We start from the raw sequence: 68687 nt of genomic DNA on the forward strand, positions 1-68687 counted from the left end.
CATCAATATTTATTTTCAATGAAAAGAAAGCTTGGCTAGCACGACCAGCACATATATTTGTTGATAGTTCTAAAGGCAACATCAGAGATGAAAACGCAAAATAATCAATACAAGTTCAAAGATGCGGGATTCCTTTCTCTCACTGCAATTATTTGTCAATACAAGCATAAAACAAACGAAGTTAGGAGTAAGTAGACATGAATCGAATCGTATTTCAATCCATACTCCATCAACCAAGGACTTGCATAGCTGCACAGAGGTTTAAAATGTTGCGCTGCTCTTGAAATTTGAGCCTTTAAGGAGAATTTATAAGCAAATGAAATATGATAAATCCGTCTCAATGAAATGGATTTAACTAAATGTAGGTATGGATAACACAGAGAGATCTGAAGTCAACAATGGGGATACAGAGAGATCCAATAAATGACGCACCCAGGGAAAAAAGAGAATTACCTTAACAGTGGTTAGAACAAGAGTGGCATGCTTCTCCTGAAATTCATTAAGATCTTTTCGAACGTTGGAGGCCGTCGTAGGCGCGTCCGAAGCCTCCGCTTCATCTGCATTACCCAGGAAAACCAACACCCACTAAATAAAGTAATAAACACAGAACAATGGATAATAAAAAAAGCCGCAAAATGGGAATTCTCAAATACCAGATTTGAGAGGGAAGTTCTGGAAAGTGCTGGAGGTAAGTCCCTTGACGAAGGATCTGAGTTCGTCGGTGACACCCAAGGTTTGGAGCTCGGACTGGGAATAGGAAGGAGAAGAATCGTTGAAATTAGGAATGGAAAGGGGCACAGAGAGCTGAGGAGGGATGATGTCAGAGAAGGATTTGATTTGATCTGCTTGTTTGAGAGCAGCAGTTTTGATCTGATCGGCTTTTTTGGAAGCTTCGGCGGCTAATTCTTTGGACTTCTTGGCGGTCTCGGAGACCAAATCGGCGAACTTGGAAGAGTCGGCGAGGGTCTGGGATTTCTTGGCAGCTTCTTCAGCGAAGCTCTTGGCTCTCTTCCAAAAGTCCTCCATTTTCGACTCTGCTCCTCAGTCGGGATTCGGATTTGGTTGCTCAATGCTGAATGGGATGGATTGTCAGCCAAGCGAACGTCGTGAGAGGAAAAGCTACGTAGAACAGCGTTTAGGAGGCGTCAGGCATTTTTCTCTGCTCTACACGACAGCGTTTATTCAAGTTTCGTCCCTGGACGATGAAAGGGAGAAACTCACCTGAGGCCCCATAATAAGAAAATCGCACTTCAGATCCAATGTTTTCTGGATTGGCTAGGGAGGCTTAAAAGGTCCCGAATGCAAATATATTTTTCATAAAAAAACACATTTACCTTTAACTACAAAGGCTATATATGATAAATGAATATTGCATTTTTTACGTATGAACCTTATTATATTTTTTATAAATATTGTGTTGTATATAAACTTTAAAACTTTTATATTTTTATTCAATTTAACCACACAAACTACATATAACAAACATAAATTATATTTTATATACATATATCTAAGAAACTTGTACATTTGGTTAAATGCATCTTTTCATAAAAAAAACATATTTGCATTATGGACTTTGGACCTGCAAAAATGATTTAAAATATGTTGGGTTTTAGGGGCGGTTCTCCACAATGAAAATGAAGCATAGAAAATTATTCAAATAATCAATTCACCACCATGAAATTATGAAATTAAATTTTAAGACTATATTTTTTTGTAATTTTAAAAATAATACCTTGATTAAAATGCCTTGTCTAGCAGCCAAGTTTGCAAGTCTGAAAGTAAAATATTTTTCAACTCAAATGAAATAATTTTATAATCCCTTTCAACTAAAAATTTCTAAATCAACTAAGGGTCCGTTTGGATTTTAATTGAGTATAATAGATTATAAAAATAATTAATTAAGTGATAGATTTTAATCATAATTGATTATATTATAATGCAATCTGTTTAGATACTGTTTTTTTAAAATTAATTTTAACAAAATTGAATATGTTTGAATAATTTAATCAGAATTAATTTTTAACTATATAAATTACTATATAATTTAATTTTTAAATAATAAATATTAATTTTTTGAATATATAAAGTTTAAATTTTGTTAAGAAAAAAAAAGGAAAAGAAGAGAGTTTAGTTTTATTTTTATTAAATTATGTGCTTTCTTTATAATTTTTTTCTTGAGCCTTTTTTGGTAATTTTTTTTCAATGCTTTTTTGATGATATTTGACTGTTAACTTTTCATATTAATTAATTTTTTGCCTCAAAAATTGATTAATGAGGCAATCCAAACATACTGTAAAGTAATTTCAGCATTAACGAATTTAAAGTTAGTCAATTGTTAGTGTGAGTATAAAAACATTTTCAACTCAAACAAAATGATTTTTTAACTCCCTTCAATTACATTTCCAAACAAATTAAAGTAATTTCAGCATTAATGAAGTTTGAGTTGACCAATTCTAAGTTTGGTGATCAATTTTGCAAGTCTAAAAATAAAATATTTTCCAACTTAAATAAAGTGATTTTATAACTTCCTTCAAATAAATTTTCAATGCAATTAAAGTAATTTTAGAACTAGCAAAGTTTTAGCCAAAACGAGCATTTTATAATAAACTGATTTTATAATTCCCTTCAACTAAAAATTTTTAAACTAACTAAAGTGATTTTAACACTAGCAAATTTGAAGTTGGTCAATTGCAAGTGTGGGTGTAAAAACATTTCTAACTCAAATAAAGTAATTTTATAACCCCCTTCAACTACATTTCCACACCAATTAAAGTAATTTCAGCACTAACAAATTTTAAGTTGGCCAATTCCAAATTTGATGACCAATTTTGCAAGTTTAGAAATAAAATATTTTATAATTCAAATAAAATGATTTCATAACTTCCTTTAAATAATTTTTCAATCTAATTAAAGTGATTTTAGAACTAGCAAAATTTTAGCTATAACGAGCACTTTAATCAAAATATTGTTTTTAAAACTACAAAAAAAAAGAAGACAATGGTGCTATAATTTAATTTCAGAGTTCCGTGATCTTAATTGATTGTCTGTAATATTTGGAGGTCCTTATTTGTGATTTCCCCAACAAAGTACACAAGTAATCTCCTAGAAGGAGTTTGCGATCTTTTGATAAATTATTTTGCCTAAAAAGATAGTTTATTAATTATTTTTTAACTTTGCAACACCCTGAATTTTAGGGCTAGGAGCTTAAGAATATGCCACAATTAAGTAAGATATTAGGACCAATCAATTAGACGTCTCTAAAGTGACTTAAAAAGATAAAATGATGCTCCAAGGCCAAATCATAATTTAAAAGTCTTTTGGCACAAAAGTGAAATATTTTTAGAGATTTTAAGGAAATGTCCATAGTTGAGGAATGAGCAAGTTAAAAGATTAAAAAAGTCTAGAATAAGCTAAAAAGAATAAATAAGGCTTAGAAAAATAACAAATATATCTAAGATCAATCTTTAAAAATAATCAGTAAAGTTATCAGATTAAACAATTATAAAGTTATTTAACAACTTTATTCTTACATCATATGTTTCCTAAAAAAGGATCACAATTATATTCTAAGAATTGCAGTAGATTCAAAAAGGGCTCAACAAAATTATAGTCAGATCATATTGTTGCAGTAGATCTAATAGAAAGTTTTTGAGTCACAAAATATATGATATTCCCTCCATTAAAATATGTAAGGCATTTTTTAAAGAGTTAGATGATAAAAAATGTAAGATATTTTTAATCTTTTAAGGTGAAATCATTGCTTTTTTTTCAAAAGTGTCCCTATTGATAAATAATTTTATATTTATTGTATGATATTTAATAAGTATAAATATGAAAAGATAGAGTTAGTTTGAAAGTAGATAACTATTTTATTAAAGGGTGAAATTTAATTAAAAATACTTTATTTTTTTTAACAGAGGAAGTAGCTCTCTAGGAGGATGATGGCCTTAGATGAATTTGCAATACTTCTACCTTTTTAGTTTGGTCACTATTACAAAAAGAGTATCATTAACTTTTTTTTTAAGATATATCAACTACACTATCAAGATAAAGAAATGAAACAAAAGAAAAAAGAAAAAGAAAAACATGTAAAAGTAAAGGCCTATTTAGGACTAATTAATAACTATTAAAAAGCACCATGAAATTATGAGAAAGTACCTAGAGTTATAATAGAGCAAGAAGGCACATTACTCCAAAAGTATAAAGCTCAACTGAAGTTAAAATATAATTTATGAAAGTTTTGAGTTTTTTAGTGTAATTATAACAAGTTTAGCCAAAAATTTAGGAAAATTACATAAAATCCAGGGAAAAACAAAGCAATATCACCTCTTCATTAGATGTTTATTAATTTGATAGTTAGTTGATCAAAAAATTATAAAGAATGACCTATAAAATTACAGAAAATGATTTAACAAATTACAAAAAAGATGTTATAAGAAAATTAATACTGATTACATCCCTTAAGTTACAAATAAATTTTAATATATTAATGTTATTTTTCACTCAGATAAAATATGAAAGTATCATTTTAACAAATCACTTTGGGTTAATATCATTCTACTATTAAAAACTTGTGGAGAGGAAAACAATTATTTAATTCTAAAAAGGTAATATTATAGTTAAAAAGGAAGAGCATGAATGCTCCATTTTCTTTATCCAAAATATATATATTTATTTCACAATTTATAATTTTAGAATACATGCGTACAATCATACATGTCCATATTTCTTATATATTTGTTCATTTTTCTTTCATTTCCAATATTTACTAGGTATAGATATTAAATATGTGTAAATTGTAACTTAGAAACGTAGATTTAAAATATATATATATATATATATATATATAAAAGTATGAAAAATATGTGCCTAGTTTAACCGGTGCAATTGGTTTTAACCAATTCAAAGCAGTTCAACCAATTCCCTAACCATTTTGGTTTTCTAGGCTAGACATTAGACCAGTTCCAAACCAAACTAGTCAATTCAATTCAGTTTTCACAGCAATAGAGTATGTGTGAAGGCTAGATGGCCTAAAAATTGAACTTTTATTACATCATGTTAAACTGGGCTCTTTCTGAATCTTGAATAATAATATGATTTTTTATATATTATATATAAATAAAAATTATAACAATAACTTAGAATTTATAATAATTAACATGCAAAAAATTTCTAGTTCATAGTAAATTGAAGTATTTAACAAACAACATCTCAAGTATAAATAGACGTGAGCCACATAGTAAGTACATTTCAAATTAAAAAGTAAAAATTAATTTAATTCACAGGAACTAGATTGTTATTATTAGCTTTGTTCATAAAGATGTGATTAACATTGCTCACCACCTGGTTAGGAAAACTCATTTTATTGAGGGCTTTTTTCATATCTTTGATCATCCACTATCTTAGATGTCCCAAGGGGGTTGATGGTGATTGATTTGGCTCTCCTTGTAGTTTGCTTGGCTTGTTCTTGTTTTTTTTTTTATTATGAATAAGTTTAGTTTTCATCCCAGAAAAAAAGTAAAAATTAAGGATCCCTTGAATGGTATCCCACCTAACAAAGGGAGGGAAGGGGTGCCATAAATGGTGTATAAGAATCCGGCTATAAAATTTAGGGTCAATCTATTCAGTTGAGCTAGTAGATTGATAAATTAATATCTTAACTAATTTAATAAGATAATAATTAGTTTAATCATAGTTTGACTATAGTTTTAACTATTAACCTTTGAACTGTACCTTGACTAGTTCAATAATCATTTTAATTTTCAATATCTTGATAAAAATGACTGCTGAATTTACCTTGTTCTAAAGTTCCTAAAAGTACTTAAGTCCTTTTAAAAGAATGAGCAATGATAGTTAGATTACCAAAATGTCTATGCTTAATCTTGTTGGGATGTACAATTTTTAGAATATTCTGCTGTATTTTTCATGAAAATTGAAAATATATTCAAACATCCATAAATATTATCATGAAAAGAAAAAAAAAAGAAATTTTTACAATATTCAGTTATGTTTTCATAAAATTGAAGATATATTCAAATATACATAATCGATGTAATAAAAAATGTTCTCTCATCATATGCAATACCTTCCCATATATATGTAAATTTCTTCCATATATGCAAAGAAACTATCCTTAGACATAAGATATTGTTATGATGGTTTATATTTCATGAGTATAATAAATCTTTCACAAATGTAATTTTCTTTCGTTACATGCAAATATATTATCGGTGGAATGCAATAATCTCCCATTAAGTGCAAAACTCTGTCACAAGGTGACTTTTATTATCAGGTACGATACATCTTCTATGATATAAAAATAACTTTTGTCATATACAAATATCTTCCATTGGTGCGCGTTCTCTTCCATAAAATAATTTAACATTCCCAAATATTAACATTAAAAGACCTTGGTCTTTTAAGGTTTCCAAATATTGACGCCGAAAGACCCCAAATATTTGACACTAAAGGACCATAGTCATTTTTTATTCATTGAGAGCATTTAAGTCATTTGCCATCTCAAATATTGATATCGAAGTACCTTGATATTTCCATAGATTCCTGGTGACTAATAATAATGAATTTACCGATGAGGAATTTTTAGACATTTTGTTTTTTAAAAAATGGGATTATGCGTTCATTTTAGAAATCGATCTGTTTACTAAATCTAACACCTAATCCCAAGGTTCCAGTGATCCAGTCCCATTATTCAGTTCCAAATTTTGACTTTTCCACGCCATGTTTACTATGTGCTTCCTGCCCCAACACCACCAACAAAAACACCACGCAAAAAAAAAAAAAAAAGACTATAAAGTTAATTATTGTCATAAAATCCAACCTCTGTTTAACAGTTTCAAATTCTTATTCTTTTTTAAATCAAAATATGACCGCAGGAATATTAGTACTATATAATCAAGTTTTTTAAAAAAAATATGAGAGAGATTGAGATTCTAAATTTATAGCTCTGTTTAGAATTATGAGATATTTTAATTTTAATTAATTTATGCTCTTCAATAAGTTAATTAATGACATTTAAAAATTGCACAATTTTTATATTTACACTTATTAAATAGAGTGTCTGAAAATCCAATTAATTACACTTTTAATTAAGAGTACTTTTGAAAAACTTAATTAATTACACATTAAAAAAACTCAAAATATCTTGTGGTATTTTTTAACGTGATCAATACTGCAGCAAAAATATCTTCTTTTACTAAAAGAAGGGACTCTTTAATAGTTAAACAAAATGAAAACTTGAGAGTTATACCCTGACCAAACCACTAATATCTTTTGCATAATTGAGATTTTTCTTTTGTAATTACACGTACACGTGAATTTTAGGTGCATGTTAATGAACCAAGGATTAAATTATAAATTTATTCCTAAACTATAAATTTAGAAATGTCTGAGATTTTAAACTTATTTTTTATGTAATATTTTCCATTAACTTTTAAAAATGATGCATTGTCTCTCATATCATTAATAAAAATTAACTTTAACTATTAGTTGACAAGAAATTTTATTTAATTTTTTTTGAATCCTTTTTTATAATTTTTTAGTTAACTAATAATTAAACTAAATTTTTGTTAATGATAGAAGTGACATTCTATCATTTTCAAAAGTTAAAATGAAATATTATGCCAAAAATAAATTTAAATTCTCGTACGCTTCTAAACATATAATTTAATATTGAAATTGTCTAGTAACCCAAGAAAGCAATAATTAAATACATATGTGCAATTAGTAAGCTCATTTTATTCAGCAGCGACAATATATTTAATGCAACTAGTAATTAACCCCATGCGTGCAGGTTTGACGGATATTTTGTGTATTAAGTTTGCTAATAAAGACTGAATGGGTGATTAAAAAGGAAAAAGTGAGCTAGAAAATTGACAACCTTCTACAAATGTGAGTTAGAGGAAGTTAGCCATGTAATAATGCTTATTTCAAATACTTCCTTCGTTCTTAAATATAAGCAAAACATTTATATGATTTTTTTTTGTTTTTTATAGGCAAAATAATAATTTTCAAGACACATTTATAATATCTTTCCTCAATTGATGCTCTTCATTAAATGATAGCATTATTAAATTAAGAGAAAACAAAGGATTGATCATCAGGACATTTTAGTCTAAAATTTTCAATTTCAAACATAATTATTAAAATTAATTAACTTTCTTAAACGATAGATGTTAGCTAAAATTTACCTATATTAAAATGATGAAAAGAAAATGATGAAAATTGATTTCCTCCTATATTCTTTAAAAGACTTTACCGTAAATCATGTAAATCACATTTGTTGTCGTTGATTCTGGGATATTGTCTTAGTCATAGATTAGAATTTTCAAACCATCCATGATACTAACTTTGGAAACTACAACATAAAGTTGGCCATGTGCAAAAACTACTAAGACTATAATATATATATATATATATATATGATTACTTATATGCATGTTCTTGCCAAAGGGGAAAAAACACATACAAATTAATAAGATTATATGCTCCAAACAAGAAAAGATATACATAAATTACATACATGTCCATCAGAAATGCAAATAATAAGGGATAATTAAACATAGAGACAAAAAAATAAAATAAAATCAAGGGGAAAATGGTTACAGAGTGACCTAAACTTTAGGGTTTCTGGTCCCTCCTTGTGTCGGCCACAACACAATAGAGGATGAGGACAGAGACTAAATATAAGTCGTAGCACAAGGTACCTAATTACAAGACACGCAAATTCAGGGGCCAATACAAAACTGTGTGTCCAAAACAAGAAAAGAACTAGCTAGTTGATTTAGTTTTGGGGGGTATAGTGCAAAATCTAAAATGGTCAATAGCTCCCATGTTTCACGGAGCTACAGGTATGTTCTTGTTGTGTATTGGTCGTCTTCTTCTCACTCTGCTATAATCCATTGTCATGTACTGTGAAGGGTCCTCCCCTTCCACCCATTCTTGCCTTGTCCCCTTGTTCTTCTTCTTCTTCTTCCTTACCACCTTCATCTTCTGCTCTTTTTCTTGTTCCTTCCCTGCAAAATGTTTCACAGATCATGGCTTCATATTTCACTGATTAATCAGTTAAAAAATCTATGGATGCTGCTGTTGTTTAATGGGGTAGTATTTTAATCTAATGCACTGTCTATTAATGTATACCAGTTGTGCTAAGGATCTCCTGGTTTCTGACATGTTTCAGTATGCCACATGTTTATTTATTGATTATTTGATAGATTGGACCTAATTCATGCAATGTGTATGAATACATGAGGTTATTAATTATTATGGAAGATACAGGATTCAAGAAAAGGGATTTGATACAGATATGGGATAAGATAGCATGAAGGAGAGAAGTTTTCTTGATGCTTACCTGAAAGGTTTTCTTTGTCATTCTGTTTCGACGCACCATGTGTAGATTCTTCATCATGTTCTTTAATCTATATTTTCCAGGAAAATACAAGAGTGAATGACACGTATATAGATGATTGAAAGAGATGACGAGAATTAGATTGACTGATGATCTGCTGCTGATTTCTGCAGTACCTGTCGTTCAGTGTTCATAAGCTTCCTTGGGAATATTTGTGGGAGAGAGAGGTAGTGTGAATTTACTGCTCAAATGAAAACCAAATATAAAAGCGCACAACCTGATCACTTCAAGAATCATAAAGAAAGAGAGGACAAAAGGGAGAATATAAAGTTAGTTTTAGTTACCTTGATATTGAAGAGGAGGTTTCATTAACGGAAGTTGCAGAGAACCAGAACAGTGTGGAAGCAAACCAGAGAAGAAAATGCTTAGCACAATGATGGTCATTACCAGCTCCATCTGACTAACTTTACTTATGCACAATGGAGTTTCTTCAGCTGTTGGGTTTTGCTTATACAACCTCATATGATGGCAGAGATAAATATATATATATATAGAGAGAGAGAGAGAGAGAGAGAGGAAACTCAAAGCACAACAATGGAGAGTTCCAAAACAGGTTCATGAAAATCTCAAATATAATATTGATTTGCTCACTTTTTAGGAGGCTTCACACAATTTGGGTTGATTTTGTCACCTAATGCTGATGTAGGAACCTCACTTTCTGACTTTCCGTTGCATATAACCAAGCTTACATCTTCATCAACCATTTGCTCGGTGAAGAATGATCATATTTGATACTTTCTATTCATCATTTGCTTCTTCATATCTTTTCTAATATTATTGAGATAGTCAGTTCAGTTTCCTCTAGCTCCCTGCTTCAACGATCTGAAGTCAATTGAAGGGACAACAATCAATTAGGTGTGATTGTGTAAAGCCACTTTCAACAACTTCCTTTAACTTTTTAAATAAATAAATAAATGGCTTGTTCTTGGTTTACAGCACAATGTAACCCTAATTGGTGAACACTTGTCAATTACAAAACATTAAACTAAAGATTATGTGTACTAGGATTTAGATTGCATCAATTAAAAGTGGCTTCCGTTTCTTCGCTAGTTAAATTAATTCCTTTTTTGACTGTTGTCTATTTTTGAAAATAGAATCAGACCTATGAGAATGGAACTTTCTGGGCTAGGGTAGCTAGGGAAGCCATGAAGGGCACAGGAAACTGATTTTCTTTTCTCACATGCCTTAACAGTTGCTCTCTCTCTCTCTCTCTCATATATATATATATATATATATGTATGCATGTATACCCGTGTAGTGCTAGGCATCGAAATTACCACCCTGGTGGACCCCCACATTGAATTGATTTTCAAAGTTTATGTTCGTGTTCGTGGGAAGAAGAAACAGAGAATTGACATGAAATAGAGATGATAGGTGGCCTTAGGAGCCCTTGGTTAGTTCCATCCACGTCAAATTTAAGGGACATACATACCGACTAATTCATCATCCAAAGGAAGGCTTGTGAATTTCAAAGCTAAGCACATGTCTTGCATTGTATAACTCATCAATATCAGATTGCATCCCCACTCATCCAACTTTTACGTATTTATTATTATTATTATTATTATTATTATTATTATTTATTTTCCAGGTTGAACTTTCATTAGTTGAGTCTCAGCAAGGGGTAGCAGCTATTGTTTTACCTGATTTTAAATATTATTAAGGAGATGTGACTACATTTAATATCTGACTATATTTTAAGCAAAGGATTTAATAAAAGAATACATGTGCATAATTAAAAAAAATTTAATTTAAAAAGTTTAATTTATGTCCAGTTTGTTTAGTATTGAAAATGTTATTTTAGTTAAGCTAAATATGAGAAAGTTGGTGAGAGCATGAAAGAATTATCAATAAAATTAAGCTAAGTATGACGGATGTGTTAAATATATATAAGTTGAAAATAGATTTTTTTTCCCCAACAAAACATCTATAACCGGCTTAATGTTATCCCAATAATTGCTTCATGTTAAGTTTAACTAAAATAACTTTTTTAATCTTAAACAGACTGACTCTTACTTTAATTGATATTTGATCTTTAATTGTTTGTTGTTTGTGCACAAAGCACATGAGAGAGAATCCTGCTTGGACAAATAAGCTCTATTCTGCTTTACTTGTAAACCTAATTTAAACCATCAGAACTTGTCATTAAAGATGAACTAAGCAATGGGATTGAGACCAAGAAAATCGTGGTCCCAAGACAAGCTTTGGGAGTAGTAAAATTTGAAGGTCATTGCTAGAGAAGAAGAGGATCAAGGAATAGCAATATTTTAATCATTTCATATTATTTGATTAAAGCTTCTATTTTGCTTTGTGTAATTCCATTTTTTATAAAATTAATTTATTCTATTGTATGGCATTTACTCAAATTTTAATATATCACATGCAACGAAGAAGTTCCAATGTCAAAATTGAAAATACACATAAGAAAATACCCCAGCTATGCCATATCAATTGTTATTTTACATTTTTTTTTTTAAGGTTTCGAAAGCTGTCTTTTTTCACAAATTCAAGGCATGATTATTTTTTTCCCCCATACTCACAGTTAATAATTATCAATTTATCTCTCTTTATTACTTTCTCTTTTCATCTTTTTTCCCTCATTTATCTTATCTATTACTCCCTCTTCAAAGAGGGGATTGAATAAGAGTATTTTAGTTGATATATAATCATATTTTTTTTATTCACTAAAAAATTTCTTAATTTACATTCCTTAACATCAAACGACAAATTAATATGGAATGGAAGTAGAACAATTTTTCTTGATAAATTACAATATTCATAAATAATAATAGTATAATTTACTCCTCAAACCTCATAAACCACCTATCTAGTTCATTGTGTATAAGTAGAATATAGAGGAGATCACCCTCAAATTCCATCTATTTAAATGGAGATTCAAATTCTTTCACTTCTGCATTATTATATCACCTAAAAAGTTCAAAATGCAACTCCCCTCGATTAATAAAACAAAAAAATCAATAAAATAATTCAAATAGCTCCAAGAATTATTTCATTCCAGGACAACCAACATGTGAAAGAATCAATGCTGTCAAAATTTTTCACATAATAAAAGGGGTAAAAGTTGCCAGAATTCAATTTTAAAAAACAAAAATCCGGTGTACAAAAAGTCAAAAACCCTTCCTCTCAGTCTCATTTCATACATTACTAATATACACTGTTGATTAATTCGCTCCTCTCCTTTCTGCCATGGAAAGAATTTATCAGAGATTATTACAGCAACTTCAAGAGATTTGACTAGCTCGCTTCTACTTTGAGAGTTTTCGGAACATGAACTAACCTAAACTTATCATACACTTACACTTGGAATCTTTAATGTAGATGAGAATGATTATACCATATATTGAAGACTAAGGAGGAAAACAGATGGAAGGAAAGGGGGGGAGGGACAGGGCTTGGCTTGCATAAAGGAGCTCAAACTCAGCGTTCTAACCTTTCTGGTCAATAAACATCTCGGAGATGTACATGAGATTCAATGATATTATATATATCTCATAATTCTAAACCTGTAAAAGAGAGAAAGAATTGTTCAGAATCTACAGCAAAGAAGGCCCTCCCTCCAACCCTTCTGCCTCCGGTGATGCCTTTTGTCAGCTTTCGCCATTCTGACTGGGCTGCTATTGCATTCAGATTGCAGTCTACAATCAGAATATGTGAAAACTTTAGTGCAGTTCTTCAATAAAATCAAGAAAAGCAGATATTAAGTAGAACATGATATCCATAAATTAGGATTTCATTTAAGGACTCAATAACAACCACTCAAGAGAATTAGTAATGATGGAGAGGCATTAAACCAAGAAGTTTTATGGAAATTTACATGGGAAAGGCAAAGGAACGCGTGCTAGTTGTGCTGCTATCTGATCGAAGCGAAATGCTACCGGAAAAGGGTACAGGTCCTGAGTAACATATATGACTAGATACACCTACAGCCGAGAAACTTGACTCGCCATTGCAATGATAAACTTGACTTGTAATAGACCTCCCATCTTCAGGCTTAGCTGTATTTAGAAAGTCATCACATTTACAGCTACCATCTTGGTGACGTTCCTTTTTACTACAAGAAGCCACAAAATCTGAAGGAACAAAGTAGCTATCTCTGACAAGGATATCATTATCCAGTTCATTGACTGCAGGGTTAGCCAATACTGCTTCCCCAGCCCTGTTTTTGGATTCTACATGCTTGGAGTGTGATTCAGGCTCGCTACAGACCTGCATGACAATCATAGGGATCAATTTCTGATTTGCTGTGCAGTTCCAAATAAATCCCAAGAAAAGCTTCATCAAAACTAGGCTAATCATTTTCAATATTTCAATAGAAGCTTCTCCAGAAGATTTTATTGTTCAAAGACTGATACAGAAGAAATGATAACCATAGAAGGAAGAGCAGTGGTTTACATTTAACAAATAAAGCAGGTAACACATTTTTTCCTAGTCATTTAAACCATAAACCTTCATAATTAGTAGTTCAATACTTCAGTCACGCAAATAAGTATTTTGGTTTCTTCACAATATTCAAAGTTCATAGTCAAACACAAGGCCCTTGTAAATTTAAGTTCAACAGTGAAAGTACAGGCCAATGGCCACCTATTTTGCATTGAAATTTCATTTAAACCAAAAATGGAAGTGACAAGAATCAAAATTTAGACTACCTGCTTATAGAGGCTCTAACATCAAGTCAACAACAATTTTAACTCAAATATAAGCTATTAACATTTTTATAATAATATCAAACATAACATGCAAAAAATAGTCAATCAATCTTTTCGAAAGGCACATAAAATTTTCAAGCAAAATCTTTACATAACAGAAGCTAAAATGCAAAATACCTCCGCATGGTTGAGTTCAACTTCATCACCCTTATCACGCAAAGGCTTAGCTTCTTCTGGTTCTATCTCTTGCAACAAAAATGTGCCACCAGGTAAAACCATTTCTTTGTTCTGATCAGCAAAATTTTCAGTAGCATTCTCATCCCTCTGAATCAAATCCTCAGACTGATGATGTTTAGCAGGAACCTTGCCAGATTCCTTGGTTATTGATAAATCTAGATCATCTGGTAAAGGCACATTAATCTTGCTGTTGTCTTTCTCTGACACTTCTGTTCTTGAAGGATCAAAAGGCAATAATTTAGAAACATCCTTTTCATCAACACTATTCTCATACCGGACCTTATCCATGGCAGGGACTCCTTCATCAACACATATATCCTTAATAAAATGGCAATTACTTTCTTTGTAACATACTATCAATTCTGGTTGACTTTCTGCCACATATTCATCAGAATAGGTATCTTCACAATTCTCACATGAATCTGACTCTTCTGGAGAATCATGGATCCACACATCATGGGGCCTTTTTGCATCAGATGCTTCTATATCTTGGGAAGAATGAGAGACAGGTTCAACAAAGTTCTGGGCCTTTGCTTCATCTTTATGTTTCAAATCAACTATGCCTGTAGGGCAAACAAATTTTGAAGCAATCAAACCTTCCTCCCCCTCCATGTCATATTGTATTGGAATTGGATTCCCCTCATTACTCTTTAAATCAAAGGAAATCCTTCCGTCATTTTCCTTCACTTTCTCGCTTCTTGATTTGCATAGGATGGAGTTTGGATTACTATCATTGAATTCAAAGGACTGATTTTTAGTTTCAAGGCAAATATTTGGATGGCAAGAGACGAGCTCACCCTCTGCACGCACATTTTCATGTCAGTTAATATAAAATCACGATTCCAAGTTTGGAAAACGAAATAGTAATAGTGAGGATTAAACAATATAAAACATAAAGAGTTGAGAATAAAGTCCTAACTGATTTTACGATGCCACATTTAGGTGAACAGTTAGTTAATGAGCAGATACATATATGGCAGCTAAAGATAGTGACAGAATTGAATGCAGAAATCAGAAGTAGGCTGTTTATTACCTAGTTTCATGGTTCACGTGGACTTCCTTCAACACATTGAAAAATTTTCCTTGATTCAACCAATCATATTTTCAATCAAACACTGTTACGATAGCGCCCAATATTATGCAGGATCCTGAATATCAGAAAAGAGAAAACATGAACAGGTTTAGCAACCAGCAAGTAACTAATGGTAACAGTACTAACTGCACGTGATGAAAACAATAGCAGCAGCAAACTCTGTAGACAAAAAATGGTGAAAGCCAAATATCAGTAACAAAGTTCCCCATCAATAATACAAGGATAATCTCATCCTGAAAAATATTCTAATAATAATTAAAAAAAGCATAACTAATATGCATAAGGGATCTTAGAATTGGATTTTAAGAGGAAGGTAACTCTGATCTGTCACTAACACAGCTAAACCCCGTTTATCAAACATTGAAGGAAATTTCTGCTAATATCTCTGAATTATAAAGTGCACTAAGAGCTTAATCAAGGGCCATTAACATTTACTAATAGCCTCAAGAATATAAGGTTTAGAGTAAATCACTTGACTTGGAAGAATTGATCTCAGTAAGTTTTGATAATTTCTTATTTAAAAATACAGTTTTGGCGTCCATTTGTCTATAAAGTACGAAAACGAAATACCAGTCACCTTTTTTTATTAGGAGTAAAAGTTTTCCGCCCAGTGTAGTTATCAATGTATACAAAAAGACAAAGCAAAGTTTTAAAATCATCGGAGTTTTATAAAGATTTCAGCTGCAAAACCCCAAAATTACAAAACCACAGTTCAAATCACGAGGCCCCCACAACTTGACTGTACAAAAAATTTATCATTTTTTTTTTGGTACAGAAAATCCAGGTTGTTTCTTAGCTCTGATAAGGTCTAACACACCAGAGGAATTAAAAAATAAAAATAAAAAACACGAGAACACACACACACACACAAAACAAAACCTAGACATCCAGAAAAGTAAGTGCAAGTCCTAGCTAGGCTACAAACCGATGGAATGAAGGAAATCAACAAACATGGACAAGTGAAAGATCCATCTCAGATCCCAAAACCTTCAAAGGCATAGCCAATAAAATGACAGGAAGAAAAAAGACAAAAGGAAGGGGAAAAGCCTACATGCATCAACTGAAAGAAACAGATTATAATACGCTTCACACAATACCTTTTCTTCTAGATGAGGCTGCCTGCAGTAGAGACAATTTAAGAGAAGAGTCTAACAGAGCCCAGAGACAAGAGAGACAGAGACAAGATACTGCAACAACAATGATAATTTAAAATTGCAATGAGCAGATAAAGAAAGAGGAAAAGAAAGGGTATTCCAGAGACATTCAAATGGATGAAACTAAAGCAAAAGCAGAGGCATAAAGGAATTACCAAAGACCAAAGCCAGAGTTTGCTTTTGTTTAGAGTATGAAGCATTGGAAAGGAAGAAAGGAAGCAAAAAATAATAATAATAATAATAATAATAATAATAAAGAAAAGAATCGTAGAAGTATGTTTCAATAGAGAGAATATGAATGAAGTGTGAGTGGTAGGAACTATAGCCCTATTGCCCTAATAATGGTCAACCGCAGTAGCTGTTCATCCCACGTCTCCAGCAATTAATGTAAAAGCTTAAAGAGAGCAACAAACAAGTAACAACCCCTGACCCCCACGACCCCTTATTTATTAGGGCATGTTGGAGCATTCAATAATGGCCCCTACCCCATCTCGTTTCAGCGATTTTATTTCATGCCCAAAATTAATATATGTGCGTCTTTGGACCTCTTTCCACTTTTTGTTTTGTTTACCTACCAGACCCGTCTTCGGATTCCCGCGTTTCCGCCATCTTCTTCTTCTTCTTTTTCGCCGCCAAAAAGTAGATTTATCCTTTTTATTTTTCTTTATTTCGTCATCATTTTTCCCAACCTACCAACCACTGAGAATTTTCCCGAGAATATTCATAAGGAAAACAGAGAGGGAAAGTGGGAGACTCAAAACTTGAACTCGTGGACCGTGTTAAATCCTTCTGATCGATGAAGTATATATGAACAAGCAGAGCAACGAGAAGTAAAGAAGAAGCCGACTCGCTTGTTCAAAAATAAATTAGGGAAAATGGGAGAAAAAACGACCCCATGTGAATTCGAGTTTCGAAGGATGAGAAGGAAGAAAGGGACGTTATAAGGCCCCCGCCAGAATGTTCCCGCCTCTGATGGCGGCTGTTCTGTTCATGTATCCGAAACCAAATAAGATCCTTCCAATGGCACAGAACGATATGATCATGAATCATTTTATCTTTACAGAATCAGATCAATTTGAAGGTCTTTTTGTAGCCAAGCTGGTCACGACCAAGTGCCTAGAGGTGGTAATTTGGGCGAGTCAGGCTCAATTTAAATCAAATTTAAAGAATCTTATTCTTTTTAAAAAGCTCATATAATTAAGCTCGGCCCTAACGCCTTCGGGCTTCGGGCTTATTCGGATCCTAAATACTCGAAACTTTTTTAAAAATATTTTTTTATTTTTAATCAATTTTGATTTTTAAATAATTTTATTAAGCATAATATATTATTTTAACTTGAAAGGAATAAAAAAATAACTTATTAACTTTGTAGTTAAGTATTTAAGTAGCTCTGTTACTGTTTTGTTGTATTATGTACAATTTATTCATGAATGTTTCCTTTACTTATAAATTAATGTCTTATTTATTTAAATATTACCCTTATCATGGTTATATAAAAATATTTATATATTTTAATTGAATCATATTATTTTAATTATGATTAAGTTAATCTCAATTCAACTATGGTTAGATCACTAATTTAAATTTATTGTCTTGATTAGTTCAAAGTTTTTAATAACTATTGGATAAACTGTACTTTTTATTTTTAAAAATATGAAAAAAATAATCATTATTATATTATATAAAACAAAATTATTTAATTATAAGTAAAATACTATTTTTTGAATTTTTTTTCTTTAACCTTTTATATTGTTTAAGTCCTATATATAAAGGGTATTTACTTTAGTTCATTCTTAATTTTTAACTAAGTCTGATGTGGATGATAATCAAATAATTATTTAAAAATATTATTTTATTTATTATATTTGTTTAGTAGTAGAGCCAGAAATTTGTACATGTCCAAATTTTATTTTTAAAATTATTGTTAATTTAAAATTAATTATCTTATTTTATAAAAAATATATAATATAATTTTTTGGACAAGAAAATGGTGTATATGACTCAATTTTTTTCAGTCTTAAAATATAAAAATTAATATTAAAATATATTTTAATTATTATTTTGAGATATTTATTTGATTGAAAATAATAAAAATGAAAAAATATAAATATTTTTATTTTTTTTAAATAACTATAATAATACACTCAAATATACAGTATTTTAAAATAAAATGATATAAAACTTGAAAAATAATTAATATTTATTATATTATATATTTGTTTAAAAAAATTATTTTTTTCTATTCGAGTATTCGGGCCAAACCCGAACCCTGATTGAGCTTGGCCTGAATTTTCTCAGGCCTATTCAGTCGGCCCGAATAGGCTCGAATAATAAAAAAATATTTTTTTGGGCTCGGGCCTAAATTTTTCAGGCGGGTTTGAGCTCGGATCTTTTATATTGTTTAAGTCCTATATATAAAGGGTATTTTACTTTAGTTCATTCTTAATTTTTAACTAAGTCTGATGTGGATGATAATCAAATAATTATTTAAAAATATTATTTTATTTATTATATTTGTTTAGTAATAGAGCCGGAAATTTATACATGTCCAAATTTTATTTTTAAAATTATTGTTAATTTAAAATTAATTATCTTATTTTATAAAAAATATATAATATAATTTTTTGGACAAGAAAATGGCGTATATGACTCAATTTTTTTCAAAAAAATTGAGTCTTAAAATATAAAAATTAATATTAAAATATATTTTAATTATTATTTTGAGATATTTATTTGATTGAAAATAATAAAAATGGAAAAATATAAATATTTTTATTTTTTTTAAATAACTATAATAATACACTCAAATATACGGTATTTTAAAATAAAATGATATAAAACTTGAAAAATAATTAATATTTATTATATTATATATTTGTTAAAAAAATTTTTTTTCTATTCGAGTATTCGGGCCAAGCCCGAACCCCGATCGAGCTTGGCCCGAATTTTCTCAGGCCTATTCGGGCTGCCCGAATAGGCCTGAATAATAAAAATATTTTTTTAAGTTCGAGCCTAAATTTTTCAGGCGGGTTTGGGCTGGCCCGTCGGGCTTGACCCAAATTATCAGATCTAAATGCTTGTTTATTGAGCTAGTGTATAGGAAAATTATTTTTATAAAAAAAATGTAAAATATATTTAAAAAGAAAATATTATTTTTTTTTCAAAAAATATTTTTCCCCCCATCAATTACATAAAATTTTTCATAATATTAAGATGAAACTAAAACCAATTTAAAAGCTCGTCGGATTGAATTATGAACTTTTAAATGCTAGAGTGAACATAATGCTTCTAGGTCACATGTGATTTAAGTTTTAATTCTTTCATTATACGTGTAAAACTAGATTTTATGATATGTTATTAATTAACTATTAACCCGTGACAAAGTTGTTGAAGGTTCTCTAAAGCATGGAATGGAGGGAGAACACTGCAAGATTTTTTTTTATTTTTTTGTACTTTGAATTACATTTTTTTTTTACAGTTGCCTTATAAAAAATTGATAATTTCTTTTTGCACTGATAAAAAATGTTTTAAAAAATCATACTCCAAGACTAACTTTCGATCTTCGCATTTATAAATACAATTTTTAATTCTCTAAACATTATTTATGTTTGTATGTCTCTTTTAATACAATGTATGTATGCCTTTATATGTTTGTCCATGCGTGTGTCTCTAGATATGTACACGCACATATATATGCAATATTGTTTTTCTTGTGTCTTTCCTTGTAAGTTTAGTGTTAGTCCAAACACATGCGTAGTGCAAGAAAATGACAAAAACAAAGCATACGTGTAAAACTAGATGTTATGATATGTTATTATCATTATCATTTATTACTAACCCGCGTAAAAGTTGTTAAATGTTTACTATAAAATGGAATGGAGAGAGAACACTGCAAGAATTTTCTCGTAATTTGAGTTACATTTTTACAGTTGTTTTATAAAAAATTTGATAATTACTTTTTGTACTGATAAAAAATTTAAAAAAAAAAAAGCCTTCTCCAAGACTAACTTTCGATCTTCGCGTTTATAATTACAATTTTTTATTTCTCTAAAGTATTTTCTATTTATGCATGTATGTCTTTTTCTTAATACAATGTATGCATGCCTTTATATGTTTTTTCAATGTGTGCATCCAGGAGCCACATGTGTGTGAGGCTCGGAGGAAATTACATGTTAGCAAACAAGTTTTTATATTTTCCATCTTTCCTTTTTCTCCATATTTTGCATCCTTCACTAGGCGGAAATTACAAGTCAGGGTACAAGTTTTTATATTTTTAACCCTTTTCTTTTCATATTTTACACTTTTTATTTTGGTATTTTAAACTCTAAACCCATTAAGTCTTAAATGAAAATAAAGTAATTTTTGAAAGATTCTAAAACACAAAAATGTAGCAGAAAAAAATTATTAAATTATTTTTTAAAAAATTAATATTTAAATATTTTTGCTCACCCTGAGCCAGTATTTTGACTTCGCCACTGTATGTATATGTAGGTATATATGCATACTGATACTATAGACACATATACAGGATATTGGATTAGTGTTTCTTGTGTCTTTCCCGGTAAGTTGTGTTGGTCAAAACACACACGTAGTGCAAGCAAAGGACAGAGACAAGTACAAGAGGACACGAAGCTATTGGGAAGTTGTCAGCCAAGAACACACTTTGTGGTCAAACGCAAGCCAGCCATTGAGAAGCCATGTTGTGTTCTTTCTTTTCATGGGTCTGTTTATGGGGGTATTGTAGAGAGTTACTTTTGCAATAGGGACACTGACCCTTCAGCTCAGGGCACCATGTCCACTGGCTCAGTGACTTGTCTCAGTGACTTGTCCTATTTGATGTGTTTGGTATTGGCCTTAAAACTGAGGAAAAAAACAAAACAAAATATATCTCACGCTCCGGCATTCTCCTTCTGGACAACATGCAGTAGATAGATCAAGGCCACATCTACACTGGCCGACATTATATTTATAGCTCATTCTTATACTGTTTCGTGGCAATATAAGGACAACCTGTAATTTCCAGAACCAATGGCCTTATTTGCCATATGTAATATAACCTTCATTTCATTGCTCCGTCATAAGAAATTAATAAGAGTTTTTGAAAAAATTACTAGACTCCTAAAAATTGTAAAAACATGTGAGTATATAATGACTATCACATTTAGAAATCTCACATAAAAAGTAAGGTTTATAAGTGCAAGAAATTCTCCCTCACAATATGCTAGTATTTTAAGATAAATTCTGTCTTTAAACTTATGTTCATAATATTAAATCTTTCATTGAAAGAGCAATATCACAGAAAGAATTATGAATGGAAGATACTAACCAATAAAAGTCCAAGTGAAATGCCATAGAATAGAATCACCAGAGACATTGGCTCTCAAACGAGGGATGCGTCGTCGTGAGTTTTACATCAAGAAGTCTCACAAAAAAAAAAAAAGAGCTTTATAAGTTCAAAAAACTCTCCTATCCAATAGCCTAATCTTATAAACCTTCATTTCACTGATTCATGATATAAAATCAACAAGAGTTTTGTTAAAAAAAAAAAAAAATAGACTCCTTAAAATGTATAAACATGTGTAAGTATATCATCCCTAAAAATATGTGTGATCATAAGAAGTTTATATTGTAAAATCAAGTACAACAGATTTTTCATTCCCAATGAGGGCTTCATGTTGCAGCTATATTTAAGAAGAATATACTCATTCTTCACTTCTCTTATTAAATATAAACTGACGAAGATGACAAAAATGGCTCGCTTTAACAACCCCTGAATTTCTGGATAAACTTCATCTTCTTCATTAATCAGTATAAAATCATCTTAAATGATTGCTAATCAGGTGGGCATGCAACAATCTTCAGCCTGCCTTTACCTGCGCTGTGCAGAAACTTCTTGTTTCTTAAGCATTTCATCCTTCAAACTCAATAGAAGTCATTTGGTTTGCCAATTTTAATATTCTTCTGGGCAAGGAATCCTGTTATGGCGTTCTTCTGCCAGCTCTTGAAACTCCTGCCACGTCATAGTTTAGGATAACAAAATAGCTACTTTAGTGACTAGATTGTTATAAACAAATGACTGCTACAATAGGTTAAGAATCATTCCACACATCACACTTAAAAACATTCTCAATTTAGACTAATCCACTCAGAAATTTCACCAAGAACTTAAAGAGAGAGCAGCGGGAAAAAATAGAGCCAGCAAGGAAAAATAGTAAATACTCCCTTAGTCCCAATTTATAAGACAATTTTTGACAAAATTATACATATCAATGAAGTTCATTAAATATAGTTTATAATCTTAATTTTTCTATAAACATCCAAAAATATCCTTCATTAGTAAGAGAGAGAAGGAAAGAAATTTATTTAAGGAGTGAAATAATGAGGGTTAATATTGAAATAATTATCATTAATGAAACCTTACTTTTGTCAAAACATCTTATATTTTGAGATTTCAAATCACCTCCAAAGATGTGTTACTAAAAGGGATAGAGGGAGTACAACACAAAACGGCCCAACACACACCAGATGAAGGATTAAAGCTCAGAAAGCTTACTTGTGGTCAAGATGGGCAATAATTTCGCCACCAGGAAAAGCAGCTCTAGTAGCCTCATAAGCAGCAGTTATAGAAGCTCTCCAAGTCCCACCAATCTCTTTCTCATCTGTTCCTCCTTTTGACTGGTTTGGATCATCCATTGGCAAGGAATATCCAGAAAGTAGGTGACCCACCCAAACATCGCCTTTCCTAGCATTGCAAGAATAGAGCAAGTATGTTCATATCCCATTTAAAGAAGCATATACCCATGACCAGAAACAGGTTTGCAGAAGCTGGTTTCTAAGTTTTTCATTAATTTGAATTTAATCTCTCACTTTTTATATGTATTCATAATCAGGAAATTCAATTTTTTTAAAATAAAGAAAGCATGAATTAGCTCATAGTCAATGACTACTTACATGACTACATCCATATGCCGAGGTGCATAATGTCCACCACCTATCCCGAGAAGGACTTTCTTCTCAACATTCTCCCTACAGGGGGATGGGAATCAGGTTTAAGTTAGAGAGAAACTTCAATTACCCGAACAGAAGAAAGCTATTATAACCAAAATTCCAAAATTAAGGATACATCGATGTAGAACCGATTAACAGGATGGCACAATAAAATACTAAAGTTAACCAAAAAGTGAAAATGAGAAGAACAGGTCCTGATGTTATTCTATACCATTAAGGTTTCCAAGATGAGAAGACCTCATAATTTAGCCAGGGGTACCAGATCCAGACAAAAAAGTTGCAGTAAAAACAACCACTAAGTTCATATTCAAGAAAATGAATCATTCAAACCTTACATAAGAAATCAAGAATTGGTACCAAGCAACCAAAATTTTTTAGTTCAATGGTTCTACCTGTTCCAGTCTCCTATATCTGCCCCTCCTCCAAGTCCGATTCCTTCCCAGACCAACTGCAGGAAGCCAAACAATATCAATTCAACAAACAAAATGAATTACCACTTTGGAGCTGCCTTTCTAATGATCATATTCTTTATTTGCAATTAGATTTAAAATTGTAATCTATGTCATGATGAAGTTTTAGAAGGGAAAAAAAAAAGTTATCCATTCAAGAACATTATAGATACTGATGCAGGCTATAGTTGAAAGGACCTGAGCCATAACTGCAGCAGCATCCTGCCTCTTCCAATAGTCTTCAGTACTTCCTGCACCAGAAACAGAAAACCCATCCTTCAACAAACATTAAGAATGCATTTAGCTAATTGCTCCTTCAGCAAATTTAGAATGTATACTAGGACTTAGCAGCCACAAACTCCTAAAGAACCACAGGTAAATATGGAGTTTATAGGCAAAGAGAAAACGTCTAAAGGAAAGCATATTTAGTAAGGATGAAAGACCAAGGATGACAGATAATAGTTGAAAGGAAAGGCATGGAGAAAGAGGATTCGGACATAAAATAATGATAAAAGACGACATAATTAGGAGATAAAATTCTCTAGTTGGGGCCTAAAAAGGATTGGACAGAAGTAATAATGTTGGGTAAGAAATAATATAAGTCCATATGCCGGACTTCAGAATAACCATGAAAAAATATGTGAAAGGTCGATTTGAGAGGTGAGTAGGTGTAAAAATACTATCAACATGAAACCACCATAAAAGGGATTCAGAAATACTTTCAAGGTTAAAACGTTGAGCAACAATAGTGGAAAAAGTAAAGTAAATGCACATTATAGGAGATGTTCACATTAAAGGACAATAGTAACAGTAAGTTATGCTGCTTGCCAAGCTTATTTTTCATTGCTCCATTTTCTTACACATGGAAAACTGAAAAAGATGGCACCTTCTTTACAAAAAACATGATTTCGAAAAAGGAGAGAAAACATCAAAATAAAATTAGGACACCTCAAAGCCAAATAATGGTAGATGCAGAAATCTAGCAGTTTTTTGTACTCAGTTTGAGCAACTAGAGCAAAATATAGTATAGAAAATATCAAAGCGGTCAACCAAAATAATCTGGAAGGCAGAAGGGAAAAAAAAAACTCACCAATCTCTAGAAACATGGTTGGCTTGCTTGTCAATGGCCCATGATGAGTAGCCTCCAAAGTAATCTAAAGGAAGGAAATAGAATGATGTTGAAGAATCTTTTGCAAAACTAAAGAAATAGATATCAGACCACAGGCAAAAAGGTTAATGATGCAATCATTACAAAGCCATAGATTGCCCACTTCCAAACTACAACCACAGTGGGATGACAAACTACGGAAAACATTTATCATTAGACAAGAAACAACAGCAAAATTAGAAAAGGTAACCGAAATTCCAATAAAGTAAAAGGATACCTCGAATTCGGGGACCAGATTATGATCTTGAGCAAGTTTTTTCAACTGCCGAATCCAAGGCCCGATCCGAGGACTGGGTATTGCTGCCCATCCAGGTTTCCCACCTTGTGGTGGAACATCACCTTCACGCAAATGAGGCACTCCTGCACACACACAAGTCACAACGCCATTCCCCAAACCCAACAAATGTTATATACAAAACTTTACACTTCACAAGAAACCCAGAAAAGTCATGCAAGAAAGTACCAATTGGGTGAACGGTTAGGGCAGGTTTATTAGAAACTGCGGTGTGCTTGCTGAAGAAGATGACCTCATCGACCACCTCACCAGTCTTGTCTTCCCACCTCTTGTCGAGATCATCCTCTTCCACTATACCCTGGCCATGCAGCAACACTCTAGCACCTTGATTCACGAAGGTCTTCATATCATCCTAAATTGACACGACACAAGAAAATGAAAATCAGCAGAGTGGTAAAAATGAAAATTTAACATTTGGGATGATGGATTCGAAAAAGGCGACTCCTTCAAACCTGGAAATGAGGTCCGGGTTGCCATCCAGGCTTCGCCAACAAGGCATTGGCCGGGTTGATCGAAGCTGGGTCGGTCGTTGTTGCCACCAGCAGTATCACCATTGCTTCTTTCGCGTTCTTTCTACGATTTTTTTTTTTTTTTTTGAGTTTGAATCTGAAATATTGTATCGGACCTGAATATAAGGGAATAAAGGTTCAATTTTTACATGCAAAAAGAGAACAACTTGATTTTGAATACCAAAACGCGGCTTAGCTGGAAATCTGGGAAAGGAAGGTTTGTGGGGTGTCCACCAATCCGTGGGGCGGGGGGCGGCACATAGGAAGGATGGTACGTCGTCGTATATAACTAACAGTAACCGTTAACCGTTTCTGGAGGCTGGGCTCGATTGCTGTTACGAACCAGTTCATGGGCTTGAAAGCCCATGTTAACGATGATCACCCATGGTGATGAACTCATTGAACTACTCTTCAGTTTCTAGGACCAAATGTTGTATTGGGTCATTAGATTAATAATGCTGTCATTTTATCAAAAAAAAAAAAAAGTATTCTCTCTCCTCAGTCAAAGATGTCCTTCCGCATAACAAATGGAAAAGACATGCTAAAAAATTGAATACTCCTCTAATCATGTCTATAAAATAGAAAGAAAAAAAAATTAATCATATTTATAAAGTGTTTGTTAATTTTCAATGCTCCTCTTTATATTTTTATCCTTATTTTATACTTTAAATAAAAATATTAGTAATGAGATTTCAAAATATTTATTAAGAATAAAGGTGAAAACTTATTAAATTTTAAGACAAAATTAATACGATTTAAGATTTTTTTTAATTGTGATGAAATATATTAGGAGTAAATTATAAATAAGATCAGAGGGAGTAATTCTTAATAATGTCACAGTAATTTCAATAATGACTTAAAAATAAACTTTCCAAAAAAAGTATACCGTGGATAGTAAACATTTATGATTATCAAATTAGCACTTGTAGTTATATCCCTACAAAACACAACTAAGAGCATTTCAAAAAATTTTGCATTATTTGTAAAGGTATTTTGTTGATTCCATATTTTCAATTACTTAAAATAACACTTGCAACTTATCTTTCAATGAAAAGTTTCAATACCTTCTTGTTGTTAAATTAAGTTTAAAGGTGACCTACCAAATTTAATCGGACAACCCACCATTGCGATCAATCGTCCCCTTACTGTTTCGTGGGCTAGGCTCAATTCAACTGCCCCAAACTAGTTCATGGGCTGAAATGTCCATACAGATGCCTCTTGGGCTTGTAAAGCCCATGCTCGGCCTTTTTTTTTTGTAAAGCTAAAATTTTTTGGAGGATTCGAGGCCTAGACGTCACAAATCAATTGTCAGATATCAACAATGAGACAAACACGTTCATTTTCATATTGAAGAAAGCTAAAATCAAAACATACAGCAGAAAGCCAAACTGAGAATGGGTGGGATAAAACAAAGCTATACTTGACATGTAAAGCAAATAAGCAGTAAATATTTGCATCGAAGAGATAGTGTCGTAATATATATAGGAAAGCACCAACCTATAAGGCATGTTTACATAAAAATTGCTAAGTTGGGTGACACCAAAATGAGCCTATCAGATTGGTAGGTCATTGCATTATGTAGGCCACACCAAGAAGGTTTGGCCCCTGTTCTTCTCTCATTGTCCCTTGATTTTTCCCCACCTTTTGCATCACGTGCTTTTCTTTTTTTGTTTTTTTTTTTAAGTTAGTGTCCCTACCCCATGGAGTTTTTTTTAAAAAAAGAAAAAAGAAAAGAAATTATATTTAACATATCTAACATTTCCTTACAAGAAAAAGTCCCACACCAAGCACACAATAAACCCACACAAACACTTTTTCCTCTTTAACTACAGGGGGCTTGATTCTTGCAACTCTTACATTAAGGGGTGGGATTTTTTGCATTATTTATTATTATTATTTTTGGATTATAATATAGGACATTGATAACTATTTTATATTTTTTTAAGAAAAAAGTTAGGTGAAATTATAATTTTATAAAAAAATTTACATCTTTTTAATTATAGCATTATTAATATTACAATTGAAATATCAATGTATTATTTTTTTCAAAAACAATAATAAATAAAGTGGAGGATTGTTTAGAAAAATAATTTAAAAAACTATCTAACACCTTATATTTTGGATGAAGTGAGGTAGGAATAATTAGTTGTGACACTTTTCAACTTTTTTTTTTAATTCTTTTGACTATTTAGTAGTACTGCTTTTATATTTTCTCATGGGCTTTTCTCAAAGAAAAATATATATTTCTCACGGGCAGTTATGCATTTGATGAGGGCCAATGGAATGTTAAATGCTTATTGTAAAGTTATCAAAATAGATAGCATTCATGTGATCACTTTTAGTGATTTTTTTTTTTAATGCGTGGGTGTGTTTCTTTAAATTTTAAATTAGTTGCACATAACTTTTCTAATGTTTTTTTAAACCAAAAAAAAACCTCCATAGTGTTTTAAAAGTTAATTAAAATTAGGTCCCTTGAACATTCAATTTTTGGCCAAAGAACATCTGCCACGTCCATCTTCTCACCACTGGAAATGGTCATGTCAAATTACTAAAAGAAAAAATAACAGTAAAATCTATTTAAATTAGGTAAATGATAAATTAATCTCATAAAATAAAATAATTTTTTTAAAATCCCTTGGGATCTTTTTGTCGTTAGAAAATTAAAAAAAAAAGACACTTTTGCCCAGACATGCATTAGAATTGAAAATTCACAAGTCTCTATTCATAATTTTGGTTCCAATATTAACAAATTTATCCCTAAACTAACAACAATTTATTAGTCATTTGCAAGTTCTAATGTGCAAGTCCAGCCAAGCATCAGAGTTGAAAATTCGCAAGTCTCCATTTATAACTTTAGTTCTTAGGTTGACAATTTTTATCCCTAAATTCACAATAATTTATTAGCTATTTGCAAGTCTTGATGTGCAAGTCCAGACAAGTATCAGACTTAAAAATTCACAAGTCTCTATCCACAACTTTGATTCCTAGGTTAACAACTTTTGTTCCTAAATTTACAACAATTTATTAACCATTCGCAAATTCTAGTGTGCAAGTCCAAACATGTATTAGAATTGATAATTTGCAAGTCTCCATTCAAAATTTTAGTTCTATTATTAGTAAGTTTTGTGCTTAAATTCGCAACTATACAACAAAAATTTGTAATGTACCCTCTGAGTAAGCATCAGTACCACATTTTTCAGCTTTAAGCATAAAGAAAAAATGAAGATCTCAATCATTTACGCACAATAACCCACATAAACTTCAACTATCACATGTGGGAGGAGAAAATTTGAAGAAGGAGAGGAAATTTACCCACATACAGCAGACGCAACAAAGGAGGAATGTTTGCTTATATATATCCACACACAGCAGCCAAACAAAACAAACAACCCATGTACAGAAACTAAAAAAAAGAACACACGAAGGAGAAGGAAGAGAAGGAGAGGGAGACGGATCAGAAGCGTACCATGAATTAAGGTGTGAATGGAGAATTCGAGATTGACTAAAAAATTTGCAAGTTTCTTCAACGAAGATTGCGATTTTTGTTTAATTTGAGGGCAATTTGGTCACTTCATTTGATTCCCTAATGACAAAAGGATCCCAAGGGACTTCAGGATAATTATACCATTTCGTAAGACCAATCTATCATTTACCTAATTTAAATGAATTTTTTGTCATTTTACCTTACTAAAATATAAAACAAATTTATAATTGTAATTTTTATACAACTAGAGTAAAGTGCCAAGTTGGCATAATTATATGTGCATCTTTTATTTTTTTATTTTTAATATACATATTAAGCACAATGAAATAAGTGCGTGCCTTAGCTAATGTAAACTAGTATGGCTGTGGTAGATGTGGGTAGCAGTGGGCAAATAGGTTGTGGGTTGAGTTAGGCCAACACGTCATATAAAATGGGTTGGAAAACCTAACCCAATTCATTTTCTAGCGAGTTAGCCTGCAAAAAATTATCTATTTTTTTTAATAATTTAAAATTTATATAATATAAATATATATTTATTTCACATTTTAAAGCAAATTAGCAATTAAAGAACTTATAAATAAATAAAATTAACATAGAATTCAATAAAAAAAATTTATTTTGCTAGATTTTTACTATTATTCACCTTCTCGCCTAGATATGCTATCTTTCACTGAGAAAAAAATTTAAATATAAACCCATATTATTTTTTTCAATGAATTTATATTTATGATTTCAATCAATAGATCTTATGAGATTAAGAAATAATATATATTTAAAATATTTCTATAAAAATTAATAAATTATCTTTACAAACTATAATAAAAAGTTTGTTTGCAAATTGTAAAAAAGATTTAACTATATTTTAAATGTAAAGAATATATTTGAGAGTCATAAATTATATATTAAAAAAATATTATCATTATTATATATTTATAAAAGATATAGTATGATGAAAAAATAAAAAATTATTTTTTAAAAAATATACTAGCCCATTTTAACGCATTAGTTTTGCAGGTTGGGCTAACTCATCCCATTAAAAAAAAACAAGCCAATTTTTTTAGCATAATCATCAAAATTTGTAAGTTAGACAATTAGCTTGTGAATTCAACTTATTTTTTCAACTCTAGGTGTGTGAACATTTAAAAGTGGCATGTTGGCGTCAAACAGGTGGGTGAAAACTTGAGAGCACGTGCTGTCGAAAAACAAAAACAAGAAGAAGAGAAAAGAAACTTGAGAGCACGTTGGGATGCCTTGCATCAAAACTTGTACTTCCTTTTATATTCTTTTCAATCAATTCTCGTCCATTCATTGTTAATTATTATTATTATTAAGTAGGAGTGTCTTAAAACAAGTACAGTTCCAAGCCTTCTCTACTCTTTTCCTAAAACTTCACAATCTCATACTCAGACGCTAATTTAACAAGTGAACATTTCTTTGCACGTATGCGAGAGATGATGAGGAATCGACCCAAAAAAAATTGCATTTGGCATTAAAAAATGCGTATATTGAGAAAGTTACTCCTTGTGAGGTTGAGATTACCTAAAATGAAACGTAAAATGATGAATTTTAATTATGAGAAAACAGGGGAAGAGTAAATGGAGAGAATGACACGTGTTGGAATAGCAGAAAATAAATAAATAATAGGCTTGCGGGTTTAGAATGACGAGAAGGACGAATCAGGTGATTCCCATATCATGTCCCTTTAACGAACTCAGACCAGCCACTACCCAACGACACATTTATAACGTCCTTTCAGCTTCGCTGCTATCCCAACCTGTCTGTCTCTCTCATCTTAAATTTTATTTATTTCTTTTATCTTTATATATAAAATATTTTTAAAAAATTTATTTTATCTTTAAATATAAAAAGTGATAATAATATTTTTAAATAATTAAATAATTTTATTTTTATTTTTAAAAAATAGAATAAATTATTAATATATATTTTTCTCACCACGATCATGATAATGATTACAATATTATTAGGAGTACAAGTAAAAAATCATTTTATTTTTATATAAGTTCAATTAAATAATAAATATTTATTGATATGTAGAATTTGATTGACAACACCTTATATATAAGGATAGAGAAAGTATAAAATATTTTTTAAAAAAGTATTTTATTTTCAAATATAAGGGTGACAATGATATTTTTAAATAATTAGATAATTTTATTTTTATTTTAAAAAATAAAATAGATTATTAATTATATATTTTTTATCATTATCATAATATTAATTATGATATTATCAGAAGTAAAATCAAAAAAATTATTGAGTTTTTATATGGTAAGTTTAACTAAATAATAAATTTCTATTAGTTTGCAAGATACGGTTAAAATTATCACACATATATATACAGGGGCAGAAGAAGTATTCTTTATTCACTCATTTTAGTTTTTTAAATAGTATTACTCCTCTCAACCCACAGTTGATAAAATCAATTTAGATTTAGATAAAATTATGCATATTAATAAAATTTATTAAATATATTTTATAAATTTATTTTTTAAAAATAAAAAAATAAATTGTAAAAAATAAATTTCAATTTAATATAATTTTAAATGATTAAATAGAGAGAATAATAGTATTAGAAAAGTATATTAAATGAAATTTATGTTTTCTTTTTCAATTGCTGTTCTATTTGTATGCCTGGATTGAAAAATGCTGATAAACTTATATTTCAATTGATGTTCTTTTTTCAAAAAATTGTTTTTTTATAATTTTTAAAAAATAAAAAGCATTGTTTGAGTATGTACTTTGAATTTAAATATTTTCAAACGGTTCCCATTTCACAAAAAAATAAAATATTTTAAAATTATTTTCTTTTTTTTTAAATACACTATATATAATTATTGTAAATTAGTTTTAGTTATGGTCAAGGTACCAAACCATCTTCATTAATCTTTTGTAACCACCATTATTAGTCAACTCTAAAATTATTTTTTAATTAACATAATAAAATAAATTTTATTTTGCTTTGTTCTGAAAAGTAATTTTTAAAATTAAAAGAGAAAGTGAACAAAACCTAACAAGCTAGTTTTTTTTTTTTTACACAAGGGATGACTTTTTTTTATGCTAAGAAAAAACACAAAAAATAGATTATTTTTAAGAAAAATGATAATAAAGTTTTAAAAAATGAATTAATAACAGTTAAATCTTTAATAAAAATTTTGTAAATTAAATTTTAAAAATAAATTTAAATAATTGTAACTAGGAATCTAAATTGAAAAATAATTATTATATTTATAAATAATAATTTTAAATTTATAATTATTTAAATTAATATTTATAACTGATTTTTAAAAATTATTAAAAATTTAATTACCATCAATTTTTCGTATGACTTAACTATACCTTTTTTTCTTTTAAATCTTTATGCAAACATAGAGATGAGGAACGTGCCTAGGGAGCAGGTAGTCCGAAACGGAGGCATGTCGTGGGCGGGGAGGGGATTCGTGGGGCCCACGAGATCTGGGTTGATTTTGGGGCGTGTGGACCCCACCAGGTTACAGAAAGCTTCATCTGCTGTGCTCCCTTCTTTATGACGTGGGAGCGCCACCCCAGTATGGATCGTGCAGGCTGCTTCCTCCCGACCTCCCCCCTGGTAGCTGGGGACCACGTCATTTCTTTCCTCAACACTCAACCGTTCCTATCATTGACTACCTTGTCTAGTTTCATTTATAGGATAAAAATAATACTCTATTTATTTAAAAATATAAAATATTTTTTAAAAAGTTAAATGTTTAAAAATATAAAATATTTTTAATTTTTTAAGATATAATTATTATTTTTTAAAAAATATACCTATTAATAATATATATATATATATATATTATAGAGTATTTAATAAGAGTAAATAAAAAAATAGAATTAGTTAAAAAGTAAAAAATTATTTTATTGAAGGATAGTATTCGACTAAAAATGTCTTACATATTTAAAAAAAAAGAGTAATAATTTTATTCTTATTTATAAAGTATTTTATTATTTTTATCTTTATCTTTATTTTTTACTTTTATTAAATACTAAAAAATTATTAAAAATAACACTTTTTGTTCAGAGAAATGTGCAAGTTTTCAGAAGATAAAAGTAAAAATTTATTAAATTTTAAAATAAAATTTATGAGATTTATAATTTTTCTTATAATTTCAAAAAACATGCTAAAAATAATTTATAAATAAAATTAAAAGGATATATACTCCATAACATAAGATGTTGCTAACTACTCTATGATTTTAAAAAATTGAGAAAAATCTTAATTTTTAATCCTTTAAAAAATATTACAATTTTTTTGTTATATTCTCTCATTAAATATTTTATATAAATATTTTAGTAATAAAAAATAAAATTTTAATGCATTATTTTTTTGAAAAGAATATAAATGGAGCAATGGTTCAGTTAAAATAATACTCTCTTTATAAAAAATGTAGGACATTATTAATCTTTCAAGGTGTAATTATTTTTTTTAAAATACCCCTATTAATAATGACTTTATATTTATTATAGGATGTTTACTAAGAGTAAATATAAAAATATAGGGTTAGTTGAAAAATAAATATAATTATTTTATTCAGAGGTGATATTTAATTAAAAATATTTTATATTTTTAAATGAAATGAGTAATTATAAAAAATTATATTATATCTTATATTTTAAATCAAGCAAAATTTTTAAAAATTCAAAAGGAGCAGTTGACAACTTGACATCTTTAAAACTACCTTGGGCTATTTGCTATGTCAAAGAGTTTTTCTTTTTTATATGTATATATAGAAATGTACAAGTTTTCATCTTTGGTTCCTGAATTTTTTTAAACTGTTTTTTCAAATTTTATAATTATAAAACACTGTTAGTTTTATTCATAAAAAATATCCCTATAAAAAAGAGTTGGATAGATAAACACGTACTCAAACACAAGCCCTTGTACTCAAGTGATTATATTTCCTATTACTAAACACGTGTTGGCTATTATGTCGGGTAAGCTTTGTTAGTTAGTTCACCATCAATTTGGTTCAGCTTCAGGCAAACCTCCATTTGTGGGCTGTGGCTCTATTTCTTTCTCATATTACAGTTATAAATTAAATTTCAAAAATTTTCACATGCCTACACACTTGACAACCCAACTCAATTCATAAAAATAAATAATTAAATTACTCATCCTCCCTTAATTTTGATGTTTTTGCATTCTTTGCATCGTCTCAATCTCAAAATCTAACTCAGACGTAGATAAGTATTTGCCCTCCCTCACAGCAATCATAAGCCTTGGGTTTTTGGGATTGATTGCAAGTGTTTTTCATGTGTAAATATGGAGAAATTTTTTTAAAGATTTTGAGTTAGGCTAGCAAATGGATGCCGAGGAGGAACCTTTATAATTTAATTTAATTTTTTTATATTTCCAAGTGGGCCTACTTGGATGTCACGTGTTGACACACGCATAGGACTCACTGTCTTAAATTAACATCCGACTTTGGCACGTTAAAGACAAGACACGTGTGACTAAGTTTTTTAACATCCAAGGGAAGAAATTAATAATGCAAAATTGAGTTTTAAACACCTAATGTCCCTAGACAAATATTTCAAACACAAAAGTAATATTTAGGAAGTGTTAGACTAGAGGGAAGGAAAGGGGAGAGATTTTGCCCCCTCCCCTTGTTTGGTTAAAAAATTGAAGGGTTGAAAAAATAATTAAAAATCTCCCCCCTTCTCAAAATTAGGGAGGATTGGAAGAAAAGGAATAAAATTTTTCATATCCTAATCAATATATTTTTCATGGTAAGTTCAAAAATACATATATACTTTTTCAATATTTCAACACTAATAGAGTGAAGATAAAATTATTCACATATAATTATTTTTTTTCTTCTCCTTTCTTGAATCAAATAAGATAACATTAAATGCCTTCTCCTCCCCTCCTATGGAATCAAACCAGCCCTTAACTAATTGACCATCTAACATGGATGTCACATGAAGGACTGTATACATTTTTTTTTTTGAAAAAAAAAAATTGGTTAGCAGGTATGTTAACGGCAGGACATGAACAAATGAGTTTTTAAAATGTTTAGTGAAAAATGATCTAAAATGAAGTTTAAAACGTCCATATAACCAACTTAAATAGTCAATGATAAAAGAACTCTAAGAAGTCAGCTCTAAACAAACTTTGTCCTTCCTACTATCACAGCATTTCACACCCTACCCTACCATACCTAAATAGTGTCAAGCCTAAATATTAACGGTACAGATTTTTTAAATGGAATTTATTTGATTTGAATTTTGATTGTGCAACAGTGATCGTTAGCCTCCAGAACCAAAGTCCAAACACATGGAAATAGAGCAGTTTACTACTTTTAATGGGTTGACTAAATTTGTTGGCCTTTTGGCCTGTTGATGACGTGGAAGAGAGAGAAAGTAGGACCCCCCCCATAACGATGAGCTGGAAAAGTCATTGTCGTTTTGACCATTGACTGTTCAGATAACCCAAAAGGCAAATCTGGATATCCAAGTTGCTTCCACATGTTTACACAGAACAACACTCTTCTCGCCTTCACAGTCCATAGACGGCTTTTATGCTGTCCGAATCCCCCGTAGCCTTTTTTCTCTCTCTCTCCTTTTCTCTTCCTCCTACTCATCTCATCTTTATCCATAATTAATAAAATAGATTCAGGTTTAATTATTTTATAAAATATTTATCATAACATTAGATAAAAATAAATAAATTTAAATTATTAAATAAAAATAAAAAATTAATTTTATTTTTTATTTATTTAATTTTGTTATAAATTATGCATATCAAATTTTAATAATTTAAATTTACGAGTATTGTTTATCTTCTTAATGTAGTATACTAATATTTTATAAAATAATTAAATTTAAACCATTCATTCTTCGTTCAATGACAGTGATGAGACGGGAGGAAGAAAAGGAGAAACAGGGATGAGGAGAAAATCCACTTCCTTTCCATACATTTTTATATTTCTTCTTATTCGGTACTTCTTTCATTTAAAAATATAAAATATTTTTAATTAAATTTTATTTTAATAAAATAATTACTTACTTTTTGACTAACCTTATATTTTCATATTTATCTTTATTAAACACTCTACAATAAATATAAAGTCATTATTAATAGGGGTACTTTAAAAAAAATAATGATTACACTTTGAAAGATTAAAAATATCTTACATTTAAACATTTAACATCTCAAAAAATATCTTACATTTTTAAATTAGGGGAGTAATTTTTTTTAAAGAAATATAGGATATCTTATTTAAAAGTAAATGGTTGAATATTTATAAGATAAATGTGTAAGTTGTTTTTTAAATTTTAAGTCAAATAATATCATAAATATTGAACTCATTTACTATATAAATTTTTTTTAATTTTTTAAAACAGTATAATTTAGATATTATTGTTAGCAAAAGTTAACTTTAATTGTTAATTAATTAAAAATTAATAAAAAATTGATTTCAAAAATTATAATAATAAAGGACCAAATTTTTGTGTTATTTTTTAATTAATTAACTGTTAAAATTAAATAAAATATTATTTTATTTAGGCCAATTTTTAAATAAAAAATCACATTGTAAAATCAAATCGTTTAAATTTTGGCGAAGGAAAAGCAAAACGTGACGCCAAAACAGGAACTGCAGCAGACGATAGGGGGGCCCCACGCTCCATAGGCCTTTTGGATTTTTTAAAAAGTAAAAATAAAAAATCGAAAAAGAAGGGGGGCAAAAAAGGACCCATCCGCACACGTGCTAGGCCCGTGACCCCCATGCCAGCTAGAGGCTGACAATTCTGTCTCCATGGCACATGCATCTGTGTCATTCTCCAAAAGGTTAAAACAAAACCACATTTTCTTTTAATAAAAAATATTAAATAAGTCAGCTTTTACTGTCAAAGTAAACAATAAAAAGTAGAAAAATTAGTTGGCACTTGGCAAGCATTGAGGCTGACAATACTTATTTTTTTAGCCCCAATTAAATAGTAATTAATATGGTTGGCTCAACTGCAAAACGGAATTGGGATCCAATGAGTTCGAGCGTTGACTTTCTGAGAGCCCATTAAGACGCCTCCTGTCAACTAACCAACAACAGAATGACGGTTATAAAAGTTGTTGGCTGAGAGACTCGTGGATTTTATTTCCAATACGGGGCCATACCACGTTATGTTATTTTTTAAATAAAAATGTATTTTTTTAATTCACAGTGGGTTTGCATTTTATTTTAATTCATGATAGGCTAGCGCTTAACTTAAGATGAAATTATGAGACTTGGTATCAAAAACTAGACTATGATTCAACCAGTTAATCAATGTTTAATAGTTAATGATCAAATTATAGCTGAACCATAATTAAAATCAATTATAAATTAAAATATCAAAAATAAGTTTTTTTTTTTTTTTGCTTTCACATCGGATATCCTAAGACGTCAGGATGTATTGGGTTCTTTGCCTGCCCTTTGTATGTTTTGTATGATAAGTTATTGATGCATATGGATTTAATTTCAATGATTTATATTTTAAATATATTTAACTCAAATTACGATCATATTTTACATTTTAAATATTTTTTTTGGTTAGAAAAGTCCCATGCATTCAATAGATAAAGAGTACAGCAACAAAGAGTCCAAAGAACTGAATCAAAAAATAAAAACCAAATACAAGAAAAAAAAATTAGTATTAATAAGCACAATCTGTAAAGGAGGAAGCACGGGTAGAGTGACAGACTCTAGTGGTATCTAAGGTTAGAATAGTAGATAAAGGAAGTGTTGGCTCAGACACCCATCCTAATGGGTACACATCCTTAAAACCAACAATCACAAGAAAGTCAGCTGCTTGATTACTTTAACGAGGAGTAAAGCATAAAGAGGACCCAACCTTGGATGAGAGAGCTATAATACACTCATGTATAATACTTTTACATCTCCAATCATGCAAATCAAGCTGACTAAGAGAAATACTTTTGACCAGGAATAAACAGTCAATCTCAAATATGACTTTATCATGACCCATGTCCATGGCAAGCATAAGGGCCCTTTTAAGAGCCAAGTATGACGAAGTCAAAATCCTCACGAGGTTAAAATATTCTAAAAGCTTCTAGAATGATCTAGACAATCAAGAAGGCACCAGAGTCTTCTAGAATATGCTGATATGGCCTCAAAATACCTAGATATCTCTAGAATAGTATAGAGAGCACTTGAGGTATCTAGATTATTCTAGGGATATCCTTCTCTTGTACATTCTAGAATTCTCCTTATAAATATCAAGATATTTCTTGTAGATGTTTCTAGAGATAGGATGTACACCGTTGGATCAAATCAATCCCAACCATCCATTAAGAAGGTGGGAATTTTTTAGAGAAAGGGAGAGGCCTATAAATACCCCATCACCCTTCATTTGTAGCAACTCAAGCAAAGTAGTAAAGCTCTCCAAGCTCATTCACTTAAACTCTCTACTCTCTACTTGTACATCTAGCTCTCTTAGTTTCTTTGCCTACTTTGTGGGTTCGACTGACTTAGCCATGATCAAGAGATTGATCAAACTAAGACCGGCACGGTTCAAGGAAAGGAAAGTTCCAAGGTCGTGACACAAGGCTTCAGACATAAACGTAGAGAGTGATTTCACTTTATCCAAAAAACTCCACTAAAACAGGCCATTAGCATCCCAACATATTACTTTAAAGCAAAATGTGGTGATTTTTCAACAAAGGCAGCATCAATGTTTATGTTATAACACCTAATAGGAGGCGACATCTAGTGTTTCACATTAGGCTGAATAATAGTGGGAACCATGTTAGTAGGGGAATTATGTGTTGACTAGAACTCAGAATGTGAATATTTAGCCAGGTTAAGAACTCGTACAAGAGTAGGCTTTACGTTATCAAATGCTTTCACATTTCTACTTCTGCATATATGCCAGAGAAGCCAACAAGTAAATGCAATGTCATCTTCAGTAAGTCCACTTTTAATATTCACATGCCCTTCCCACTAAGCTTTAAAATTGCTCACATTATAATGATCAAACCTGATTCTTAAAATGCATCCAAACCAAACAAGTTTAACCCAATTACATAGAAAAAAGAGATGTTCAATGGTTTCTAGTTCTGATCCACAAACTGAACATACCTTGGTTAGAGATCTCTTTCGAGCATACAGGGCAGCATTTGGAGCTATTGCCTTAGATAGCTCTCTCTAGATGAAATGTTGGACCCTTGGCGCACATTTGATTTTTCAAATACCTATCCAAATTCCTAATAATACACTCCAAGAGGGGCCAACCTTAGTTGAGGGCATCCTAGCTTTTTTTTTTCTTTTACAACCTTATATCCAAGCTTGACTTGATAAACCCTATTTGTTGCTTTTGCCCATACCAACTTATCAGCCACACCACAATTTGATAATAGAATTTGCAAGATTGCATCCAATATATTCTATGGCAGAAGCTCCCGAATAGGGGAAAGATCCCACTTACCTGCCACAATGAGGTCATTAACTCTGCCATGTTCTACAGTGTAAGGTTGATTCCCCTATGGCTTCTCAGGAAAAGTAATATTAGGTACCAAGTTATCATTTTAAATCTAGATTGAAGCTCCATCCCAAATATCTCACAATAAATGTTTTTTTAAACAATCCTTGCCATCAACAATACCAGAGATAATAAATTTTAATGATTGTTTATTATTAGAGATAAACTCTTTATGATCCGAGTTTACGTTTCTATCACGAATTTACTTAAATTTGTAAGTTTAACAACTTTGAATTTTCTAGTTCAATCAAGTAGATTGATCTGGATTTTCCTAGCTACTATGCATAAAACAAATCTTGTTAAAAAAACATAGAAATATAGCTTTAATTTTTTTAAATTTTTTCATTCATCAATTTATCCATAAATTTTAAATCAGAGCAACATAGTTATTAAAGTTTTTAAATCAAAACAATTCAACCCTTATAATCTCTTCACTTGAAACAACTTAATTCTTATAAATTTTTAACTCAAAAAATTAAAATATGAGAATGGAGTTATTTGAATCAAAATTCAGAAACTAAATTAATATTTATAAAAATGGTGAAGAACTAGAAATTTTATTTTCCTTGAAATTTAACGAAGAAGAAGAACTCTAGGAATCAGAAAACTATATGAAGGGGTTTATATATGTGTGTATATATATTTGAATCCACTAGTAATATCAAAGAAAAGGTTGGTAATATTCTTCAATCTAAGACTTATACCCACTTTGTTTTATATGCATTTTTTTTTGGTACATAAGGGGGTGAAGTCCAAACAAAATTACACCGAAATCAATTATGGGCACGTGTTCTTACAATCAATTGTCTACTCTCTTCGAATCTAAAATTTTTTAAATAATTAATTGTGTCTATATTTAAATAAATAATTAAAACTTTCTCTTCAAAATTAATAAGATTTAAAGAGAAATAAATATTAATTACATTGAATAATTCATTAACTGTGTGTTTGAGTATTATTTTAGATCACCATGTATTTAAAAATCACTCAATAAATATATTTACATAACTAAAAATTTTGAATATAAACGAAAAGTTAAAAAAAAATTATATGCATAATTTTTTGGATAATTTGAATAATTTTTAGACAACATTTATATTTGAAGAGGGGCTTTTGGTTTAACCTATATAACTTAACAATCAACTAATGATTGAATGGATGTAAATGAAATTTTATAAATAAATAATATGTTTATATTTTGTAACTATTCACATTACGGGAGGTTCGTATAGGTTTTAAATTAAGATAAAATAGATGAAAGGTAAGAGCATTTTACTTTCAAAATTAATTTTTTTTAAAAGCATATCAAATTTGTTTAAAAATTACAAGTATAATTTTCTAATTTACATATACTAAATATTTCCTTGTAACATTTTTACATTTTTTTTCAAAATAGAGTTTATTCTTTAAAGAAATTACTTTTTTACATCAACATTTAATAGAGAGTAAAAGAGATAAATCATATTCCCTCAATTCAAAAATAGGTACTCTCTCTATTAAAAAGTATAAGACGTTTTTAATCAAATTTCACTCTCAATAAAATATAGTTATATAATTGTCTTCAAACCAATATTATCTTTTTATATTTACTTTTATTTAATATAATATTTTACTTTAAAATAAATATAAAGTAATTTATTTATCACACATACTTTTGAAATAAAAACACATTAATTACACATTAAAACATAAAAAATGACTTACATTTTTTAACATTCAACTTTTAAAAAGGCTTTATATTTTTTTAAAATGACTTATATTTGTTTTTAAATGTGTAATTAATGTATTTTTAAAAAATATCCCTAATAAATAAATCATCTAATTCTATACCTTTAAATGAAACATCATATTAATAAGAGCAATCATAAAAAATAAATATTAACTTAAACACAATTAACTAATTTATTGGTATCTAATTTAATTAAAAATATTTTATATTTTTTAATGTTGAGAGTGATGAGTAATCAATGGGTGTCTTACAGAAAGAGTGACAAAATTCTTCATCCAAGTATTTCATAGGTTATTTGACAAAAAATGAAAAATGCAAAAAAAAAAAGAAAAGAAAAACACCGTCTGCAGGGCTGCAAGTCTGCAACACATCGAAGGCATGAACATGTGATGTTTGGTAATATAATTAATGAAGCAATATAACTAATTATTATTATTTTCAATTGGGAAAAGTTTCGCAAAATATTTTTTATTTTTAGCAAAAAGATACGTTTCGGAAAATATATTTAACTGTGCTACTCACGTGGAGTGTTTTGTATGTTTAAAGTGAACGTTTGATGCTTGATTGGGAGACGTTGAATGTAACGTTCCAATATAAATTTTAATAGTTAATTTGGATTAATAGAAAATTTAAAAAAAAATAATTTTAAAAAAAAATAAATAAAAAAATAATAATAAAATAATATTATTAAATTATTATTATAATAATAAAAAAAAGGTGTAAAAACAAGAAAGAAAGGAAGAAGAAGAAGAAAACGAATTTGCTTCGTCCGCCGCCTCAACAGTAACAATAATAAAATAATAATAAAAAAAGAAGAAGAAGAGAGAGAGAAAATAATTAAAAAAATATGGGACCCACTGAATTTTTATAAAAACTCACCTTCCTTCATTTCCTCATTCATTCCTGCGCGCGAGCTGAGGCGGAGAGAACGCGAGTCACCGGTGCGAAATATCTAAATTTTTAAGGTAAGAGTTTTTAATAGGATATTTAGGGTGTGATTTTAAGCTTTTTAAGACTAAGTAAGTGTTCTAAAAATTTTTCTTAGTCATCCTTCTTCTTTAGTTTCTGAGTTTGTAGTGGTAGAAAATTTAAGATCTGAAAGAGGGATGAATTTATGTTGAATAAATATGGTTTTTGAGGTTGTCAGTAGTATAATAAATGTTATAGAGTATAAATTTGTTAATGATCTTTGAATTTATGGCTTATGGATCAAATTCTAAACTAGGTCTGAAAATATATGTTGATTTATTGAGGTTTAGATGATTATTTGGGATGAGAAATGAATTATTATGGTTATAGGATTATGATTCTAAGCTAGAGACTTAATTTTTAATTTTTGGGTATTTTAGGTACGAATTTATAAAATAAAAAGAAAATTTTGATAATAGAAATTAGTTTAAAATTTGATTTTTAGATTATCAATGTTTATTGATAATTAAAAGAGGAGTTAAAAATTATACTTAATAGTATTAACTATAGATTTGTATTAAGATTGAGATTAAGAATTATGTTATATTTTTAATTCTATTATTAGAATTATTTTATTAGTTTCAAAAATTGAAACTAATATTTATAAATAATATGTTATTTGTAGATTGTATTACTGGTGAAGATTGTGGTGAGAGAGAAATTTTAAGGAATAATTTATTGAAAAAGCCACAAAGTAACCATGCTTTTAATTTGTGATTAGTGTTACTTCTTGTTAATTGGGTGATTATTGAGAAAATTATGAATTTTGTAATATTGTATAATTGTGCAATATTATTATGAATTTGTTTAATTATTGTGGGAGGTGTTGGGAGACTTGCTATTGTTGTTGTATTTATGTGCCACGTGGTATGCCCCTATTGGAGCTCAATAGGTGGTTTGTAAGGGCTCGGGCTAATCTACCTTTGGCCGGGTAATTTAGCACCGAGTGAGGGCTACGGCTCGAGGTTAATGGAGGGATATAAGGATGGTTGTTTGTGTGTATTGTAATATTTCATATATTTGTTGGAATTATATTATTTTTAATTCTCACTTAGTAAGCACACACTTAACTGTTTGTATACACTATCATAAATTGGCTTTAGTTACTGGGACTTTTGAGTCTCATTATGTGGTTAAAAATTTTCAGGAGAAGAGCCACGAGTGACACGTGGAGGAGTCCCAGAGGCTTAGTGGTATAGATCCACTGTCTCTTTTGGGTATTTAATTTATGATTTATAATGTGTTATATTGCCAATATTAGGACTTTTTTATGTTTATTGTCAATTATATGAATATATAAATGTAATCATGCCTTTCAAACTATTTCTATTTTTGGTACAATTTGGATGACTGTAATTTTAATATTTGGTTTACTTTGGATTGGTTAAAATGGCATGATTATAAGGCCAAATAACTGGCTTGTGTTGAAAATTGACTAAATTGCTTATTTTACTTGTTGGGAGTATAAGGATGGACAAATGTGATTTAGTTTACTTGTTGGGAGTATAAGGATGGACAAATGTGATTTAGCCTAATGGCATGTGGGAGGTAAAAATTTATCTGAAATGTTATAGTGTGTAAGTTGAAGCCAATTATAAAATATTTTATATCGAAATTATTGATATAAAAATGTGTTGGGTGGCTGTAACCCAACTATGGTTGAGTTAAATTATTTAAAAAAAAAAATTTTGGTGTGTTACATTGAAGCCTTACATAAATAAGCAATATTGAGGTGATGATCATGTTGGATTTTAATGTGTACTCTATCTTATATTATTTGACTATTGGGTTATTTTTCAAAGCTTTTATCTTTGACCTGCATCCCCTCCATTCAATATTATAAGATTTTTTTTTTAAGTGCTCCCTCCAATTTCTATTACAGGATTCTCTTTAAGAGGATCTTTTAGTCTTTAATATAGAATATTTGTTGAAATATTAATTATACTTTTATAATGTTATTTCTATTTAAACTCATTAATTATGAAGGAATGTAATGAAAATTTGAATTTTTTTTATTTGAATATGTGTAAAATTAAAAAATTATTATATTTTCAGCAAAATTAATGACTTAATAGTATATGTGTTTTGAAAAAAAAAATCGATTTTAACTGTGTGGATGGGATTATTAAATAATATTAATGGTGAGGAATGAATCATAAGGAAGCTAAAATTGAGAGAAAAATAGGATGGGGAGGAAATTATAAATGGTGATACCAATGAAAGGCACAAATGATTCAAATTCTCACATACACATAAATGAGGCCTATCTTGATTGTGACACCACATTATTTTGTATCTCCTTTTACAAACACTATCTAATACTCACTCGATCGTAAGCGTTATATTCGCAATACTTGGAGCTTATTCACGAAATATCAGCGACCATTTAGCATGCCCCTACAAAATTTGTGGCACATAAGATGATAATGCTATATCTCCTTAGTGGTCTCTAATGTCCAGCTGCCTCAAGTCTTGAGGATTACATGAGCTGGTGTGTGGTATGATCCTTTTTCTAAAAATGGATCAAGTTATGTCTACGTTTATATCTTGAACCTGCAATATCTATCTTAACTCTCTCCTCCTGACTTTAGGCTGAAGGTCCAACTTTAAGTCCAAACAAAACATTACTTATAAATTGATGTTTCAAAGGTTACAAATAAGGGCATAAACAGAGCAAATCATTGGAAATGATGATATGTTTGATAGTATTTTCCTTTTTTACAAATTAGCAAATTTTACTTACAAATTCTTCTTTTATATATATATATATATAGTTGCAAATCGTAGAACGAGAGTAGCAATTTTTTGAACTATTTTACTATAGGATCTTTGGTCTTTATTTTGAATTTTTAAAATTTTATACAAGACCATGGAATTCTAAATTCAAATATGAAAAGGCTTCAACGACCATGAGATTAATCTACTTTCAGTGATGGCCAAAAAAAAAAAATTCAATGCTTTATGCAAGTTAGCTCTAGCCAGAAAAAAATAGTTACATCATTAACTTTATATATAAATAAAAAATTTAAATTTGCCTATATTTAAAAACATTAACTAAAAAAATTCCACGCCCACATTTCTGTTATAAATTTCACCTATATATATATATATATGTTCGCTTTTATCAACTATATAAATCAAGATCACATCAAAATGCAAGCAAATTAGTTTAATTCCTTTGGACTTGGTATAGTATATATATTACAAATTAACGCACGATTGTAAAAGTTGACACAACATATTATGAATTTGTTATGTCGTTTGATGTTGTATTCAATGTATTGCATAAACTAATACCACGATGTCTTCTTACATGTCGTGATAATGTATAACTTTTGGTCTATCAAATTTTAATTATTTGTGCACCTAAGTAGTTCAAACAATGAGCCATGAAGACAAAAGTCAACTGGTTGTGGAAATGTATAACTTAATTAATTGTTTCGTATTAATATTATCTTGTATCCTACACTATTAAAATTCTATATATCTTGTCTTATGATATCGAGCTTTACATTGAATTACCAAATATTACAAAATTTCACATCACGCAACATATCAAACAGGGCTAATGACGTAATTAACTAAATTTATATAATTCTTTTGTCAAGATAAATCGATACTCTATACAATTAAAAACAATTTAATGCTCGAATGAAGAGGGAGATGTTGGGATGGATAAATCATAAAAATAGAAACAGAATCAAAGAAATTAATTTTTTCCAGTTTTTTCTTCATCTCTGTCCCTTATCCGTTTGCTTTATTGCATACACTCCCTCTTTAAAAAAATATATTAGGTTAAAAAGAGCATTAATTCTATTATTACGAAAGAAGAACATCGATTTTATGTATTTGGAATTTTGGATATCTAAATGGAGAGAAAAATCGTTACAAACTACACAAATAACGAGTTGACAGTTGAATTAAATATAGATTATAATAATTATTGAATTGAATTAAATATCCAGAAAAGAAATTCTAATGATTATTATGGATTAATTTAATATGGATAATGTTTAGATAAAGACAAATCTAAAAAAATGCTAACTATCATTATGTTCAAACATCAAGACTCCTAAAACCACGACTATTTATTTTAATGAATCTATTTCCTTATATTATACACTTTTGTGTGGCACATGCACTTGTATCTCTCTCTCTCACTCAGAATACGTGAATTGATTTTAAATTGTTATCTTAATTTAAACGTGCATTCAATATAGTGTTAAATTGTTTGTTGGAGAAATATATTAGAATCAAAAGAACATTAATTTTATATTTGAATATCTTAATGGAAAAGAAAATTCGTTACAAACTAATGAATTGATAATTGATTGTTGACAAATAATTAACAATGACTAAATTTCAGATGCAATGTTGGCCAAAAATAATTTCAGATGCAGTCTCCCATATCAGATAGACATAGAATATAATAATTACTGAATTTTATTTAATATCCAAAAAAGAAAAATTAATTAATTATGGTTAATTTGATACGGATGATTTGTACACTAAGCCTCTGTCCTTAATTTTTTTTTTAATGCAAGAGCACGTGTTTAAGTTTAATAGACATGCACGGAATCTAGAGGGGGGCAGGCTCCCTTTTAGAAAAATGTAAAATTTTTACTTTAAAAAACATTAAATTTAATTTTGGCCCCCACATTTTATGTTTTATTTTACATTTGACTGCTCATTTATTAGCTCAGGGATTCGTTACTGCATGCACATTTAAACTCTTTTTTTCAACTAATTAGAACTTATGAATAATCTAATCTTAATTGCAAACTAGTGATCTAAATTTATATGTCCACACTTTTGGTTGAAAAAAAAAAACAAACAAACACGTGCATACAAGATAATATTAAATTGTTTGTTGGAAAAAGGGTTAAATTAATAGTCCATTTAAAGAATTTTATATTTTAAAATATTTAAATTTAATCATTTCATTTTTACTCCAATAATTATTAATTAATGAATTATTTTTATTAAATTTTTATTAATTATTAAGTTAATTTTATTTCATTATCAATGTTTTTTATCACTATGATTAGTACAAGCTCTCAAAATTTTAATTTATAATTATCAATGCAAGTTAATGATACGACTTAAATGAAAAACAGTTATGAATAATTAAAATACCTTAATCGTATTATTATGATAAAATTTAAATTATATTTTTATTGTTAATAATGTATGGAAAAAGGGCTAATGAGTAATGACAGACAAAAGAGTGAGAGAAGATGCAATTTTTTCAGCCGTTTTTTTAAGTTGGAGTGAGTGTTTTTTTTTTTTTTTTGAAAATATGAGTCTTTTGAATAGCCTCTCTCTGTTTTTTTTTTTTTTTTTCGGCCTTTCGGCCTCAGAATCTCCTGCGTCTCTCTAAAATTATGTAAAGTATGTCTGTTATCTGGATTCTTCAACGCAACATTCAAAGGTTCATTCTCATTTACATTATTATAAAATTAAAAGTATTTAAATGTAATCTAAATAGATCAAATTGAGTATATTATTTGTACATCCACCGGATAATAAGATACTAATTTTTACAGGATCGCGTTGGAAGAGGATTTGGATTTTGGACATTGGAGAGATAATATATTCCATTTTTGGATTAATTAATTAATAATTAATAATTAATACGAACGGATTTTAAAAATCAGATTGAAATAGATTATTAGTTTCCTGTTTTATCTCTGAATTCTGTGGGACTGTTGGTATATATGCCCACATCTTTTCACTGCTCGCCCTCGCCACACTCCCCACCCAAGTCTTTGCGTCAAGCCAGCCAATCGTGAGAAAAGCTTTTCGTGGAGAAGATCACAGAATCCTCAGGAGATTCATTATGGGTTGGTCTTATTTTTCTTGCTTCTTCTTCTCCTCTGCCATAGCTTCCATGTTTTCTGCGTTTCTTTTCTTTTCCCCAATTAGGTGAGGTGGGATTACCGGATTTTTGTTTCTGGGCACTCTGGTGAATTAAATCCGTCCGTTTTCTTCGTTTGTAACATGGAACACTCCATTACGTTACTCTTGCTTCTCTGTTTTCCCTTTTTCGTGAAGCAGAGTAGTGTCGCTGGTTTTTCATTTTCAAGCTGCTTGTTTCTTCAGTAGTTTCTTATACGTGTTTGACTCTCCCTCCTTCCTCCCCCCCCCCCCGGGTGTGTTCTTCACTCTCTCTTTAGAGCCGAATCAGCTGTTTGATTTCATTTTTATAGTTCAGGTTTTGATTGTTTCTTGTGTGCCTATGCCTATGGCTTTCTGTTTTCTTCCTTCGTCTTAATCCCTTGTTTATGAATTGATGAGTTCGTTGAACTTCTTGTTTTCATTGACTATGGAGATTTTTATTTATATTTGCTATTCCTCTAATTGGGTATTTTCTTCGATAGCTTTTTTCTCGGAGGCTGACATGTCCGTTAGTTTTTCTCATTACTACGACGACTATGACAATCTCTTCCGGAGATTGAACCCACCAAGGTAAGATTTCATGAATTAATGAAACCAAATCACCTCTTAAGATTAAATTTGATTTGCTCCTATTCTATCATCTAATATTTTTTATTGGCTTATCCTGTCAGGGTTGTGATTGATAACGAAGCCTGTGATAATGCCACTGTAATGATGGTTGATTATGCAAACAAGCATGGAATACTTCTTGAAGTCGTTCAAATCCTCAATGATCTCAACCTTATCATAACCAAGGCTTACATATCTTCTGATGGAGGATGGTTCATGGATGGTAATGGTACTTTCTTTTCTGTATTCTGTTTATTTCATACTTAATAATAGTTCTTGCAACACGGACTGACGTTTTTCTTGTCAATTTAACTTGCAGTTTTCAATGTCACTGACCAAGATGGAAACAAGGTTACTGATGAAGCTGTTCTGAATTACATTCAAAAGGTTAGTAGTACTTAGGTTCATTTGATGTCTTTGTGCTTTCTAATATAGACATCCACTGACTAGGAATTGCTTTGCAATGCTACATTTATAGAATCTTGGACCAGATTCTTGTTGTATTTCTCCCAGGAGATCTGTTGGGGTTAAGCAATCAATGGACTACACAACAATAGAAGTACTGGGAGCTGATAGGCCTGGATTACTCTCGGAAGTAAGTGCTGTTCTAACCCACCACAAGTGCAACATAGTGGATGCAGAGGTCTGGACACACAATGCTCGCGCGGCCGCTGTGATGCGTGTAACTGATGAAGAAACTGGGTCTGCTATAACTGATCCACATAGGCTATCTCTGATCAAGGAGCTTCTGTCTAATTTGCTTGCTTCATGTGACAACAAAAAGGGAAGAGCTAAGACTGTGGTCACTGATGAAGTCACTCATACTGATAGAAGGCTTCACCAGATGATGTGTTCTGATAGAGATTATGAGCGAGATCCTTTTGATGATGATTCTGATCGGAGGTCAAGGCCTAATGTGAATGTTGTTCCTTGCTCTGAGAAAGATTACTCTATCGTTTCCATCCAATGTAAGGACAGGCCAAAGCTTGTGTTTGACGCAGTTTGTGCTCTGACAGACATGGAATATGTTGTTTTCCATGGAAGTATTGATGCTCAAGGACCAGAAGCATATCAGGTATTATCCTATTTTCTGCCACTTTTCCTGGACACAGAAATGTTGTCTTAAATAGGCATTGATGTAATTTGTTTAAATGATTGTATCTTCAGGAATATTACATCAGACATGCTGATGGATCCCCCATAAAATCAGACGCAGAAAGACAGAGATTAGTACAATGTATTGAAGCTGCCATTGAGAGAAGAGTTTCAGAGGTGAGGTCCTTCATGTATATTACTGAATTATTAATCCCCACATAGCATTTTGTCAAAGCTGATAATGATCCAATCTCACTTATTTTCATTCTATTTCATGCATTCTCAAAATTCATGACTTATTCTTAGTATCTAGATTTCTATCATGATTAGCATATTTGGATAGTTGTTACAGACAGCTCAACTTGTTTCTTCATCCTCTTTCAGGGAGTGAAACTAGAGCTCTGCACAGGTGACAGATTTGGACTACTTTCGGATCTGACAAGGATATTGAGAGAGAACAGCCTCGACGTGACCAGAGCACAAGTGTCCACAAAGGAAGGCAAAGCTATAAACACATTCTACGTTCGCGGCGCTTCTCGTTGCCCTATTGATTCCAATTCCATAGAATCCGTTCGTCAAATTATTGGCAGCAGCATTCTCAAAGTAAAGGGAACAACACCTATACCTGCAAATTCACAAAATTCCAGATTCCTCTTTGGTGGCATTTTCAAGTCCAGATCCTTTGCAGACCTGGTCAAGTCTTATTGTTGATGAAGTTTACATGTTTTCTTTGTACAGCCAAACATCGGGTCAGAAATTAGGAACACTAACATGACACATTTTCAAAAGCATAGGGAAGAGACCCTCAATTTCCTCTGATTTGTTTTCTTACAACAAAGTTTATCTTTAGATTCTCACTATAGATCCAACCATGCGTGAGTTGGAGACTAGCTTTACAGATGAAAGCATAGAGAACCTTAACTGTGTAGTGTAGGGCCTTAACCATGACTCTCTATGTAAAGAATTCAACATTTGTGTATAGTATTATATCAAATATTATCCATTTCTCTGATATTCGCTTTCATGTTATGTGCTTCTGTCGCATGATTTTGCATTATGAACTATGTAAAGCAGTTCTTGTATTTGAGTTTAACTGGAACGTTAACAGTGTCTGTATAGTTGATTGATATTTGAGTGGATGACAAGTCCTTTTAAATTAAGATAAAATTATCAAATGAATGCGTAAAGTTCGTAAATAAGAATATCCTCCTTGCCAGGTGGTGCTTTCTGGTCTTCATAATAAAAGCTACGCTACAGAGGCTAGAAAAAGTTGGGTTTGACGCTAATTTTGGACCTGATATGATAGAATATTAAATAAGAATGGGAAAATGATGGACAAAGTTAAATGACATGAGAGAAATTTGGAGGATAAAGAGAAAATAATAGTGCATGGGTTGCCTAGTTTTAGTTTTATTTGTTTTTATTGGATACCAAAATTTTCCAAGATGATGGCCTACTATAATGTTGAGAATAGTTCACACCAATCTGATAGAGATTGAGACTGGCACTTAGCCTGCATGGCGTTGGTCTGCCAAATGGTATATCTTTCTGTCATGTTGCTTCCTTCAATTCTTATCCAAATTTTCCATACTATTCATTCCAATGGCGCTTAAAAAGATCCTCACAAAGCAGCGTTTTTTCAAAATAATAATAATAATAATAATAATAATAATAATAATAATAAAAGTATTTCATTTAAAAAAGGTTTGAGCAACGAATTAAGATTTTTTTAAATATTTGTTTTATTAGAACCGAACTGGCTAATTTGACCCGCCTGATTGAGAACCAACCTATAGTCTGATTTGGTCAAAATGCGTAATTGGTGAAAAAGTGAATTAGTTAAGAACTGATTTTCATATCTTTTTTAAAATCTCAATAACTTAAAAATTGTTATTTTATGTTTTTATTTGTCTTGTAAGTCTTTCTTTATGGTTATATATATTTGATTACGTATAGGTGATTTTGGTTAATAATAAAAGTTTATGTTAGTTTGGTCAGACAATTGTTGCGGCGCACTAGATTAGTTTGATTATTTGTAATTAATAATAATTAGTTTTATTACAGTGTTGGCGCAATTAATTATAAACTTGATATACATGACAAGGATGCAGTTAAATATTATTGTCTAAAATATTTTTGTTTTTCAGACACAATCTTTAAATTTTATTGATAGTAGTTTGACCAAGATTCAGTGAACTAATATGTGATCCTGACGATCCTTGGTGATATGGAATCAGGTTTCCGTATATTTAATTTTGGAAAGGGCATAGTGGCAGGCAGGCACGACAATTATTTGAAGGAAACCCAATGAGAATGGGTTGATTCAGTTCCACCGTGAATCTTTCTTTCTGTATAAAGGTGGTGGCTTTGTCATGCGGTGACGTTTTGCCACTTTTGTTTTTGTTTTGAGATGGTCCAAGAAGATGCACTTGTTATCCAATCCACATCGTTTTGAGGGCATGCCATTTTCCTTTTAAAGACAGAGACAAACAGGGCCCAACGCAAATTTGCGTTTTCTTTTCTTCTTTGCTCCTCAAGGCTTTTTTTTTTAAAAAAAAATATATTTCTATTTCAGATATTATCAAATACTGAATATAAACATCTTTTTCAACCAAAAAATATATAAACATCTTTTTCAGCAAGAATTTGAGCATTAATTTATCATAAGAGATTAATTCCTTCTATTAACCTTAAGCCTTGTTGGCTTTAAGTTTGTTTTTTTTTTTTGCACCCTCTTAAATTATTTTTTTAAATGAAAATTTCATTAAAGGTTCACAAGAGGGACTTAATTGTAAAGAAGAAGAGCTGAATGAATATGACATTACTTTGCATGATTAAGAGATTGAAATGATAAGTCACCGATCGGATTTTAACGTGTAAAATTCAAAAACATAACTTATGAATGTTTAAAGAATAACTTGCCAAAATTTAGACTATAAATTGTCAAAATTCAAATTAGGAATAAAAGTGTATTTTTATTTTTGAAGTATTCTCAAGAGCACCTAACGCCTAAAACTATTTGTTGTAATTAATTTTACCTTTAAAATAATTAAAATAAAGTATTTTTGTCCTTGCTGTCAAATTTTTAACATTAACCATTAAAATATTAATTAAAATTTTAATGTTGACCATTACAAAATTAATAGAAAGAATAAAAATATTTCATTTTAACTACTTCAAAAGCAAAATTACTCAAACAAATAATTTAAAGTGTTAGGTGCTTTTTGAAGAATATTTTAAGAGCAATAACATTACCCTTTAAATTGTAAGCCAGAAAAAACAAAACAGAAAATATGAACTGCAATTTGTTATTGGGTGTGAGTGTGTGTGTTTTTTTAGTACTTTTTTTTACAATAAGTGCTGACGGCCTTTAGGGATGCTAATTTGTCAAGATCTGAACCGCAATGTATCAAAATCTGAACTACAACTTGTCACTTGAAGGGGTGATCTTTTTTAACGAGCAAGGGTTGTTTTTGTCATTTTTCATATAAAGTTATTTACTTAATTATTTTCATTTCAATCATCTGGTCCTTCTGAGTAATTTCATATTTTTAATTTGAATTCTTTACAATTTGAAAATTTTCCTTTCCCCCATTCTCTCCCATACCATCATTAATACATCATTCTGGAATTCGGATTCCAGATCTCATAAAAACTAAATTAATCATATGTGATTTATTAGAGGGGAGATAGAGAAAAATAATGGAAGAGTATCACATTACTGAAAAGGATTTATTCTCTATTGATAATGTTTGGTCTCTTATGGCTAAATAGGTTTTTGCCACGTGGCTTCTTCTTCTTCTTCAAAACTCGATTATAAACTTTAATAAAGACTCTGTATGGTTCAATATTTCTTGTTAGATTTTATTGAAATTACAAGGCTGTAAATATTTAGTTTAATAATCTATGAGTGAAAAATGGGATAGAGGTGGCGAACTTTTTTTTTCTTTCTATTTTATGTAAGTATAAGAAGTGAGTTTCATCAAATGTGAAAAATATTTCTCACGAAATATTAAAATTAATAAGTACACATTTTCAAATTAAAGTACTCGATGACAGGCCTTTTATTTCAGGAAAAGTGGGCAGATCTTGGGCGCGTCCTCTTTTTTTGACCAGTCAACGGTCAAATGCTCCTCGCAAGTCTGGGCGGTGAGCACATGTTGAAGCTGATAGCAATAAACAAAATATTATTAAAAAAAATGCCATACAACAGTGCTATATATAAATATGGATTAATAATTTAATATACAATCTAAATTTTGAATTATAGGTATAAGAATGATTTAAATATTAAATTTTAAAAAAATGCATTTTAAATTATAAACAATTAAAGTTGGGAGGTAATTTCACTCCATCATTAAATTTAGACAAACATTCATCAAATTAGAACTTGATGTGTAATTTTTATCTAATGAGGGTAGAGAGATGGGGAATGAAATTTAATAAAAATCACATAATAAATTCCAATTTGATGGACGTTTGTTAAAATTTAACAGTGCGAGTGAAATTACTCTTACTTCAATTATTTAGGATTCAGTCATACATTTAAATTTCAAATCACCCTTGGAACTGTAATTTAAAATTTAAATTGTATACTAACCTTGTATATGGTATACATATATGTATGTACAAAATGAGAGATACCTCCTCTAGTTTAATCATCTTTGTTTGATGATAAACATTAACAAATCTATGTATCTATATACAATATTTTTTAAAAAATACCATTAGATGGCATTCATTTCTCAAATTTCATGAAAATACATGAGAGTCATAATATGATACGGTTACAATATCAATTTTAATACAACACATATATAAATTTATATTATTTATAAGTTACGAACAACATAACTTCTACATAGGCCTTTCCTAATTTTGTTTTAAAGAATTTACTCTTGATCTATCTTTTCTCCGCAGGAAAAAAGAAGAGGCACATGTATGCTCATACTTATCTACTCGCGCCATACCAATGTTTAGAGAAAGAGGGGGACAATTGCCCTATGAATTTGCAAAAAATACACTTATTTTTGTCAAAATTACACTTGATTTCCCTTTAAAATACAATTGTCCCCCATAAAAAATTAATTACTCCGCATTCTCTTTAAAATTTGTTTACTCTTATATTTATTATAAAAATAAATTTATGGTATAAATGAAATAAAGATATATTTTAAAACTTTTTGCATAATTTATTTATATATTACTTTAATTAATATCTAGATTTATATTATAAAATATTAATATTTATATTTGATATAAACACTGTCTCTATTACTAAATTTTTTGGCAAATTATCAATGACTATGTGGTGTAACAGTACGGAGCCACCCCTTGGGCCTCGACTCGGTACTGGACTCTGGCCCATCACTGGACCAAAGCCGACTTTCCCACAGGTGGTACTGTGGTTATTCCTCACCACTGCCTCTCCAGGGTCTTTTGAAAACCTCCCCAGACTCGAACCTCCAACCTCTACCACCTTAACGAAGTTGAGGCGAAGTCTGGTACCATTGAGTCAACTTGACTCAATGGTACCAGACTTCGCCTCAACTTCGTTAAGGTGGTAGAGGTTGGAGGTTCGAGTCTGGGGAGGTTCCAAAAGACCCCCGTGAGGGTGGGGTGAGGAATAACCACTGTACCACCAGTGGGAAAGCCGGCAATCATGTGGTGACATGTGTGTTGTCCAGCGCCTGGGAAAAGACCCTGGAGAGGCAGTGGTGACCCAGGAGGGCTGTTACATAAAAGGCGCCTTTTATGTAACAGCCCTCCTGGGTCACCACTGCCTCTCCAGGGTCTTTTCCAGGCGCTGGACAACACACATGTCACCACATGATTGCCGGCTTTACCACAGGTGGTACAGTGGCTATTCCTCACCCCACCCTCACGGGGGTCTTTTGGAACCTCCCCAGACTCGAACCTCCAACCTCTACCACCTTAACGAAGTTGAGGCGAAGTCTGGTACCATTGAGTCAACTTGACTCAATGGTACCAGACTTCGCCTCAACTTCGTTAAGGTGGTAGAGGTTGGAGGTTCGAGTCTGGGGAGGTTCCAAAAGACCCCCGTGAGGGTGGGGTGAGGAATAACCACTGTACCACCAGTGGGAAAGCCGGCAATCATGTGGTGACATGTGTGTTGTCCAGCGCCTGGGAAAAGACCCTGGAGAGGCAGTGGTGACCCAGGAGGGCTGTTACATAAAAGGCGCCTTTTATGTAACAGCCCTCCTGGGTCACCACTGCCTCTCCAGGGTCTTTTCCCAGGCGCTGGACAACACACATGTCACCACATGATTGCCGGCTTTACCACAGGTGGTACAGTGGCTATTCCTCACCCCCCCTCACGGGGGTCTTTTGGAACCTCCCCAGACTCGAACCTCCAACCTCTACCACCTTAATGAAGTTGAGGCGAAGTCTGGTGCCATTGAGTCAGAGTCAACTTGACTCAATGGTACCAGACTTCGCCTCAACTTCGTTAAGGTGGTAGAGGTTGGAGGTTCGAGTCTGGGGAGGTTCCAAAAGACCCCCGTGAGGGTGGGGTGAGGATAGCCACTGTACCACCAGTGGGAAAAAGCCGGCAATCATGTGGTGACATGTGTGTTGTCCAGCGCCTGGGAAAAGACCCTGGAGAGGCAGTGGTGACCCAGGAGGGCTGTTACATAAAAGGCGCCTCCTTTTATGTAACAGCCCTCCTGGGTCACCACTGCCTCTCCAGGGTCTTTTCCCAGGCGCTGGACAACACACATGTCACCACATGATTGCCGGCTTTCCCACAGGTGGTACAGTGGCTATTCCTCACCCCACCCTCACGGGGGTCTTTGGAACCTCCCCAGACTCGAACCTCCAACCTCTACCACCTTAATGAAGTTGAGGCGAAGTCTGGTGCCATTGGGTCAACTGACCCAATGGCACCAGACTTCGCCTCAACTTCATTAAGGTGGTAGAGGTTGGAGGTTCGAGTCTGGGGAGGTTCCAAAAGACCCCCGTGAGGGTGGGGTGAGGAATAGCCACTGTACCACCTGTGGTAAAGCCGGCAATCATGTGGTGACATGTGTGTGTCCAGCGCCTGGGAAAAAGACCCTGGAGAGGCAGTGGTGACCCAGGAGGACTGTTACAAGTGGTCATAGCGACAACACCATCCCCTCTCTTAGATGAAATATTGGATTCAAACACACTACACAGAGGTGTTTTGGGGTGTGTAGTGTCCCTTATTTTTTTGGAGAAAGGGCTAGATTAGGAAATAATTAAAAAAAAAAAAAAAAAAACTCTGCAAGCTTTTCCTTTCAAAGAGGGGTCTGCCTTTGGGCTTGGAATAGTAGACCCTGCGCTTGCCTTGGTTTTTAACTTTTTTTTAGTAGAATTGGGATGTGCATGTGCTTCTGTGGTGTCACTGCACTGTCACTGTGTGCTTTGATTCTGTCTTCACATGAATCCCACATGGGCACTTAAGTTTCTTCCTGCAACAGCAAACCCTAATTCCCATATATATCTTGTCTGCTCATTCAATCCTTCCCCCGCCATTAATTAATATTATCACATTATTCTTTCCATCTTTCACTTCCTTACTTTCTTTTACTACCCACTTTTATCCACGCTCTGAACTTGTTTGTCATTCTCATTAGGCTAAGTACATAAACAGATCCTAGAGGGGGGGGGGGAATAGTGAAGTAATGAAAGAAATCATCAATGGAGAAGTCTAGGGTTGAGTTTCTGGCTTTCAGACTCACAGTCACAAGGATGAGTTTGAATTCAGAAGGTGTATGAGATTGAGTCGCCTGCAAAAGCGAGCTCCATGTCCTCTTCAGGTAATTAAACCTAACGCCATTTCTCTGCTTCTTGCAGTAATCCTCAGAACTCAACTTCAATTTCAAGCTCTTCTTCTTCTCATCACCTTCATCTGATTCGATCTTTAGCAGTAGAGATCCCATACCTCTGCTTTCTCCTCTTCTGGTGCTTGTTCAGCCTTCCTGCATCAGAGAAGACAACTCTGCAACATCGCACTGATGGGATTTTCCATTTCTATGTTGTAGATCTTGATCATATGCGCACCTGCTGATAATATGTTACGTGCTTGTTGATGAATCGGAGATGATCAGTCATTTGTTCATTGTTTCTGTTGCTTCCTGTGACTTGAGGCTATATATATATACCTCGTTACCTTGTAAAATGAATATGGTTAGAGAGTTTAAAGTTGTTGAATGGATAATGATCAGTAATTGACAATCATAAGATCCAAAATATTCATAACGTGGAAACGTGACCAAACTTGGTGCAAAACAAGCTTCAGCACTTAAAAATGTTTTAGCTAGTCATTAAGGATACTGGGTCAGCACAGGCATCCATGCATAATCTTTTAGGATCTTCATATTTTCAAATGGCATTTTTGTTTCAAGAGTAATAAAAATATACAAGGAAATGGTTTTTTATATGTAAACTTTTGGGGGAAAATAAAAAGAAAATTGTTTTCCTTGGTAAAAAAAAAAAAAAAAAGCAGAAGGTTCGACTTGAGAACTGAGAAATCGTAAAAATCAGATTGCATGCTACTCTTGAGAGAATACTGCATTTTCAGGGCTGGGCCCATACATAGATACTCTAAGGCCCATAATAAGAGTGGCCTGGCTATATTGTTTCCCATGCAAAAGGTTGTTTCTTTTGGGGACAGAAAACAACATCATTCAAGCCTTTTGTTTTGGGTTTTTGTGATTTGTCTGTCAGTTTCGGGCCTTCATTGTATAGCCTAGATATTGGGTTCATTCCGCATGTGAGGAGTCGCCAGTATGATCCATAAACTCTAAAAACAGTTCAGCTTACCTTTTATATTAAAGCGACTTTTTTTTTGACCAAAATATTAAAGCGACTTTAAAAATCATTCTTATCAATACCCATAATTATCATAAGATTTCCAGCATGAGAGTTCAGATTTAGTTTGGGATGGATAATGAATCTAAGATATCAGGCGGTCTAGTACAAAAAGAAAATCACATTAATCGTGTGTTTGGTTAAAATACAAGTGTTTCTAAAATAAAAAAAAATTGTAAATATACATATTTCATTTTCTTTCTAAAAAAATTCTTTTATGTTATGATACTTCCTTTTTATACCATATTTTTTTATTTTTTTCCCTCGCGGGTTCCTGCCTTTCTATAACTTTTTTTTTTTTGGGAAAAGAGAATAAAGAATGATAGCATTGTTAAATGAAAAAATGGCCACTCCTAATTTTTTGAATTGAAATTTGAAAATTCCAAAAGAAAAGAAATTCATTCAATTTTATTTTATCAAAAAAAAATTATAAAACTCAAACTACTTAGATTATCAAAATCAGATCTTTCAAGAGAGTAATGTGACTACACCATTGTATTCCCACATATAGGACATTGACACATTTGGTTGGCTTGTAGTCATTATCAATTCTTCGAAGATCTTATTACTAAAATCATTTGAAAAGTATAACGAGTCATATATCAGAGAGTCTCGTAAATTATGCAGTGTATAAGTTTAAGAGGCTTTTTTTCTTATTAAACTAATTTTTTGATATGAGCTATCTCTTTTTAAACGTATGCTTGTTACATTAGTACTTTATTGAGAAGCCAGTGTCTTCAAAAGGGCCTCTCACGAAGGATTTTGACTAATAAGAGGGCATGCGAAGTGCCATGGTGTGAAGCCATTAAACACATCGCCTCTCGACGAGACGACATTATAACGAGTCCCATATCGGGAGCCTCACATCTGTTGTGGGTTTTATAAGTTTAAAGAGCTTTTATTTCTATTAGATTAGTCTTTTGAAATAGGCTCTCATTTTAAGTTTATGCTCGTCATATTGGTATTTTCATTGAGAAGCTGGTATCTCAGAAAAGGCCTCCACGGAGGATTTTGACTAGTAGGAAGGCAGGTGAAGTAGTTGTGATATAGAGCTATTGAGGACGTGGCCTCTCGACGAGACAGCATTGTAACTAGTCCCACATTAAAAGCCTCACAAATGTTGTGGATTTTATAAGTTCAAAAGGTTTTTATTTTTATTGGACTAGTTTTTTGGAATAGGCTTTCATTCCTTCTTTTATTGAGAGGTTAGTGTCCTGTAAAGGGTCTCCCACAAAGGATTACAATTGACAGGAGGTCAAGTAAAGTGTTGTAGTGTAGAGTTGTCGAGGATGTTAGCTCTTGATGGGGTAGCATTATAATGAGTCCTAAATTAAGAAGCCTCACAAATGTTGTGAGGTTTATAAATTTAAAAAGTTCTCCTTCCTATAGAATTAATTTTTTAGGATAAGTTCTTCTTTTAAACTTGCACTCAAAAAAAGCTACACCCCAATAAAAATAATTAGACTACATTTGGAAGAATGATGAGATGAAAATTATAAAGACAAAGAAACTAGACGGAAAAAAAAAAACATTTTTCACCCTAGCCTTTTTCTTGTTTTCTAGAAGGGAGAAAACTAGAAAAAAACAAACTGTACGTTAGGGGGGCCGTTTTTTTTTTTGGGCCAACTTTTAATTTTGAGTTTATATTAATGGATATAGTTAGAATTCATATTTCATGTTTGGATTTGTTTGATATTGATAGATCAGGATGAATCTCCTCACACGAAGAAAGAACAAGGGTTTGGCTTTGTTTGGCACTCAGCATGTGACGGTCCGAATTTAAAATCTTAATTCTATTTATTGAATAATAATATTTAAAAAAGTAATTGTTAAAAGATCATCTTTATTTCAAACTACACACCTATTAAAATAAAGACTGTCACAAATATAAAAATTAAATAACATTAAATCTAAATGGCTCAGAGCACGTGAATTGTGAAAGTCAAATTGGAGGAAGGGGAAGGAGGAAAAAAAAGAAAGAAAAGTAAATTTGAGTTTCAGCCATTTAATTTTATTTCGATTCAATTACATATGAAATAAATTTATTCCAAACATTTTTACGTGTTACACTTTCAGGTAGTGAATCATTCTGATTCTTTAGTTCACATTTCACAAGAAGTCTAAAGTTCCTTTGAGGAAAAGAGAAGGAGAGAGAGGCTAAATTCATTAGAAAGGTAAGTGAGGAGAAAAGGAGCAAATTAGTCATAAATAATAAATTTAAAAATGTTTAAAATTTAAAATTTATTTTTTATATATTATTCTTTTAACTTTTAAAAATAATGTAATATAATCATATAATTAATAAAAGTTAACTTTAACAATTAATTCATAAAAAATAATAAAAATGGAATAAATTGGCACATTGGCGAAAAAAAATATTGTGCTTAAATAATGGACCAACTTTTTAAAAATTTAAGAGTATGACTAGCTCATATTAATATTTAGGAAGTTTATTATTGTTATATAAGGAATTTATCATTAAAAATTTAAAAATTTATCAGAAACTTATCATAGATATACAATGGTATAACATTAATAAGTATAATAAAGCGACCGTATATAAATTATAATAAATATTAGGATGCTTGCTTGGTTTGATATTATAACATTATATTGCAAAAACCCTTAGAAAATAATATTAAAAATTATAATTTTTTTGGTATTTTCTTATAAATTTTTAAATACTTTTCTATATTTTTTTTGTCATTTGCCATAATTTTTTGATATTTTTTTGCAATTTTTAAAGTTATTTTTTAATTAATTAATAATTAAAGTTAATTTTTATTAACCATAATAATTGAATTGCATTATTTTTAAAAATTAAAAAATATTATATCAAAATAAATTTTAATAGAACTTTGTGTTTCACTTTGTTTAATTTTTTCAAAGTTAAATGCTCCCCTTCTCTCACTAATGGGAAAATAAATAATCCAATTAAATTCTACATTCCTTATATTTATTAATATATTTCTTTTTTTTTTCTTTCCCGAGGATTAGCTTTGAAGCGATGAACAACTCACCCATTGACTTGGAAATTATTTTCCACATTGGTAGGCTCTGGAATTTTCAGTTTTGTTTATCCTTAAAACTAATAAAAGCTTCAGTAAAATGCCATGACTTTCTTGCCCCTCCCAATCCTCAATTCTCATTCTGTTCTTCCTTTTTTCTTTTATTTTCTTATTGAAAATTGAAAAAAACTCAAAAACAAGGACCTACATTCAACATTATTATATTGTAAATTTTTTAAATTTAATTTTTTAAAAATTTAACATCTTTTTGATTCTATTTTTAAATTAAAAAATATATAATATTTAATTTATTCAAAACATGAATAATTACATGGGTGGCTCCTAGAAAATGTCCACGAATGTGCAACGAATAAATAAATAACAAATAATAAATAATAATAAATGAATAACCTGAACAATGCTCTTTCCATACCATTTCCAGCTCCCATTCCGTGCTCCGCCCCGTCTTCCGCCTTCATTCGATAATCGATCTTCTTTGGTTCTCTCTCCAACTCCATAAATTGTCTCCCTGTTTCGCTTCGAAGAGCTAGCGGATTCTTGAGAACATCCAGAAGGTTCTCATTTTTCATATGATTAGTTTTTTATGGAGGTAGGTTTCAAATTGTCTTTCCTAGCCTCGATATTTACATGTGTTTCTGCAGTGTGTGAAATTCTGATATTTTGATAGGATAGAATCCTCGATGGGTGCTTACGGTCACCGTGGAACCCCTTGAGTTCGACGTTCTTCAGTTTGAATTTTGTTTTGAAACTGTCTGATTAGGGTTTTATAGTTACCTGAATTAACCAAACCCCTTCTTATCTCAGTGGTTGAAGCAATCTGTTATGCTATTTCCTCCAGATAATTTTTGTATTGGAGCTTGTTCATCGTTTTTTTTTTTTTTGAAGAGTGTGTTTGATTTGGAGAAAGCTTTAGCACATTAAAAGAGAAATATAATTGACATGCAATAGGTTTGTTGTTGATCTTAATTTTGCTTTCTATACGTATGTGTTTGGGAATTCTAGTTGGGGGATGATTTTAATTATGAAATGTATTGGATTTCTAGCGATCTTCTGGGTGGTCTTTCGTGCTACTGCTAACCCCTGAAATGGAAGGGGCGTATAAGCTCTCACTGAAGCTCACTATTTTACCTGTCATCACCATTCGAAAGTTCTATGTGCATCATCTTCAATCTTATCTTATAGTTCTACTAAGTGCCGTAGGCTGGCTAATAAAATATGATCTTACATTACATTAATTTGTTATATATCTTAGCTTGATTATTAATATATGTACAGGGAATGTTTGGTCTGATGGTATCCCTCCACTTTCCAGGACATTAAAGAATGTTGGGCGCCCAATGTTTAGTTCGCCAAGATCCTAGAATGTTGATTGCCTTAGAATCTAGAATATTCACATTGTTATGGCATCCCGTATATACTAGTGTGAGAATTATGGCATATGTGATTGTCCTCTCTTTTTTCTAATTAATTATCATTTTGTACATAAATCAGTTTGTGAAAAGAGAAACTCTTCCTTTGGTTCCAGATTCTATAAATTCCCTGGAATTCCGTAAATCGGAAAGAATATTGATTGAAAAGGGATGCATGGAGAAAAATGTGAAGCTCTTTTCGGATGGGTAAAATACTTGGGATTTGAAACAAATATTTGAGTAAAGACTTATAGAAGAATACATTGAGTGATCTAGGTTGTGGCTTTGGAAAGCTTTCAAGAAAAGGGAATTAAATGAAGCTTTTATATATATATATATATATATTCATTGAATTACCAAAGAAATTGGAATGCTGTAAACGCTTAGCATATCGTTTGAATTCAACTTGACCAAATCTGAAGAAGCACTCAGACTACATCACTCCCTTACCATCACTGAGTTTCTGGGTTCACGGTGTTCAATCTGGCTTTTCTGTTGCCGATTTCATTTTGTTATAGTTCGGTGTTCGTTGATTTCGTTTCCTTATTTTTTAATTGATGTTTATAATTTGCTGGTTTTCTATTCATCAGCTCCCTTCCCCATGGAGGTGCATGTTGGTCGGGCATTGGGTTGCCATTTTTTTTCCTTTTTTACAAGGGTAGGGGTAATATGATATTTTGGTATTGTAAATTGTAGATGTCAAATATTTATATTAGCATTCTATTAGCATACCAAACATGTCTTTAGAACTCATTTTCATTGTTTTAAGAAATAAAATTGATGTTCTTTGCCTTTTGGAACCCGTGTCAGTGGTAGTAAAGCTGATTGGGTCATTTGTAAGTTTGGTTTCGATAATTGGATTCGGGTTGAAGCCACTGGCTTTGTTGGGGATTTGGATCATGTGGAATGATCAAGATATCGCTGTTGATTATCTCTTTTCCACCACTCAACTGCTTCATTGCAAAGTGACTGACTTAAGAATAAATGATGCTTTCTTTACTACTTTTGTGTATGGGGAAACCGCTTATACTAAATGTCAACCTATGTGTGAATCCATTAACTGCATTGTCGAAAACATGGATGACCAATGGATGATTGTAGATGATTTTAATGCTTTTGGCAGTAGTAGCAGTGACAAACAGGATGGTACTCAAGCGGTTAACCAATCCATGAACCCATTTAATAGTTGCGTGAGAACATCAAATCTCATTGAAATCCCTTTTATAGGTGATAAATTCACTTGAGAGAATGATAGGACTAAAGTTAGATTAGAATGGGTCTTTAGCAATGTCAATTGGGAGATGAATCATCCTAATGCTAGGACTAAATATTATTTAAAAATAATGAATGATATATATAAGAAGGGATTTGGTTATTGGAGAATCATATGAATTAGTGATCAGTAAACTAAATATATTGATGTTACCTTTTTGATATGGCACTAGTAGTTGGGGGTGGCTTAGAATGGAGGCTTTAGATCAATGCAGAGAACATATATTACAATGATACGGAAATTTTTATCTGCCTTTTGGACTTTGGTGGTTGAGTAGACAATTTTACTTTATTACATTTTTTGGGGACTGTTGCAGCAAGGGATAAATGTTAATAACGTGCTGTAGAAAGAAATTTTAAGCAAATGAAGTGCATGTGGATTCATACTGTTCCACTGTAATTCCTTCAATGCATTTCCAAATTGTTTTTTGATATGGACTAAATTTTGATTTTGATATGCATCTCCTTTTTTCTTTCTTCTTGTTTTTTTTTTGGGTGGTCAAGTTACTTTGCTGAAGTATAATTTCTTGACCCAGGGATAAATGATAGGAAAAGGAGTTTTAGGAGAGCGCTTTCAACCCCGGACATGTTCTGGGAGCAATGCACCCAAACTGGTCAGGCAAAAGGGAATTCCAAAAATGTTGTTATTGACATAGATGGTGATCAAGTTGATGAAGTGGTGATTATAGATTTTCCAGAGTATATGCAACAAAAATTGCATGGCTTAGCTCACAGAGCAGAGACAGAAAGTATCCACTTCAGAGTGTCATCAGCATTGATGATGATGAGAGTGATGAAGCTGAACACACTGAAATTATTGCCGAAGGTGGCGGGGAATGGATAGTGATGCCTCCTCAAGCAAACGATTTTCTCCTGCTCCAGGCTTTATGGGAAATTCCGTGCACATAGACGGTGATGATTGTCCTTCATCTGAGTTGCCAGAAAGTAGGAAAACAAGCTCTGCAAGAGCTGCTGACAGAAATCGTTATGGTTTTAGATACCTCTGAAAGTGAGTCATCTGAGAGTGATTGTTCTGATTGTGAACTTATAGAAGTTTGTGAACAATGGGAAAAAGCTTCAATTAAAAGAAGACATCATATCTTTAATGATAGAACTGGATTTAATGAGCAGGCCAGTTCTTCTGGTTTGCATAGTAATTCTAATGCTGATATGAAGTAGAAAATAGGACAGGACATGATGCAGGCACTTCCTCATATTCTGGTCCCAGCAATGTTAACAATACGATAAACCTAGCCCATACCGTAACAACCAAATAGACGATGCTAATCTCTATATGGGGAAAGAATATCCTATTAAGGATTTTGGTCAGAAAATTAACCAAGAGAGTTATAGAATTTTTTACGTTTGTGTCCACTGAGAAAATGCAATCTTTACACAAGACTTCTGATTCTGTGGTGGAGAAACGAGTAGGAGTGGAGAATTTCCCCCTTCTCCAAGTATAAAAGTTACGATGTTGCTAGTGATGCTGTTATGGATGCTTCAAAGCTCAATAAAGAAGCAGGTGATAAAGAGTCTAGATTTGTTAGCTCCACCCAAGAAGCAAGCAAAGGACAACAAAAGAGTGATGGAACTGGACTGAGGAACAGGGATGCCAATTTTTTCTGACAGACCTCTGGCTGTGTCTATTTTGATGAAATGCAACTTAATCAAGATGGGCCTGTATCTCAAGAGTGTGTGTGAGAGATATCATTAATGAAAGAGAAAAACAAGGAAACTGATGAATATAAGCAAGCCATAGAAGAGGAATGGGCATCCAGGCAGCGACAACTGCAAGTTCAGGTATTGCATGTGTGCCATTGTGTTTATTTTTTTTTTCTCTAATATATGTATCCCTATTTTTCTTGGTGTTTGAAATCTGCAAAGCAATTTTACAAGGCAGGAGGGTCTGATTGGTGCAAATGCCAGTTCTTTCCCAATATTTTTGACTGTTTGTTATTGTCTCTATATCATTGTTAGAGTTTAGGTTTCACTTTGCATTCTTTGATAGCGTTCATATATTTTTCTTTCTCTTACTGTCGAACAGAATGATGATGAAAAGTGTGGCCACCATAGAGGTCTTCAAATGGCGTTTTCAACTAGTGACCTTCCTATTGATTAATATGACTTCACTGTTTTTTTCCCCTCCTTAATTCTTTAGATGATGTCTCCTTTTTTCTTTGAAGTTTAAACTGTAAATCATGGTATTCAAGACTGTGGTGTAGTTTTTCCCCCTTTCCATTGCTGTCCATGGCTTGTGAATCTGTAAGGGTATAACAGTAAAATTGCTACTGGATTGAATATTACGTTGCTTTTATTTCACCATCTCGAATTCAATTTTCTTACTAAGGTCATGTGTGACATAAGCGCATGGCTAAAATGCTGCACTGTCTAGTTCAGTTGCTTTTTTTATGTATTTTAAGCTTCTTTTTGCCTCATGTTTCTATATTCGTGCGTGAGACTTTTTGCTATGCCTTGTGCCCAGGATTGATGAATTTATAAATATGTTTCTGATGCTTATTTGGCTGTTTGATGCTTCCAATGCTGGTAAAACTTCTGTGATATTTTGGCATTACTGATATGGTGCATTTTCAGATCTTTTTTTATTGGGCGGATATGTGCATGATTTTGTTGTTATTCAACAAACCTTTTCAAAGAAAAAAAGTGGCTTACAAGGATCAGCCTCGAACTTATTTAGTGCATATTGTTCTTGTAAAAATTGGCCCCTTCATGGGGTTTCCAGCTCCTTATTATATATGCATGACTACCCTTAAAAGAGAGCATCTTTTTCCGTTGCCATATTGAAAGTGCTTATGGTTTCTTGTTATTACAGTTATTTGGTCTTAACATTATATTCCCATGTCTATTGGTGCCTATTGTATGTGCAATTTAGTTTCCTACTCATGCTGTTTCATAAATTGATGTTTGATAGACCTAATCGCATTATATAGTTTTATTGCAACATAATATTAACATGCAGTTTTAAATTCACTTAAACCAAATGATCATACATGTCCCTTTCAGGCAGAGGAGGCACAGAGGTTGCGTAAAAGAAAAAAAAAGGCTGAAAGTAAGCGCTTACTGGACATGCAAAGAAGGCAAAAAGAACGGATTGAAGAAGTCAGAGAGACGCAGAAGAAGGTTGTAATTATGTATTTAAAATTTTCTAACAATGTTTGTTGTCCTGATTGGCTTCATGCATGTCAATTTTTTTTTCGTGTTCCTTTGATTTTTTTACCTCCTGCCTTTATGTTTGGCCATTTGGAAATTTACTTTTATGGACATACATAATTTAGACACGGAATTTTTTGCAACTGCAAAGTTTTTCTCATTCAATTTAGTAACTTGTGCCAAATTCAGGATGAAGAAAATATGAACATGAAAGAGCAACTGCGGTGATTGAAATAAGGAAAGAGCTTAATAAATTGGAGAGATAACATGCGTGGACATGGCTTCGTTGCTTCGTGGCTTAGGAATACAAGTGGGAGGAGGCTGTAGTCCCTTGCCACAAGAGGCAAGTTTTTTTTTTTTTTTGGTTTTTATGTAGTTTGTCTATTAACTGGATATGACGTGTGTTGACATGGCTTCTAGGTTTGGGTTGTCTAGTTTTATATTCTGATAGAAAATCGATCTTTCTTCTGGCTTTTTTTTTACTGTGTTCTGTGTTTTGTTAAAGATATTTCTCTCTCTTAATGGTCATTCAGGTGCATGCAGCTTATAAACGGGCCTTACTAAGTTTCATCCTGATGGGCGTCAAAAACTGACATTCGAGAGCAGGTGGAGGCTGAGGAGAAGTTCAAGCTTATCTCTCGCATGAA

The 68687-nt window shown here is 31.3% G+C and overlaps 5 protein-coding genes, 1 long non-coding RNA gene and 1 pseudogene across 12 annotated transcripts in view; 3 read left to right on the plus strand and 4 right to left on the minus strand.

Moving 5' to 3' along the window:
• The window catches only part of LOC129310516 (uncharacterized), a 4619-nt gene extending 3372 nt beyond the window's left edge, over positions 1-1247 (minus strand). Inside the window, exons 1-2 of the mRNA XM_054952374.1 lie at positions 654-1247; positions 454-557 (exon numbers count right to left, since the gene is read on the minus strand). Of these exons, the coding sequence (XP_054808349.1) occupies positions 454-557; positions 654-1026 (477 nt within the window). The 5' untranslated portion in view covers positions 1027-1247. The remainder of the gene's footprint in view (positions 1-453; positions 558-653) is intronic.
• A 7307-nt stretch (positions 1248-8554) lies between these two features.
• Positions 8555-9890, minus strand: LOC129310494 (protein GOLVEN 6-like). Its single transcript, XM_054952352.1, has 4 exons — positions 9712-9890; positions 9544-9608; positions 9371-9437; positions 8555-9035 (listed from the first exon to the last, which is right to left on the minus strand). Exons 1-4 carry the CDS (start codon positions 9887-9889, stop codon positions 8857-8859), a joined length of 489 nt encoding a protein of 162 aa, XP_054808327.1. The 5' UTR covers position 9890; the 3' UTR covers positions 8555-8856.
• A 2641-nt stretch (positions 9891-12531) lies between these two features.
• On the minus strand, positions 12532-22025 carry LOC129311749 (uncharacterized). Of its 6 annotated transcripts, none has more exons than XM_054954193.1 (6): positions 21905-22025; positions 16522-16611; positions 15365-15479; positions 14272-15131; positions 13263-13654; positions 12532-13083 (listed from the first exon to the last, which is right to left on the minus strand). In XM_054954193.1, the coding sequence occupies exons 3-6, from the start codon at positions 15372-15374 to the stop codon at positions 12975-12977; spliced, it is 1371 nt and encodes a 456-aa protein (XP_054810168.1). In that variant the 5' UTR covers positions 15375-15479; positions 16522-16611; positions 21905-22025; the 3' UTR covers positions 12532-12974. The 6 variants fall into 6 exon arrangements, with proteins under 6 accessions (XP_054810168.1, XP_054810166.1, XP_054810167.1 ...); XM_054954191.1 differs by lacking the exon at positions 21905-22025 and adding an exon at positions 17154-17674; XM_054954192.1 differs by lacking the exon at positions 21905-22025 and adding an exon at positions 17150-17674.
• A 144-nt stretch (positions 22026-22169) lies between these two features.
• Positions 22170-26246, minus strand: LOC129311750 (D-aminoacyl-tRNA deacylase-like). The gene is made up of 9 exons (XM_054954196.1): positions 25951-26246; positions 25667-25850; positions 25421-25563; positions 25126-25189; positions 24234-24286; positions 23979-24034; positions 23530-23604; positions 23132-23320; positions 22170-22588 (listed from the first exon to the last, which is right to left on the minus strand). The coding sequence occupies exons 1-9, from the start codon at positions 26050-26052 to the stop codon at positions 22501-22503; spliced, it is 954 nt and encodes a 317-aa protein (XP_054810171.1). The 5' UTR covers positions 26053-26246; the 3' UTR covers positions 22170-22500.
• A 16421-nt stretch (positions 26247-42667) lies between these two features.
• On the plus strand, positions 42668-44147 carry LOC129310585 (uncharacterized). Its single transcript, XR_008593142.1, has 2 exons — positions 42668-42703; positions 43855-44147. It is a non-coding gene; the product is annotated as an uncharacterized LOC129310585 (long non-coding RNA).
• A 4309-nt stretch (positions 44148-48456) lies between these two features.
• Positions 48457-51321, plus strand: LOC129311952 (ACT domain-containing protein ACR4-like). Of its 2 annotated transcripts, none has more exons than XM_054954468.1 (7): positions 48457-48550; positions 49088-49175; positions 49277-49437; positions 49534-49601; positions 49693-50289; positions 50382-50486; positions 50694-51321. In XM_054954468.1, exons 1-7 carry the CDS (start codon positions 48547-48549, stop codon positions 51018-51020), a joined length of 1350 nt encoding a protein of 449 aa, XP_054810443.1. In that variant the 5' UTR covers positions 48457-48546; the 3' UTR covers positions 51021-51321. The 2 variants fall into 2 exon arrangements, with proteins under 2 accessions (XP_054810443.1, XP_054810444.1); XM_054954469.1 differs by lacking the exon at positions 48457-48550 and adding an exon at positions 48600-48632.
• Positions 51322-62610: 11289 nt separating this feature from the next.
• The window catches only part of LOC129310825 (uncharacterized), a 6515-nt pseudogene continuing 438 nt past the window's right edge, over positions 62611-68687 (plus strand).

The sequence above is a fragment of the Prosopis cineraria genome, unplaced genomic scaffold (genome assembly GCF_029017545.1).
Source record: "Prosopis cineraria cultivar Desert tree isolate PC_DT_omini unplaced genomic scaffold, ASM2901754v1 PC5, whole genome shotgun sequence".
Lineage (NCBI taxonomy): Eukaryota > Viridiplantae > Streptophyta > Magnoliopsida > Fabales > Fabaceae > Prosopis > Prosopis cineraria.

Coding starts and splice junctions, on each gene's coding strand:
- LOC129311750 (XM_054954196.1), bottom strand. CDS start 26,052: ATGGTGATACTGCTGGTGGCAACAACGACCGACCCAGCTTCGATCAAC. Junction 25,851..25,950: donor AACCCGGACCTCATTTCCAG/GTTTGAAGGAGT, acceptor GTGTCAATTTAG/GATGATATGAAGACCTTCGT. Junction 25,190..25,420: donor ATCTGGTCCCCGAATTCGAG/GTATCCTTTTAC, acceptor TCCTTCCTTTAG/ATTACTTTGGAGGCTACTCA.
- LOC129311952 (XM_054954468.1), top strand. Junction 49,602..49,692: donor TTCTGAATTACATTCAAAAG/GTTAGTAGTACT, acceptor CTACATTTATAG/AATCTTGGACCAGATTCTTG. Junction 50,487..50,693: donor TTGAGAGAAGAGTTTCAGAG/GTGAGGTCCTTC, acceptor ATCCTCTTTCAG/GGAGTGAAACTAGAGCTCTG.
- LOC129311749 (XM_054954193.1), bottom strand. Junction 13,655..14,271: donor TTGAACTCAACCATGCGGAG/GTATTTTGCATT, acceptor ATTGTCATGCAG/GTCTGTAGCGAGCCTGAATC. Junction 13,084..13,262: donor CGTTCCTTTGCCTTTCCCAT/GTAAATTTCCAT, acceptor TTCTGATTGTAG/ACTGCAATCTGAATGCAATA.
- LOC129310494 (XM_054952352.1), bottom strand. CDS start 9,889: ATGAGGTTGTATAAGCAAAACCCAACAGCTGAAGAAACTCCATTGTGC. Junction 9,609..9,711: donor ACCTCCTCTTCAATATCAAG/GTAACTAAAACT, acceptor TCATTTGAGCAG/TAAATTCACACTACCTCTCT. Junction 9,036..9,370: donor TGACAAAGAAAACCTTTCAG/GTAAGCATCAAG, acceptor AACATTTTGCAG/GGAAGGAACAAGAAAAAGAG.